This window comes from Cricetulus griseus, chromosome X, assembly GCF_003668045.3.
Source record: "Cricetulus griseus strain 17A/GY chromosome X, alternate assembly CriGri-PICRH-1.0, whole genome shotgun sequence".
Classification (NCBI taxonomy): domain Eukaryota; kingdom Metazoa; phylum Chordata; class Mammalia; order Rodentia; family Cricetidae; genus Cricetulus; species Cricetulus griseus.
Genome location: NC_048604.1, coordinates 94,009,664 through 94,081,752, shown reverse-complemented (window position 1 = coordinate 94,081,752; position 72,089 = coordinate 94,009,664). Strand labels below are relative to the sequence as shown.

General features: G+C 40.0%; 1 long non-coding RNA gene and 2 pseudogenes across 1 annotated transcript; 2 read left to right on the top strand and 1 right to left on the bottom strand.

The window, feature by feature from the left end:
* Positions 1 to 17,016: 17,016 nt before the first annotated feature.
* Positions 17,017 to 17,984, top strand: LOC103159949. Its single transcript, XR_003488332.2, has 3 exons — positions 17,017 to 17,287; positions 17,424 to 17,548; positions 17,832 to 17,984. It is a non-coding gene; the product is annotated as an uncharacterized LOC103159949 (long non-coding RNA).
* A 13,449-nt stretch (positions 17,985 to 31,433) lies between these two features.
* LOC100753307 lies at positions 31,434 to 34,654 on the bottom strand (annotated as a pseudogene).
* Positions 34,655 to 34,887: 233 nt separating this feature from the next.
* LOC113837659 lies at positions 34,888 to 51,573 on the top strand (annotated as a pseudogene).
* Positions 51,574 to 72,089: the final 20,516 nt, after the last annotated feature.

Genomic DNA, 72,089 nt, shown 5'->3' with positions numbered 1-72,089 from the left:
CTCTATGCATGCTAGAGAGTCAGAAAAATCAGTATAGTTCAAGAGCCTGAGATTCTAATCTGGGTCAAAAGGCTTGAGAACCTGGAATTCCAAGAGAAGATTGATGTCTCTTTCACCTACTGAGCCATTTTTCTGGTCTTAACCTGTAGTTTTAGAAATTTATATATACTCAAAGAGTAATACCTTCATATGCTTCAAAATCCAAAATATATAAAAGTATATGTGGTTAAAAAATTCTGTCTTAATCCAGTCCTCTGTCCATTTCCCTTCATAGGTCAGTACAGTTTTTTTTTAATTACTTAGGGATTTCAAAACTACATATTCAAGTACATAGCAAATTTATATTCCTTCCCTTATCCCATTACACAAATAATAAGCTCTCTCTCTCTCTCTCTCTCTCTCTCTCTCTCTCTCTCTCTCTCTCTCTCTCTCCCTCTCCCTCTCCCTCTCTTTCCCTCTCTCTCTCTCTCTCCCTCTCTCCCCCCTTCTCTCCACCAAAGGTTGTTGTCTGTTGCCTCCCTCAACTGTCTCCACTTTACTTTTAAGTCAGGGTTTCTCACTGAATCTGAAACTCATTGATTTGGATAGACTAGCTGGCAAGCAAGCCCTAGGGAATTCTCCTGTCTCCACTTCCCCAGTATTATGATTATAGGTGTATATAGCCATGCCTGTTATTTTATTTTTTAATTTTTTATATGAGTACTAGGGGTCAAACTTAGGTCCTTCTGCTTGTGTGGCATGCATTTACCAATGAATCCATCTTCTCCACAGACACAAATAGATGATAGGCTTCTGTACTCTGTGTCATGGACCTTGCTTTCCTCAATACTACTATATTTTAGAGTGCTGTCTAATATATATTTCTGACATTTTTATGCATGTGTAGAGAGAACCCTTCTTCTTTTCGGTTCTCATTATTGGGAAAGACTATAGATTTTTTACAATGAGTCCCCCATTCATGACCATTTGATAATTAACTGGACAACATATGCTTGCCTTTATCAGTGTGATTCTTCTCAAGGTGGATGTCTTACATTATTTGTAGTCAGGTGTTCAAGGAGGAACATGGTCTTTCACTGGGGGCCTTGTTAAAGGCCTGGGGATTTTATTATGGGAAAATATATTGGGAAAAGCCTAATGTCTACAATGCCATGTAGTGAAAAGCACAGAAATCAAGAGGGGACAATTTGGTTTTTAAAAGGCACCATTTAGGGCTGGAGAGATGGCTCAGGGGTTAAGAGGACCTTAATCTTGCAGAGGACCAGGATTGTTTCCCAGCATCCACATGGTAGCCCACAATTGTCTGTAATTCCGCTCCCAGGGCATCCAAAGTCCTTCACTGACCTTTGCAGTCACCAGGTGCACATATATGTATGTAGGCAAAACATTCGTACTCATAAAATGGTAAAACAAACAGATCTTTATAAAAGTGTCATTTAGTAGGTTTACCAAAGTGTTCCTCTGGGCCAGGAGGTTTTCAATTTAATCCTACAAAAATCTGAATTGCTCTCACCTTTGGAAGAACATATCTTCTGTGCTAGAGTAGGCTGCTCCTATTTAGTTTTGTATTTATCACATACCATGTTTGAACTTTGCAGAAATTATTGTGCTGAAATTTTGCTATAGCAAAGGTGCATTGGTTGAAGTTTGATAATCCTATTGTTGAATAAACATTTTAGTCAAAATGGTACTTGTTTTATGAAATTGAATCTGGAATGATCTTTGGGGTCTTGAAAGATGCAATTCACTTCTTAGACATACAATGTTGTCATCCAGGCACAACTTGGCTCCACCACTTGGAAACCTGGCACAGTGCAGCACACCTCTGTGCATGGCAAACAGTACCCTGGCTCTATGCAGGTGCAGAGGTCCCTTAAAGAGACAAGCTGTGCCCACTCTCACTCTCTCTGCCGTTTCTTTGAGGAGGCAGGTCTCTTTGTCTCTCTCTCTCCTCTTTCACTGTGTCTTTCTTCTCTCTCCCCTGTCATCCTTCCCTTCCCTTACTCCTTTCCCTTCCCCCAAGAAACTTCCCACATAAGTTCTGCCTGATAACATGTTTGTCCCTCACCTACCATGGGATCCATCAAGGTTTCATTCTCACCGCATATTATAACATGCCCACCTTTGGAAAATATTTTGGCTTGACACTATAGACATTTTGTTTTTAATCTGAAAACTATTTTCAACTGTCTTCTTAATCCTTCTCTTTAATTTAGCAGGTTCATTCGAGTACAAGACAGGTTAATATTTTCTTTCAGAAGGAAGTATCCCAAATATTTACAATTTTCTACAAGTGGAGATTTGTGTTTTTCCTAGTCCTAAAGAGTAAATTCAATTAGAGCTACTTTACGACACTGTGAGTAGTTTCCTGTCTTTCTTTGCTGTGTCAGACCTAGGCTGCATATATTACAATTTCAGGTTCAAAATTTGTTGTTTTAGCTCTCTTAAAGTCACACTTTCCTGCTAATTGCCACTGATGTTCCACCTAAACAGATTGCACATTCACAGAAGTGTTACCAATACTGTTTGCACAGAGCAAGGAAGTTGTAAATGTTCATTGAAGGGAGGATTTGGTCTCTACAGATTAGTGGGTCTTCAGCTACCTCAGGAAATTGGGATGTAAAAATCCCGGGTCCCACATATCATCACCTGCAAATGCTAAATAAAAACAGTAGTTGAAGCCATGTCATACAAACATTAGTTCAGGTTAAAAAGGCAAGGGGGAGGGAACAATGTCTGCCACTGTAAAGGGAGGGATTCCATCCAAAAGGGCACTTTCTGGATTTCCAGATGAGCCCAGGGATATGACAGACATTGAAGAGGTTTTGAACAGAATTTTGTGGTAAAACATGGAAAACAGAGAAAGCATGTCATGTTTTATCCATGTGCTCGATTGTGCCAATATTGGCTGAATGTTGCACAACAGCACAGTAGCTGCACTTACTGCAGCTGTCGTTTAAGGAATGTGGCAGATTTGTTCGACTTGAAAATTGTTCCAGGAAAAATTCCGTTTTTTTTTTTTTTTTTTTTTTTTTTTTTTTTTTTTTTTTTTTTTTTTTTTTTTGCCTTAGGAATTTTACTGGGGAATTGGGAGATAGCTCAGAACCATGCTGAGCTGCCTGCCCAGGCACTCTTTTGTGATAGCTGAGTTAGGGGCAGGGGCAGCTAGGGTGGTTCTCAGCGTCCAGGTAAGATTTGAGAAGGGGAAAGGCTACTTTTTTAAAACCTAGGATGGTACTATGTGAAGCTGCTGGACAAATAACCACGGTACATTTGGGGTTGGATGGCTCATACCCCCACCCCACCCCCAGGCAAGGTGAAGTCTAGAAATGAGGATTCAAAAGCCAGTGGAGGGAAAGTCAACCTTCAGCAATTACAGAGCCAGAGTGCCCGTTAGTGCTTCCCTGCCGGCTCTGGGGACACTGGTGTATAACAAGTCTCCTTTCTCTCCTGTGCTTTCCAGTTTCCTTTCACCAGCTGACCTGTTGTGGAACTCTGAGTAGCTAAGAGCTCAGCCATCTGGAATGTTAAGAGGCAGCATCTAGATAAGACTGGTTTGGATTACATAGATAAACATGCCTGTTTTCTTTTTTCTCCTAATACTTCCCTTCTACTGACTTTTTCTTTCTTTTTAAGTCATAAAATATACATGACACAAGATTAGTACATTCAGTGACATTAAATAAATCCACATCAGTGTGTGGCCATTAACACTTTCCATCTCCGGAACTTTTCATTTTCTAAGCAGAAAACAGGTACTCGTTATACACTAACTTCCCATATTCCCCCTGCCAATCATCCTTGGATTTTTTGTTCTTGTGGTGTTTTTTATGGCAGAGTTTGAACCTAGGGCCTGGCACCGCCAAGCTACATCCTAACTCCTGTCATGTATGTTTGACTACATGCCCCACCGTGGTGTTTTGAGAATAAAAGTACTCCATAGCCCTATTTGGTATCTATTTCCTAGCTAGGAACATGTATGTGGATATGCACAGCACTGATGGGGCCAGATACTTGGGTGTTTGTCCACCCATGAGCATGCTGCCAGGGAACCAGAGAAGATGAAGCTACTAAATGAGACTGGAGTTTGGGATGGAGTACCTCTGCATTTCACTTACTCACTGGCAGACAGAGGAAGCTGAATTCTAAAAGCTATTTAATGAGGTAAAGAGAGGGCTGGGCAAATGTGATTAGTCCCAGAGCTCCAAGCACAGGTTATTCATTCTCTGGAGAAACCCCGGGCTTGTGAGTGGGATGACTGCTGGATACAAAGCTGAGTAAATTTGACCAAGAGGCCTAAATGGAGGTGGGGAGTGGGTCTCTTTATGAGCTGTATTGACACTGAATAGAAATGTGGGCTTAATTCCAATTTGTTTTCTAACAAAATAAATATATAATATCAAGAGAACTTCCTTGTTTTCAGAAAGAGGAAAGAATTGAAGCTATTGAAGGTGGAAGAAGGCAAATGGAAAGGAGCTGAGTGGTTTTGAGGATACGATAAAAATATCTCGGTAGGCAGTTACACGTAAGTGTAAAAGGATACTCTGGAATCTTTCTTGGCTGCAAAGGTGAAAGGAGTGAATTACAGTACCCAGCAAGGCTGTGGGTGTGCATGGGCATGCTGGGCTTGGAAGCTGGACCAAGTGACAGCATAAGCCTTAGAAATAGTGCATTTGTTTTTGCCAACATTATGGCAAACTAATCTTTCTTAAAATGCCAATGTTGTTTAAAATCTAGATCCAGACACACTCATACTCACCAAATAGATTAGGAAACACTATACAGAACTATAGAGTGTTGACTTTGTACATTTCATTAGGATCTAACTGATCATGGTCAAAACATTTTACTTTTTAAGCATGGAATAGTCATGTCTAGCTACCCATCACTTCGTGTAACAGAACACACAGTTAAAAGTGAACTAAGAGTTCAAAAATCTCCTGTTGCCTATAGAGTGTTGTCATTTGTCATTTGTTGTTTATTTAACATTCTCGTGTCTTGATAATAAATGCTTACTGTGGAAAACTTACAAAATAAGACAACTAGAAAAAAAGCACTGGTAATCCATAATGTACAAGTCATTAGTTATATTTCAAACACACACACACACACACACACACACACACACACACACACACACACACACACACACTTAATGGTATGTTAAAGAGATGTAATATTTTTCATTTTCCATTTTAACTTAATATTTCTTCATGCACGTTTTCCAGCATGAAAGACTTTCAGACATGTTTGTGTAATGTTTGTATTGTTTCATCATATGGCTGTACCATACTGATATTTAATTCTTTTTGTGGTGTCAGATATTTAGATTTTTTGAAGGTTTTGTTATCAGAAATGACTCTTTGATGAGCATTCTTTCACAGTAATTTTGATTTTTTTCTCTAGATTGGAATCCCCAAGATCAAGTGGGAGCAGTTCTCAGAAAATTTTACTCTGTTTCCTTTCCTAAAAGTTGTACCAATTAAACTTGAATAGCATCAAATATCCTTCTGGTATATTGTTATAAAAGTGAAATAAGCACAGCACTCAGGAAAACATAGAAATAATGAGGAAAAAAGTTTTTCTTCTTTGGCAGATGTAAATGATTGTGTTTCTTTGGTTGCTAATTTGACTAAATCTTGAATATGTTAATCAGTTCTTTTGACTTTTCCTGGAAATTCCTTTAATAACTTTTGCTCACTTTTTTCCATTTGGTTGCCCAATTTTATGTCTGATAAAGGGGCTTTGTTTTGTTTGTTGGACACAAAAACCTCTTCCTTTTTCCTACTAGTAATTACTATAAAGCTCAGGAAGAAATATTTTATAATAACAATGTAAACTGAAGTTCCTGGAAGGAGTAACATGGAGGGTGATCTTACTTTACTGAGGAACCTAATAGTGGAAAGCTTGCTCCATTTACTTATTCTTGGAAGAACTTAAGACAATAGATAAAATTCTTCCTTGGTTGCCTCATAAATTAAAATGTAATAAAAGACAAAAAGCATACACAGGAATTTTAGGAAACCTCAACAGCAAACTGATCCTAAAATTAATATGAAACAATGATGTGCCCCTTTAAATTCACAAAATAAAAATAAAAGTCAGTGGGAGGGAAGAGATCCAGCCCAGATGAAATCAAGACACATTACAAAATTATTTCAATTTGCAAAGAATGGTATTGACATGAAGAGACAAACGGATGTGTGACACAGAGACACAGAGCAGAGAATATCCCTCTTTAATAAAGAGCCATATGTATGATTTGGCTGGTATCCCAAACTGATAAGGGAAAAACTTATGCTTAAAAAGTGGTGCTATGAGCCGGGCGTTGGTGGTGCACGCCTTTAATCCCAGCACTCGGGAGGCAGAGGCAGGTGAATCTCTGTGAGTTCAAGGCCAGCCTGGTCTCCAGAGCGAGTGCCAGGATAGGTTCCAAAGCTACACAGAGAAACCCTGTCTCGAAAAACCAAAAAAAAAAAAAAAGTGGTGCTATGTCAGTTGGCTCTCTGGTATGAAAAAAAGGTTAAAAATTAGATCCACACATCATATCACCAAATAAATTCTGCTAGAGTCCTGAAAGTTAAAACAACAAAAATAACAATGACAACTACAAACCAAACAATTCTCTAAAAGAGAAGAAAATACAGAATGATGACCTGCTACATGCAGTTGTTGTTATTATTATTATCATCATCATCATCATCATCATTACTATTATTTGGCCTAGACAAAGTTCCAATGAACTTTGCTGTTTTCCTGCACACCCTGCAGAACACAGAGAGCCTCCCAATTGTAAGACAACAATAATAAATGTATTCTTTTCTGTTTTCCTTTGCTTACAGATGTCCCCTGTCTTGCTGTCTCTTTCATTTTGCTTTCTACCACTTGCCCCTGCTCACAGAATTCCAACTCTACAGACCTCCTTGCTGTTTATTCCTTAAACACCTCCAGTATGTTTGCCAACTCAGAGCCTCTTTCCTCGGCTTTTCCTTCTGCCTATCATGCCTTTGCTTCTGATAGGTTCATGGATCATTCTCTCACTTTTTCCCTGTGTCTTATAAATTTTATTTATTTATTTATTTATTTATTTATTTATTTATTTATTTAGTGGGGATGTACATGCCAGATATTATACATGTGGAGGTCAGAGGACAAGTTTCTGGAGTCATTTCTCTGTTTTCACCATGTGGGTTCTGAGGATTGAACTCAGTTTGTCAGGCTTGATATCAATGCCTTTACCTCCTGAGCCGTTTTACTAGCCCTAGAAATTGTATATCTTTAATCTCTATTTAGGTCTGTGATCCATTCCATTTTGAGTTAAGTTTCATGTGTGTTGTGAGATAAGAGTTTTGATTAATATTTCCCCAAATGATTAGGTGCTTGTTCCAACACCATTGTTGAAAAGATCCCCATGAGATTAGCTTATCAAAAAATCAATTGTTCAACTTGCTGCGGTGGTACTAGCCTCATAGGTCTCTTTCCCCAAGGCAATTCCAGAATTTGAAAGGTGAAGGCAGGAGGACCATAAGTTTATAGCTAGCATGTGCTACATACCAAGACTCAATGTCAAACAACAACAGCAACAACACAACAACAAATCATTTGTTAATATTTGTATGAATTTATGGACACTTTATTCTGCTCCATTGCCCTATGTATTAATTCTTTTGCCAATACAATTCAATCGCGTTTGAAGTTTTGTGGCTGTCTTAGGGTTTCTATTGCTTATGAAACAGTGTGACCAAAGCAAGTTGGGGAGGTTTACTTGGCTTACACTTCCTCAGCACTGTTCATCATTGTAGGAAGCCAGAACAAGAACTCAAAGAAGGCAGGAACCTGGAAGCAGGAGCTGATGCAGAGGCCACGGAGGAGTGCTGCTTACTGGCTTGAGTCTCATGGCTTGCTCAGTCTGCTTTCTTATAGCACCCAGGACCACCAGCCTAGGAGTGGCACCACCCATAATGGATTGGACTCTCCCACATCAACCACTAATTAAGAAAATGTACTACAGGCTTGGCTACAGCCCAGTCTTATGGGGAGGTATTTTCTCAATTGAGGTTCTCTTCTTTCTGATAACTTTAGCTGTGTCAAGTTGGCATAAAACTAGCCAGGATAGTGGCTTTATTAGGAACTCTAGAAATCATAGTGTAATTACTCTGACTTCATTTTCTTACTAAGTCCTTTTAATTTCCATATAAGTTTTGGAATCATCTCACCAATTTCTAAAATAAAGGTTGCTTGGATTTTGATTGTTAGTGTATCACATCTATACATCAGTGTGGGGGAAGAATTCACGTTAACAGTGTTGAGTTTTCTCATTCATGTGTGGTATGTTTTCCCATCCACTTGTGTCATCTTTAATTTTGCTCATCAATGTGTAGTTTTCATTGTACCTCCACTGCACAAGTTTGACAAATTTATCCCTAAGCATTTCCTATTTTATAGTATTATAAGTGTAAATTTATTTTTAAGTGTATGGGTATTTTGTGTGAATGTATGTCTGTGTATCATGTGTATGTCTGGTGCACAGAGGCCAAAAGAGGTCATAAAATCCTCTAGACCAGAATAAAAGATGGGTATGAGCCCCAACAATATGAGCCACATGATTAACTAGACACTAGAGACCTGAAAGCAGCAAAGAGACACTAAAAGCATTGCATGGTAGCACACACTGTAATTCCAGAACTTGAAAAGTAGATACAAGGTGATCTGGAATTTGAAGTCAGTGTGGACTACACATAGAAAAACCCTGTCTGAAAAAAAATCCAAAGGCTGGAGAGATGGATCTTCAGTTAGCAGCACTTGCTGATTTTGCAGAGGACCCAGGTTTAGTTCCCAGCACTAATTTGGTTTACAACAATCCTTAACTCCAGTTTGGGGGACCTAGTGCCTTCTCCTGGCCTTAGAGGGCAACACATGGTGCACAGATATACATGCAGGCAAAACACCCATGGCTAGGCATGTGACTTGGTGGTAGAGCACTTGCTTAGCATAAGCAATGTCCTGGTTTTCACCCCAAGCACTCAAAAGGACACCACCCATAGTAACGAAAAATCAAAGGGAAGAGTTTGGAATTTTTAAAACATAAAGGCTTGAGGGGAAAGGCCCCAGTGAGTCATGCATTTGAACTTCCAAGGAGAGTGAGAGCTGATTGGCTGGTACTAGCTCAAAGGAGGTATGATGAGCTTGTTCTGCGAGTGTTGGGAAGATCAAAATCTTGAATCTACTGCTACTACTGGCATGAATCACCACCACTGGGGTGAAATATTGCCAAACTAATTATGCCAGCCAGAGGAAGTAAATACAAAGAAGAGTTGACCTTGATTTCTTTTCCAGACTTCTAGACTTCCAGTTTGCTTCTAGAGTTTTCCATAGTCAGAGTCAATATAAGGAGAAGGTAGTGGAAGAGAAGTCTGGTTTATAGGAGCTCACCCACAGCATCATAAGACTGGGCTTGATGTTATGGGAAAGTAGCTTCATAAATGATATTCACATATTTTATGAATTGGAGGAGATGATGTCTTATGTGTATGAGTATGGGGACATCCACTGGAGCAAGTGCCACCTACCATTGACCATCCTCCAAAAGAGAAGTGGTTTTCCTTCCCTCAGTAGCCATAAATCCCCAGTAACTCTTCTAGCTGAAGGAGCTTTGTCAGCTCCACCTCCCATCTAATTCATGTGAATTTTAACAAATGGCTGAAAGAGGATATTACTAAACATTAGTTTTGTTTTTCTTTTTGTGTGTATGGTATGTGTAGTGGCATGTATGTGTACATGCATGCAGATGCTAGAGGTCAACCTCAGGTGCCATTCTACAAGAATTGGTCTCTTTGTGAAAGGTTAATATTGCAAATAATAAAATTACTAATTCTGTGTAGATGCTGTTACATTTTTTAATATTTTTATAATTTATTTTTCTTAAAAATATGAACAGTTTTCATTTAAAACTCAGATGAAATTACTTTAAAAACCTCATTAGGTAGAAATCAGATAAATATCCATTTTCCTTATTATTTTCTTATACTATAAAAAGATAAATGTAACTCAAATTTTTCAGAAAATAATCAATAGATATAGGAAGTACAGCTTACATTCACTTCTTTTGTTCCAAATAACCACTTTTGTCAGCATGTAATTTCCTAGTCCCACTTACCAATAGTATTGGTTTTTAAAAGTTAACTTGTGAAAGTTGTTCTGAATTTTTGGTGCCATATACATATTTTAATAATAATAGGTTTAGACAAGATATAAAACTTCCATATAGAACTACAAATAATTTTAAACTTCAAATTGCAACTGTTTCTTTACCCCAGTGTCTTTGTATGGCAGGTGGGCTTCCCCTAGGAAGCAGGTTCTGAGAGTTTGTGGTGGTGAGAGAGGGGAAGAGGGAGGGATTATTATGTGTGCCTTTGGGGCCAGCACCTGTAGAAAGGAGGAGACAACAACAGGACTGGCCAGAGGTGAGAGAAATGGTGGAAAGTGACAACTTAGACCACAGGGAGCTGTGTGACTAAGGTAGCCCATCATATCTGTCAACTGTTGAACCTAAGTGGATATGATTTTATGCCTATGCCTTTTCATTTTGTGGGCTACCCAGGAAGGGATGTGCTGTGGGGCATATGAGTCTCTCTAGAGCTAAGAGTGTCCTTGAGGAGCCCACAGCTGAAGGCTGCCTGGAACCAGACTTTCGGTAGTAATGACATTGAGCTGTATGTCTATTCCATGGCCTTGTATTCCAGAAGCGTGTTCTGTGAATTAGACCTGTGCTGCCTTGTTCCCATTGCTTTATCACACAGGTCTCATAGCACTTGGAGGAAAATATTGTGTTTTGCTTTTTACACATGAGGAAACTTGGCTTGTGTTTGTTTTTCCTGATGAAAACCCAGCATGGGGCAATATTTCACACGTGGCCAACTACTTGGAATAGTCTGCCTGCTATGCAAAGGAAGAAAGCCAGCTCTGTATCAGGTAGTCTCAAAAATTTGGACTGGATATTCTGCTTTTAATTTCCTTGTGTGCCTTAAGGTAATCATGCTTGCATGTCATATATATATATATATATATATATATATATATATGTATGTGTGTGTGTGTGTGTGTGTGTGTGTGTGTGTGTGTGTGTGTGTGTGTGTGTGTAGGTCACAGGTCAATGTCCATTTTCCAATGTCTTCCTCAACTGTTCTCTGCCTCATCTGCTGAACCTGGAGCTCAGAGATTTGGTTAGCCTGGTTGACCAGTAACATCCAGGGATATGCTTTCCCATGCTGGGATTAGCTGTACTTGGCTTTTATAGGGTGCTAAGAATCTGAATTCAGCTCCTCAAGCTTGTATGGCAAGCACTTTCTTAGTTATCTCACTAGCCCTCATGTGTAATTAAAAAAAAAAAAGATGTATAATTGGTGGGTCAGCAAGATAGGTCAGCAGGTAAAGGCACTTGCTGCCAAGCCTGATAACATGAGTTTGACACCTAGGCCCCACAGGGTGGAAGGAGAGAACTGACATATGCAGGTTGTCCTCTGACCTCCAGACATGTGCCATGGCATGCACATACAGGCAAATAAATGAATTTGTAAAAAAAAAAGATGTGTAATTGAAGAAGAGCAGTCAGAGACATGGATAATTCTCATTGGTTGTTTATACTGATGTGATAGGTATAGGCAGGGTTGTATGAAAATAATCGGTATCTGCTCTTTTGATTTGTGCCATAATTGCTTCCCTTCCTCCACAGAATGTCCCATTAGTCAGCAACTGTATGTCCCAGCCACATGGAACACAGAAGTGACTCAATTTATTATCTGATAATCTGGAAAACTCAACACTAGCAGAGTGGTGTTTAAGTATCATTAGGAGAAGCAAATAGGAGCCCATTAGTACTTTGGAAGATGGTTCTGCTAGGGAACTTGTAGTCACAGTTTTCTCACTGAGCAGTTAGAAAGTCTGAGGAAAGTGTGGAAAGGGGAAAAAGCAAGTTGAAATGAAAATATTCCAAGGCAGCATGTGGTGGGATAAAGAGGATTACAGTGAACAATTTAGGACTGGTTCTCGCATCCATTTATGAAGCCGAGATGAGTTTTCTGGGTCTCAGTTTCTTTCTCTGTAAAGGTTCCTCAATGCTTCATTTTTTTATTATCACATAGAATGAGAGGCAGAACCAAAACTTGAATACACACACACACACACACACACACACACACACACACACACACACACACGATTAAAAGGTGCTTCTATTGCCTAGGTTTTTGGTTCTTTTAATCAAATAAGACAGAGAGATACATTTGTTTCATGTTGAGATTTGATAGAGCCAGGTTGGAGATATATATATATATATATATATATATATATATTATATATATATATATATATATATATATATATCAGCTTTCAGGAGTTGAGACAGCAGAATAGAGAGTTTGAGGTTAGCCTGGGCATCACCGAAAATTCAAGGCCAAACTGGTTGAGCTACATAGGAAGATCCTGTCTCAGGAAATCAAGGATTGACAGCAGAGTGAGATGGCTCATACTTACTATCACAGAAGTTGGGAGGCTGAGGAAGGAGAATTGCAGAGGGTTTCAAGGCAGTTTGGATTATAGGGTGAAATGCTATCTCACAAAACAACAAACAAACCACCCAAGAGCTTAGCATGTAGCTCAGTGGTATAGTGTATCATATACCATTCCCTAGGTTTGATCTCTAGTACTGCAAAATCTGATAATACTTTCAATTGATCAGGGCAGGCTGAGGAATACCTAGTTATTTTTCTTCTGTTACGTCTTAGAAAGTTGAAAGTTTTGGTCTTGGGAGATGGTTCAGCTGTTAATAGAACTGGCTGCTCTTTCAGAGAACCTGGGATCAATCCCCAACAACCACATGGCAGCTCACACCTGTCTATAACTCCAGTTCTAGCAGATCTTACATCCTCACACAGACATACAGACAGGCAAAATGCCAATGCACATAAAATAAATAAATCTGTAAAAAAAAGGGAAGTTGAAAGATTCTATGTGGTCACTTTTGTACTTGGAAGAGGTAATGGTGACAGTTTCACAATGAAAGGAAGATGGTGGAAAACTTGGAACATTATAGAGTAATTATAAATTCCTAGACATAGCAGTTTGAGGGTCATGTTTACTAAAAAGGGTTTTGTTGGTTCAAATAAACTGATGAAAGAATGGCAAGTCAGCCATGTTGGGGTGTAAGAGGTAGAAGTAATTTTAAAAATATATGCAGGAATACTCAGTAGGTACTCTGCTATAGTAATTGAAAGGAAATTGAAGCCTTTAATTTTTATTTAGTACAAATAATGTCAACAAGTTCAATCAAGCACATTAGTGTGGAATCCCTGCTTCAGAGCCACTAGCTCTCAATTGCTCAGTTTTGTCTGCAGGAGATCACCTAACGCCCTTTTAGTATTAGTCTTTACAGTTTTAAAATGGAGAAAATATTAGTATACCTACCTTATGGGGCATAAAAGTGCCTGCACAGTGCCTGCTGCAAAAGAGAAGTTAACAGTTTCAGAGGTTTAGTCCATTGTCATCATGGTGAGACATGGCAGTGTACAGGCAGAAAAGATGCTAGAGGAGCTGAGAGTTCTACATCTTGATCTGCAGGCAACAGAAAGTGAACTAGCTCAGTGGGCATGGCTTGAGCATATATGAGATCTCAAAGCTTGCCTCCACAGTCACACACTTCCTGCAATAAGGTCACACTTATTCCAACAAGGCCACACCTCCTAATAGTGCCATTCTCTATGAGCTTATGGGGACAATTACATTCAAACTACCACACCTGGAGAATGTGACTAATGTCATCTACAAATTCAGCCATGCAGATTTTCTTTTAGCAGAGAACCAAGATTCAAAATTCCATATTTTAGTGATGATATCATTTTATTCTGGGGTTCAGAAGGTTTGTTACTATTTCCTGTCAGTTTAAATATTTCACTAATTACTATAGTCTTGAAGAATGAATTAAAAAAATTTCCTCTAGACACAGGAGTGTAGAAATCATAAAAAATAAAGATCTAAGTGGTAATGTTGTGATTAGATATACATACAGCAGGCTATTCACATAATTGATTCTCTTATCTTACAAAGAAGGTTAATCAAATGCCCTGTTTGATAAAGAGAGGGGAAAAGCAGTCCTTATTGTTTGTGCTTCTTTAAAATGTTTTCCTGGCATTATCAGTTGGTTTGACTCAAATATGACCTTATCCTGCAGGCAGCAAGCCAAATCTTTATAGGCTAATCTGAGAAATGAGTGTGTGTGTGTGTGTGTGTGTGTGTGTGTGTGTGTGTGTGTGTGTGTGTGTGTGTGCCTGGTGTTACACTTATATGGTCATTTTGAGTACCAAACTCTACAGTATTAGCTAAACTAGATATCTCTTAATCCTTGCAAAATCTAGATGTACTTATTATTATTTATTTATTATCATATTACTTTCAAATTCCAGGTCAATAAAGCTAAGATGATGTTTAGATATAGAAATTTCAAAACAGGCCACGTGTTCTAACATAAACCCATAATCCTACCATATGGGAAGTAGAGGTAGAGGATCAGTGGTTAAAGATCAACCTAGGTTAAATGAGACCATGCCCCCCATCAAAAAAACCCCAGAAAAATAAAACCCAAGCAACAAAATGGAAATTCAAGGTAGTATGCAATTTAATTTAAAAAGATAACAATCTGAATAAAATGAGAAAAATTTAAAGTCAGGTTTACAAATTTTTGTTCTTTGACAATTTTGTACACGTGTATAATTCTGATTATTCTTGCCCAACCTCTTTTACTTCCTTCCCATTCTTGTCAGTCTCTTTTCCTACAGATCTCTTTCCCACATTCACAGCTTTTTGTTTTGTTTTGTGACCCTCTGAGTTTAACCAGAACTGACTGTGTGACTCTAGGTTTGGAACTAACCATTGGAGCCTGGTGAGCTCCCCAGTAGATACACAGTTGATGACATAATCCTCTGTAGCCAGTAGTTCAGCAGTAAGGCAGAGGACTTACAAATCTCTCCACATATATGGCTAACTGTCGACAGGGTCAGTGTTTTGCAGGCCAGGTACTATGAACCATAGCTGTGGTGAACATATATATGATTGCAGTGACTGCGTCATGTCTAGATACGTATGTTACCTTTAAAAGTTTGGATATTTTCAGAGCAAGGAGACCAGACACTAAGGAAAACAGGTGACCCAGCTAATCTAGCCTCTCAGAGTGTTTCTGTTGAAGTTTCCTCAGAGATGGTCCAACCTTACAGACTATTCTAGCTAAGACTGCAAATAAGCCTTGTGTTTTTCTATGCACAGAGACTGGACAACACATATTACCATCACCTTGCCCAGGACATGAACATTATCCTAATTGTCTCAGGGTCTCCTAAAGATGCCAGCACCCCCAGACAACAGGAAGCAGTCTAGAGAACATGATACCCACATTCTCAAGAAGTGGGGTAGATAGCTTTTGGTCATTCAATGAGTTATAGATGTTCATCATTGTTTAGGGTATAGGAGAAACTGAGGCCAGAATACCCGAGCTGCAATTGCCCTGCCCTCAGTGCCCAGGCCAGCCTGCATGCACATGTATGGCAGGCATGTCCTCAGGGAGGACATGTCCTCAGGGAGGACATGCCTCAATGCCCAGAGACTGCTGACACCAATGAGGAAAAGACATGCAGCAGAGTCAGCAGCCTGTGCCAATAGGACCTTGGGAGGGGATATAAAGCAGGTCTAACTTCCTTAATAAATGAGTCTGATGCATGCTCTGCTACTCACTGACTCCCAGTGCCCGAGTCATTGGTGTTGCATCTTCTCACCCCTTCCCCCAAGGGGTGTCCAAGTAGGGTAATCTGCAACATAGGAGGGTTGGTTACAAGTTGTTATTGGTGATGGTCAGGAAAAAGCTAAACCAAATTGTTAGATTCAGGGATCTCTTTCTGAAGGAAAAAAAGGGGGATATAATATAGAAATGAGATAACAGTGTAGATTGTTGAGTCTACTTTTGAACTGGTCTCAAATATTTTACATTGGTATGGAATTTTATATATTGATACAAATTTAAGGTTTTTTGTTATATTGTATATATGTTTCTATTCTTGTTTAAGTTGTTGTGCCTATACATTACATATACAAATGTAAAGTTTTAGTCCTTGAAAGCTATTTAAGATAATAAAGAAATACAGGTTAATAGCTAATCATCTATAACAATCAAACTTATATTCAGGTATGTTTTCAAGGTCATTTAGAGATATATTTAATCTTCAAATATTTCAAAGACCTACAGAATATGGCATTTAAAATGTTATTAAACATAAGGCTTTTCATAAGTGAGACACATCTGCTCCTGGCAGCACCATTTTACTTCAAAAAGGATGGTGGGCATCAAAGAATCTCCATGTGGAGTTTGATTTCTTTATGGCAGAAGCTAGACATTTGGACAAAGGGCTGCCCTTACCTTAACTGTTGACAATATGGTGTCCAAACTGGACAAGCAGCACACAAAAGAAAGGGACTGAAAAACTTTGCCAACACAAGGTAGGACAGTCCTTCAAAGTTCCTGCTTCATAGAAAAGTCTGTCAGATATTCTAGGCCTGTAGACTGAAGGTTGATGTCCCAACATTGCAGAGGAACCTTGGGTGACTGTACAGGCATCCAGATGTCCTGTCATTTCTGTAGTTTTGGAAGTTGATTTCTTTGCATTTCCTGTTTACTTAAGTAATATTTTATCCTTATTAGGTCTCTGATGTGGATTGAAGACTAGATATAATTTTACAGTTTTCCTTGTTACCAAATTTGGAAAAGAAACTTACATAAGAGATGTAAAGTTTATAAGGTTGAGAAACATAAAAGTTGTTTATCTAAAAAGATGTTTTAAGGTCTAAAACAATATTTTTAGAATGGCAATACAAGTTATGACAAAAATGATTTAGTTATAAAACTTTGGACTAAGATAGGGGAGATAATGTACCATTTTCTCTAAATTCAATTTGCCAAATACAAATAGATTGGAAACTGTGAATGTAATTCTTACCTGATAATTGTTCTTAGTGTATATAGTTTCCCTGTGTTAGAGTTAAACCATTTCTTTTTATTTATACAAAAGGGGGAAATATTGTGGAATATTTCTTTACAAAGTGTGAAGATGTGTCACTGTGATTTGTTCAATAAAAAGCTAAATGGCCAATAGCTATGCAGGAGTTATAGCCGGGACTTCTGGCCAGAGTGATCACTGGAAAGAAGAAAAGTAGAGTCACCAGCCAATTGTAGAAGAAGTGCAGAATAAAGGTAACCAACCACATAAAAGAACATAGATTAAAAGATATGGGTTAATTTAAGTTATAAGAACTAGTTAGGAACAAACCTAACATAAGGCAGAACTTTCATAATTAATAATAAGTCTCTGTGTTGTTTTTTTTGTGAGCTGGTAGCCCAAAGAAAAATCTGTTTATACCAGTGGAAACTCCTACTAACACAGGACACAGAGCGGAACCAACTGTTTTCTGAAACCAGACAAGGCTTCCAGTGGGGACTGGGACATCAAACCAGGTACAAAACTTTCATCTTAACAATTTGTCCTGTCTACAAGATGTGCTGGGAAATTGGTGGTGCAGAACGTGTGGGACTGGATAACAAATGACTGGTCAGGGTTCAGGCCCACACCAGGAGAGGGAGACCATGTCTGACACTACCTGGATGATCTGGAACCAGAGGTTGGATAGCCTAGGGACCTAGGATGGAACCAAACATGACTGGGGAAAAAGTCAATGAAATAATTCCTAATGATATTCTGCTATACTCATAGATCAGTACCTTGTCCATTTCTCATCAGACAGGCTTCCTCTGGCATCTGTTCGGAGTAGATGCAGAGACCCACAGCCAAACATGGGGTAACCCCATGGAAGAAGGATTGTAGGAGCCAGAAGCATGGATGGCACCATAAGAAAACCCACAGAACCAATTAAACAGAGCTCACAGAGACTGAAGGGAGCCTGCATGGGTCTGTACTAGGTCCTCTGCATACACTCTATTGTTCTTTAGCTTGTGGTTTTTGTGGGACTCCTAACAATGGGAGTAGGGGTATCTATCTCTGATTCTTTTATGTGCCCTTGGGACTCCTTTCCTCCTCCTGCATTGCCTTATCCAGCCATGATATGAGTCTTATTGTGACTTGTTACGCTGTGTTCATTTGCTATCACTGGCAGGCCTGTTCTTTTCTGAAGGGAAACAGAGGAGGAGTGAATCTTGGGGAGATAGGAGGTCGAGGAGGGTCTGGGAGGAGTGGATGGAGGGGAGACTGTGGTCAGAATGTAATGTATGAAAGAAGAATAAAAAATTGTGGTACCTGAGAGAAAATTGAAACTGACTCAGACTTGCTAAGAAACCTTTTGAATTTGTAGAGGGCTCTAAAAATACTGTGTTTTACCAAAATGCTACTTTCTATTTCTTTGTGGTCCCTGGAGGCTGTGATTTCTCTTGATGGTATGCCTATGGGATTATCTGTTGCATCCTGGCTGTCATCACTGAAAACAATATCCATCAGGACAATTTCCTTGCAGTCAGGGTTTTTTGGTCATCTAATAGAAACGTGCTTTATGTATGAGTCTTCATGGAACACATACATATTCCAAATTTGTAATTTAATAACTGTATTAGTGTCTTAACTTTGCTCTAACAGATTACCATAAAGTTAGTGCAATCCAATAACAATTTAATTTTTACAGTTCTGTAGGTCAGACTTGCAGAGTCAATTTCACTGAGATAAAGTAAAAAAGTCAGCAAGATTGCATTCTTTCCAGAGATTTTAGAAAGTCTCTTTCCTTGCTTCTTTCAAATTCCTGTAGTCCTGTAGTCCCTACCTCAAGGTCTCTTCCTTGTACCATCCTAATCTTTCCCCTTCACTCTAATCTTGTTTCTGCTATCATAGCTCCTGCCTTCTTGATGACTTCTTCTTCTCCTCCTCTCCTTCCTCCTCCAACTTTCCTGTTTTTTTCAGAGACAGGGTTTCTCTGTGTAACAGCCCTGGCTGTCCAGGAACTAACTCTCTAGACCAGGCTGACTTCAAACTCAGAGATAGCCCCCTGCCTCTGCCTTCTGAGTGCTGGGATTAAAGGCATGCACCACCACTACCTGGAGAAATTTCTTCTTATTAAGACCCTGTGATATTACATTTAGGGCCCACTCAGACAGTTAAATTACATCTGTAAGGGTCATTTTGCTATATTAGGCCACATTTACAGGTTCTAGGGAATAGAGGTGGACATCTTTGGGGGTTGTTATTTTGTATACATATCACATTGACCTTTTAAAATTTTAGTCTAGCAAGGTTAGAGTATAGTGGGACAAAAGATGTATTAATAGTGTGTGTGAGGTTGAGTGAGGAAAAAAGGAGGTAATAAGGGAAAGGCTGCCAGAGAATATATAAGAATTTGTAGAGATTCTGAGTCCCCAATGGGGAGGGAATAAAGATATGGTGTTATAAGATTCTTTTATTATTTATTTGAGAATTTCATGCATGAATACACTGTATTTACCTAGTTTTCACCTCTCCCTCTGTGTTGTAAGATTCTTATACACAAAGCATTATATTATTGAATACAGACTATGAATTAGAGTCATATTATAATTCCCTAAAGCAATTATTAGAGTTATAAAACAGTTTTTGCTGAATAAGAGAAATAGAACTCAGCCCACAAGAAGACAACAATAAAGAAAAGGGCTCAAAAAGAGAGAGCAAGGTGATAGACTTATATACAACTCTATTGGAGGTAAGGATAAATGCAAATCAAAATATGTTAGTTGAAAGACACATTGTCAGATTAGTTAGAAAAGTAAAACTCAGTAATGTCAGAAATCTGAAGATGGCACATCAATTATTTCTGAATTTTATTATTATTCTATCACTTTCTTTTAATGTGGTTATATATTCTACATATAACTTGAAGTGAACATATTAAATTTTGTATTTTATATTACATTTTGCTGACTAGGTAGAATGTAGGTATGTACCCTTTATCATAATATTGTGAAATCTTACTTTAAAATACAATAATTATTCAGAAATCTAAAATAGATGAAGAAATAAATATACAGGAAATAAAAATATTAAGAGTGTTAACTCAATAGCCTTCATAAATCATTTTTTCTTTTTTAAGTCTAGAAATATTAAAAATATGAATAAATATGTAAGGCAAAACTCAGGACTCTTGTTTAACAGCATTCATGTTCTAGTATGTCATGAAAAGTACAAAGAATGTGATGTTGGGTAAATACTGTTTAAAGGGGAAATATTAACTACATGAAAATATATCCTTCTACCAGCCTTGACTGAAAGTCAGCAATGATGGGCTATTCTAAATTAATTGTTCTATAGTATAATGGCAACTTTAAAGTTTTGACTACTGGGCTGGCTCAGCAGGTAAGGGTGCTTGTTGCCAAGCCTAATGACCTAAATTCTATTCCACCCATATGGTGAAACAAGAGAACTGATTCCTGTGACAGACAGACAGACAGACAGACAGACAGATAGACAGACAGACAGACACACACTAAAACAACTTGACTGTTACAATTTCTTTTAAAAGAAAACTGTGGAAATGATGTGACAGACTTTGATGATCTCACCCTCCTTGGGGAGTGGATGGGGGTGGGATGGGGAGTTGATAGGTGTTTTTGATTTAAATAAAAATTTATTTTTTATAAAAGCTTCGAATATAGTTAAAGTTGGACTAAAGTCTTGGGTAGTCATTGTATCCTAGTTCATTCAGTTTTAGACAAATATCAATGGTAATATTCAGATATTTAATATTCATCTAAATGCATTGTGTGTATATATGCATATCTTATTTTATAAACAAAAAGTTATAATATGAAAAGTAGTCTAAGTCCTCAATATTTTTATATAGTGATTTTTATGTAATTACATGAAATTAAATAATTAAACTCATAGAATCGTCAGTTATATCTGCAAAGTTCTTTTGGCTAAATAAGATTACACTTGCAGGTTTGGGGTATGTGGTAATTTGAAAGAACATGGCCTCCAAAGGTAAGTAGCACTGTTACGAGGTATGGCCTTGTTGGAATAGGTATGATCTTGTTGGAAGAAGAGTGTCACTGTGGGAGTGGACCTTGAGGTCTCATATATGCTCAAGCCACACCCAGTATCTCAAACTACTTCCTGTTCCCTGTAGATCAAGATCTATTAACTCTCAGCTCCTTCTCTAGCATCATGTGTAATTGCATGCTGCAATACTCCCTGCCATGATTATAATGGGCTAAACCTCTGAACCGTAAGCCACCCCAATGAAATATTTTCCTTTATAAGAGTTGCTGTGATCATGGTGTCTGTTCACAGCAATAGAAACCCTAACTAAGACAGGGTATTAGTATTTGCATATATTTATGGATCATTAATAATGTACCATATTAGGTTCAAATTCCTTTTTTATTGGCCACTCAGTTGTTTTGCAGATTTCTGAGTGATTTGTAAATGTGCTGAATGTTTTGTACAATATACCTTTGACTTAATTTCTGAGAATTTTCTTCTCCAGAAGCCTTGTACTAATTTCTACTCCCACATCTAATATATGAGTGTTATTGTCTTAAAACATGGCAAACTGAAACTATTAATAATTTTTCAATCTCTGACAATTTGATAGGCACAATGGGTATCACATTACTAATTTATTTGTCAGTCTCTTTTTTTTCTTTTGTGAAATTTCAATTTATCTTCTTTTACTGATGTCTAGTTGGTGTTAGTTTTTTTCATGCTTTTTTACAAGAGTTCTCTGTTTATATAGTAAGGATATTAATAATAATTAGGATTAAATTTGTTAAAAATGAGAAGTGTTGAGTTGGAAATGCCTTCCATATTCTCACGTGCTTGCTACTTTCATAGGCTTGCATGGAGTGGGTGGAGAGAGAATGTGAGAATGTTTACTAGTAACATTATTGGTGAGGAGTATGTTAGAATGAGTGGAAAGTTAGTGTGTCCTCGACACAATTCCAGACTGTTTTTTTTTTCCTAAAATAATTCTGTCTATATGCTTTCTTTCTGCTCAGAATCTCCCCATTTGTCTTTGTCAGTCATCCATCCACCCAGTACAATTTCATCAGCTAGGAATTTAGATGCCTTAATATTTGGGTTCCCAGTATTGTTTTCAAAATGGGACCCCTGGAGCCAGTAACATGGATCAGTAGGTACAGGCACTTGCTGCCAAGCACAATGACCCGAGTTTGATCTTGGGGACTTAGATAGTAGACATGGAGAACCACTACTAGCAGGTTGTCCCCTGATCTTCATATGCACATGTACATATAGACAATAAATAATTAAATATAATAAAAATAAATTTTGAAAATGTGCTCATCTTACCCCAACCTAATTCAACTTCATTTAGACTACTTAAATATTGAGGACATAGAGATAATGAAGTCTCTATCTTCCACACGTTCCACAGACGAAGGAAAATCTGGACTCTGGATGAATCAAAGGCCTTACTTTATCATGCACTCAAATCTGGAGTGAAACTCTTGATATAGAGGCATTCAACAGGCATCCCTGGGGAATAAGGACAGATGACCTGGTTAGAAGAAAGTGCCAGAAAAGACCTCTTTCTTACAAGAAAAGAGGGTGGCTACAATGCATTTTGACAGGACAGTTTTCTATCAAAGACAAATCATGGAGGAAGACTATTTTAAGAAGATGGAAGATGAGGTAAACTTACTTTAGGTCTAGTGAAAGTATGTGAGAGGAACAGTCCAAGATGAACTGGGCAGGGTACAGATAGCTCATTGCATCAGGAAGCTTATGTATTAACTTTTAGAGTATTGAAGGCCAGGCATGATGACACAGTTCTTTAATCGCAGCACTCAGGAGGCAAAGGCAGAGTCTACAGAGAGAGTTCCAGGCCAGCCAGGACCATACAGAGAAACCCTATCTCAGCATCCCCCCAATTAATTAATTAACAAATAGAGGAATGGAGAGTAATTTAAGTGTGTATTAACAAGGACTGATCTTATCAGAACAATACTTTAGAAAAACCACCTTGACTGCACCCTACAGAATGATTTAGAAGTGGGGAGCATTTAGAGTGACTTTAAGTCCCTGTGGCCTGACACAGTTTTGATTTATCCTTGATGCTCTATTATTCTGCCTAGTTTAACATTTGTCATAACCCCTCCCTCTCTCTCTCCTTATGTATCCCAGGCTGGTCTCAAACTCATTATGTAACTGAGGGTGAACTTGAACTTCTGATTCTCCTGGCTCTACCTTCAAAGTGCTGTGATTAAGAAGTATGTGTCACTGCCTGGTTTATGAAGTGCTGAGGCTCAAACCTCTGGTGTTTTGTGCATTCTAGGCAATCATTCTACTAACTGACCACTATCCATAACCAAGGTTTTTCAATTTTTAATTATTATTATTATCAACAAACATCAGAAAAGTTGGGGCAAGTGGTTGACTTCCAGTTGACACTTCCAGATCCAGTCACAGAGTTGTCTAGTAGTGAGTGAGATAAAGATTCATCAAGCAGAGACCTTATTTCACACAACCAAATGTGGAGTAAAGCCAGTACCCCTGCTTTTCTTTACCTGACTTTCTGGTTACATGATAGTTTAGACCTACTTCACAATGAAGGAGAGCATTCAGACTACTCTCTGATAAACTTAAGTGCTTCTAACACTAACAGCTGCAGGAGCTGTGTTCTGATCCCAGGCAATGCTGCAAGAAATATTTGAAGCTGTTATTCTCAAGTGATTGTTTGTGTACTACTCAGTTACTGTGGCTTTCATCTCAGCCAGAGTCATGTGCAAAGCTATGTAAGCTGCTTCTTGTTGTATCAGTGGGGAATCATAGGTTAGATGTATATGAAGAGTGTGCTAGAAATAAAAGCTGAGCTATGTTGTTGCAGAAGGTAGAAAGGCAATCTCAATGCTTAAGCTTGCAAAGGTTTTGTCATTTATTGTACAGCATAAGACTACATCTATTATTTATTATATTGTTAGCTAATGCTTATTATTTTTGTTTCTGCAATAAACTCTTTGGGCAGCAATGAGCCCAAGGGAATATTTACTAAAAAATTAAACAGATTTTACCTCCAAAGAATGTTGATGTCAGGTGTCTAACTTGCAGAAAGCATTTATGGACATTTATTACCTGCCACAAGACAATACAGGTATCAGTAACCACATGGAAAACAGAATACATGAAGATGCTGAAAATATACTGCTGTCTATTTCTAAAAGCACTTGTTACTGTACAAGGCCTTCTCAGAGATGGTGATTTGCCATACACATCTGCAGATGGTGTGTTCTGGCTACCCCTGACATTTGTGGGCCTGGGGCAAGAGGACAAATGAAAGCCCATATTCCATTAGGTTTAAATATTTACAAGTTATGAATCAAGATAGCAGGCTGTTAAATAAAATATGTCTGCACTCCTACCTGAACAAAAATACCTTCATTATGACAAAAATGTATGTTGCTATGGTTTTTATATGGAATTGGCAAAAAACTCAAAGATGACTGAACTTAAATATGTCTGAGTGTCTGGAGGGTTGGCAAAGTCTAGACATGTAATGCAAATAAATTAATATGTGACTCATGAATTACTATGTATTTATTCCATAAAATCATGTTGTTGAATATGTAGCTCAGTGGTAGAGCAATGTGCTCAGAATGAATTGAGGCCTAATATTCATACCAACACAAAGACAGACAAAAATTTCCTTTATTTCATTAAAAACATTAATTTTATTTTTATACTCAAGATTATGAGCTGTATGTTGGTACTGCCTGTGATCACAGCTGCTTAAGAGTCTAAGGCAAGTTCATTGCCACTGTATGCACAATAGCTAGGAAATGGAAAAAAACCTAAATGTCTTTCCGTTGATGAATGGATAATGAAAAAGTAGTACATATACACAATGGAATTCTTTTAAGCTGTAAAAAAGAATTAAATAGTAACATTTACAGGTAAATGGATGGATCCAGCACCTATCATACTGAATGAGGTTGCCCAGGCCCAGAGTTGTTTGCATGTCTCCCTTTTTTGTAGATTCTAGCTCTGAGTCTTTATATGTGAATATATTAATCTGGAGTAACTTCAGAAACCAGAAAAATTAGAAAATCCCTATACAGGGAGGGAGAAGGAATTCTAGAAGGGCAGTAGTAGGACACAGGTGCTATGAAGAGGGATAAGGGAAAAACTTCTGGCCTTTAACTGGGGAGGAAGGGCAGTAGAAAGGGAGAGGGAAGGAGGAGAAATAAATAACACTAAGGATGTTAAAAAAACAATAGGGGGGCTGGAGAGATGGCTCAGAGGATAAGAGCACCAACTGCTCTTCCAGAGGTCTTGAGTTCAAGTTCCACAAGTTCCAGAGGTCTTGGAACTTGTGGTTCCCAGCAACCACATAGTGGCTCACAACCATCCATTATGAGATCTGGTGCCCTCTTCTGATGTGCAGATATACATGGAAACAGAATGTTGTATACATAATAAATAAATAAAATCTTAAGAAAACAACAGGGAAACATATTATTTAGTATCTACTTAAAAGAGATTATGTATGTATTTAAATGGAGTCATGCCACACTTGGTGTTATGCTCTCCCAGGAGCCAGTCAATCTAACAAAAACCTCAGTGCCAGGCATGGAAAACCACTCTTTGAGATGTTGATCAGGGGAGTTCAAGAGACTCCTCAAACTTTAGAGGCTATTGCCATTGTCCTTTCTGCTTCTCTTGTGGCTCTAGTCATAGCCAGAGTCATATGCAAAGCTATGCAGGCTGTCTCTTGGTATATCAGTGGGAAAGTTGAATATCATTGGTTACATGTATATGATGAATGCACAGGAAATACATAGACAGGGACTATGTGCGGAGGAAGATTCTAGAAAGGGAAATAGTAGGACATAGATGTTATGTAGGGGGACATGGGAAAACCTGGGGTTTTTGAAATGGAAAGGGAGGGCAAGATCTTATTGTTGAAGACACTATGAACTTCAGACATAGGACTTGGAGGAACCAAGCTGGAACTGACCTGATAGCTTCCTCACTGAGAAGTAGCTCTGATAGTATTAGAAGGTACTATGAAAGCTGCCAATGGAGAAAAGCAATCAAAAGTGCTACCCGACTCTAAATGCTACCACAACAATGACCATCCAGACAAGATACCCCAGTAGTGCAATAGTGGCACTTTTAAATTGGGAGTAACCAACAATTGTCTAATTAGATGCAAGGCTTGGTCAGTAACTACTTGTGGTTGGAGAAGTCATAGACCCAGAGGAGAACCTATTACTGCCATTTCCCCAAACTAATATAATAATTTCTAATGGTATTCTAAGTACTATCCCACAGATAAATGTAAGCATCACTTCTCATTAAATATGCTTCTTTTTCTAACAGATTAAACCTAGATGCCTCTCAATCAAAGAATTGATGAAGAAAATATGATACTTCTACACAATGGAGTATTTACTCAGTAGTAAAAAAAAAAAACGACATCATGAAATTTGCAGGTAAATGGGTGGAACTAGAAAAAAATTATCCTGAATGATGTAACCCAGATTCAGAAAGACAAACATGGTATGTACTCACTCATAAGTGGATATTAGCTATAAAGCAAAGGACTGACAGGCTACAATCCACAGCTCCAGAGAAACTAAGTAACAAGGAGGACCCTAAGGGGATGCATGGCTCTCCCTGGAAAGAGGAAATAGATGAGATCTCCTGGGTAAACTGGAGGCAAGGGGTAGAAGGGAGGGGATGGAGGGAACATGAGGGATCAGGATGGTTGAGCTGGGGGCAGGAAGGAGGGGGAGAGTAATGAAAGAGATATCTTGATTGTGGGGGCCATACAGGATTATGGAGAAACCTGGTGCCAGGGAAACTCCCAGGAACCCACAAGGATGACACCAGCTAAGACTCCTAGCAATAACAGAGAGGGTGCCTGAACTGACCTTCCCCTGTAATCAGTTTGGTGACTTCCTTAATTGTCATCAGAGAGCCTTCATCAAGTACTTGATGCAAGCAGATGCAGAGATCCACAACCAAGCACTGGGCTGAGCTCCAGGAGTCCAGTTGAAGAAAGAGAGGAGGGATTATATGAGCAAGAGTTGTCAAGGTCATGATGTCAAGGTCAAGGAAGCCAGGGAGCTAGCATGGGACTGACCTAGGCCCTCTCCATCTGGGTGACAGTTATGTAGCTTGGTCTGTTTGTAGGGCCCTAGAGGTGGAACCAGGACCTGCCCCTGATGCATGAGCTAGCTCTTTGGAACTTATTCCCTAAGGTGGGATGCCTTGATGCAAGGGAGAGGAGCTTGCAATGTGTTCCATAGTAGTGGGAAGTGAGTGATACTTGCTTATGTATAGATCCCTCTCTGAAGGCCAGCATCTCACAAGTTAACTTTCCTTTTGTCTTTTATAAGTTTCTCCATCCAGTGCTTATTTCCTGTCCTCTAAAATTGCTTCTGTTTATGATTTGGTTATTAGTGTTTGAGTGTGGTTGCTTTTTCTTTCTAGGGCATCAGGAAAATGTTCAAAAATAATAATCTTTTTTTGAGACAGGGTCTCATGTACTCAATATTGTACTCAAACTCGCTGTCCTTAATGCTGTTTCCTCGACCTCCCATGTCCTGAAATTAAGGCACATGTCACTATGCCTTATTTACGTGATGTTAGGAATGGACCTAGCGTTTTATACATGGCACTCAAGCACTCTACCAATGGAGTTACATTATCAGCCAAGGTATTAATCTTGAGTATAGACATTTAGGGTTGACTCATGGTCTGTCATCACTGAGACTTGGATTTTGAGTAGCAGAGCTGCCCATGGATCTTAAAATGCTTTTACCCTTTAGGTTATGTCTGTGATCCAAAGTGACCTCAGACAGGGTACTCATTTCCCATGTCTTAAGGATATTTACGTATGATTTTACACAACATTTACTTCCACTTTGCTCTTCTAACTGAAGTTTACTTCAGGGTTTTCTTGTCCTTGTATAAAAAGTGAAGCAATAGCTGTTGTTGGGTTGGCTCCATCATAAGTTGAGGAAGTTCATGAAGAGTTACCTGACAACAATTTATATTAGTGTTATCAGATGCTTTGACTATGAGTTAATTTCAAATATAGTTTGATGTTTTCATATGGTTCATGGATATAAATAAATCCTTCAGAGGTTCATTCTGTTAAGGGTGTAACATCTGTCATGCTATAGTAAATTAATTTTTAAAACCTTAGTATTTGCAAACAAAATGACATATGGGGTGGAGGATAGTAGGTAAAATCTAAGTTTGGGTGTAGCACAACATCAGAGCCTGGACAATATTCTTAGTGAAACTGAAAAGGCTATGGATCTGAGCTGTATTTAGTATTAGTCAAGGCACACACATAATTCATAGTTAACTGTGAAAAGACAAGCTACAATATTATACTGACCAAAACAGAATTGCAGTTGGCAACAATTACAAATGTCTTTAATTATACAACGTTAGAGTAACTTAAATGCAAATTTTATGACAAAATTGATGTTGAAACCTGGTGTAGTGGCTTATAACAGTGTATTTCCAACTGAGACAGAAGGATTGCAAGTTCCAGGCTGGCTTGTGCAAAGTGGTGAGATGAGCTTCCACAAACAAAGCAAAACAGAAAACTAATGCTAAATAAACTAAATAAAGATCTTATATATTTTGGTTTAGTTTGATTTTCTTTTTGTAATAGGGAGAGAGAGAGAGAGAGAGAGAGAGAGAGAGAGAGAGAGAGAGAGAGAGAAGAAAACAAGATCAAAATACAATCAATGTATGCATGTGTTTCAAATAATAAAAAAGATACTTAGTATGTCAGTGCATGCATCATTAGGAGCTACTTTGTTAATCATTGTGTCCTACATTGGCACTACTATCTTAGTTAGGGTGTTTATTGCTGTGATGAAACAGCATGACCAAAAAACAAGCTTGGGAGGAAAGGGTTTATTTGGCCTACACTTCCATATTGCTGTTTATTATTGAAGGAAGTTAGGACAGGAACTCAAACAGGGCAGGAACCTGAAGGCAAAAACTGATGCAAAGGCCATGGAGGGGTTCTGCTTACTGGCTTGCTTCCCCTTACTTGATCAGCCTGCCTTCTTATAGAACCCAGGACCACCAGCCCAGGGATGGCATCACCCACAATGGGATGGGCCCTCCCTCAGCAATCACTAATTAAGAAAATGCCTTACAGCTGGATGTTATGGTGGCATTTTCTCAGTTGAGGTTTCTTCCTCTCTAAGGACTCTAGCTTGTGTCAGTTGACATGAAACCAGCCAGAATTTTTAAGTCTTCCAACTTTTATTTTTTGATTTCTCAAAAGCATTTGGAAATTTTTAGTCAAAGTGTTCACTGAAGATTTTAGCTAAGTGAAATTATTGCAAACATAGCTTGCAAACAGGAAGGCATTGAAATTATTTCAGGAGAACTGAAATTAAATGATGAGAGTTCAAATAATTTCTAAGATTTAATTTTGCAATTATATACTTAAATGTTGGTATACCTTGACTTCAAAGCCTCTTTTGATGAAGTTCCTATTTATAATAATAATAATAATAATAATAATAATAATAATAATTAGGAAGTATCAAAAGTAGAGACAACCTATTTTAAAAATTTTGTCACATTTAAAGTATTTGTTAAAGAAAGATACTCCTAATAGAAGCAAAAGCTACTACTTGAGAAACTATTTGGCCTTATATATCTATATATTTCAACAAACTATAACTTGAAGTAGCCTCTAGGTATAGAATTTGTACCACATGAGCTAAAGGTAAGTTTTTATCAATTCAGATGTGCCTTACCTATCCATCTATGGTTAGTTGTCATTCAACAAGGGTGCCAAGGTAGTTCAGAGAAGCATAGACTGTCTATTTAAAAAATAATACAGGGAAAACTAGATATCCTAGCACAAAACCATGAATTTAGCTTCAATATACCACAACATAGGCAAAAATAACTCAAAATGAATTGAAGATATAAATTTAAGAGCTGAAACTAAATTCTTACAAAGAAACATAGATGAAAACATACATGAGCTTGAATTGAGAGTCTCTAAGATATACTATTACAAACACAAGTAATTAAAGAATGAAATCAATAAATTAGACTGTGAAAATTGAAAACTTAAAAATATTTATTTGTGTGTGTGTGTGTGTGTTTGAGTATAGGTATGCACATGCCATGGCACATGCATGGAGGATGCAGGACCACACCTGGTAATTAGTTCTTTCTTTCCACCATGTGAGTCCTAGGAATCAAATTCAGGTTCTCAGTCTTGGTGGCAGGCCCTTTTACCTGCTGAGCCATCTCTCTGGCCTGAAAACAAACAAATTTACATCAAAAGATGTATGTTATCCAGGCAGTGAACAGATAGGCTTACAGTAAAGTGCTTGCCTGGCAGGCATGAGGACTTGAGTTCCATCTTTAGCATCCATATAAAAGCCAGGTATGGTATAGAACTTGTAATTCCAGTTCTGGGGAGATAGAAATGTGCAGATTTCTTAGGCTTTCTGGTCAGCTTTCATTGCCTACCTCAAGAGTTCTAGGCCAGTGAGACCATGTCTTAAAAAATGCTGGGTACTACCTGATAAACAGCCCCCAAGGTTGTCTCTGGCTTCCATATGCATGTGCACATATGTGCACGAATATCCACATATCTACCAACCCCTCCCACACACAATTGACTAGTCTATAGCTGATCTGAGTGGTGAAAAGCTAAACTTGTCTGTTTGGATTAAGAACAATGTAAACAATGGTGGTCATTAATATAAAAACCCATAACTAGCCAAAGTATGAAGAATAAGTGATGGTGGTATGCTTGGCCTTAATTGGGACAGCTATATCCCCCTCCAAGGCTCACAGAACATCATGGAAGAGGTAGTGGAAAGAATTTAAGAGCCAGAGACTAGGGAGATATGTAACAAAAGGACATCTTCTGGAAATAACATAGCTGTTGCACTCCAGAATTTACTGTAGCTGTGGTTATCCAAACAACACTTGTACTAGATTAAGCTTATTAGCATTTCATCATGGATCAGAGAGGGACCCATGAAGCCCCATCCCTCCTGGAGGAACTATTGGTACTTAATGGTTGTTGGGAGATGGGTGGCATTATTTTTTAAAAACTGCATCCTATTTAGTTTGCATACTTTTCATTTCAGGACAAAATAAACAAAACAAATGAACAAGACATAAAGCACAGCACCTAGACCTGCTATTTGGCGAAGGAGGAGAGACTTTTCTGCCTTAAGACATTAAAGACAGGAGTGAAGAAATAATCTGTAGGCATCGGCAAAAAGCCAGTAGGGTCAGAGTTAGTAAATGCTGCAGCGGAGCCAAAGGGAAAAATATACAAAGGGCACAGGCTTCCCAGTGGGAACTCTACTTCCATGTGAAATGATAGTATCTTCATCATGCAAAAGTGGTGGGATCCGCTACACTCAGCTCTACTGTCACTTCATTTTCATCAGTGCCCAGGCGCAGTATGATCACACAGTAGATGTAGTTGGAGTGGGTCTTGGGATCCTCAAGGGAGAAGCCAGGGGAGAATAAAGTGGTTTTAAACAGTAGCACTACTAGGTTCTGACAGCCTCGCCAGTTATTTTGCTGAAGGCTTTCCATAATGGGGTGGTCAGGATGGATCTCTATGTGCTTTTGTGCCATTAAGTAGCAAATTGTAGAGTTTTGTCTTGGAGTGCTTGCACCTTCATGATTGGCTCCATTGATGACTGCCCATTTGTAAGTGCCTTTCATAATGCAGCATAGTGAAGAGACAAGCTTATTGGAGATTGTCACCTTTTCAACTTTCTTATCTAAGATCTTCATGAGCTTTCAGAGATTCTTAAAATTTCCCTTGTTCTACTCCATTTTATTCTCCTTCTCATCCCCTGGTAGCTCCATGCCCTCCTTGATCAAAGATACTGGGCTTTTCCCCATACAACTCCTTGACCTGCTGCATGCAGCACTTATAAATAGGTTCAGTTACATATACCACTTCAATGCTCCATTTCTTCATATGCTCCACGAAGGCAGAGTTGGCTACCCAGTCTTTGCTTTCAGTAGTGATGCAATAACTAAATTTCTGTGTCTCCTACATGGGAGATACATATTTTGATATGAAAGTCATCTCATATCCAGTCTGGGAGGTGTGGTAGCTAAATAGCTCAGAGAGACATCATTGCTAGTTAGTGGAATATTCATGGATTCCAAGGTTTAGCTTCTTAGAGAATACCTCACAGAATTTCTTGTAGTTCTCTTTGTCTTCTCCTAGCTTAATATTGAGCTCAAAGTCTTTCTTCACAATGTTTTTGTGGATGACTTTCAAGGTTTTGCTCTGTTGCAGCATTTCTTGGGTGATGTTCATCCTTGGCGCCAACCACATCACAGATAATGCTCAGAGAGTTTAGTAGTAACTCATCATAGCTGTCCATGATGAACACATGATGGACAAAGAGCTTGATGTTCCTGATGTTCTCAAAGAGGACAATAGGAACTTGCCAATAGGTCACAAGCAGTGCCCTGGATTCCAATTGCCCTTCTACAAAGAAGTGTTTGATTGCCAAATGGTCATTCCAGTTACTGATGAAGCTCTTAGAGCATTCACTATATTCTTCAGTGATACCATCAGGAGTTCGGGTCCTAATGGTCTTGGTCTGGCTCAATTATTTCTGAATAATGTATTTCTCCTTAATTTTCTTGTTTTTTTCCCCTTATTTTTACCAGCATCATCCTCTTCATCCGATCTTACATCTTCAATCTTAGGCTTATCCTCATTCTTATTGTCATCTTCGTTCTCTTCATTTGCCTCATTATCACTGATCTGTTTCTGTCTTTCCTTATCCAAATAAAGAGTGATAGGATAGCCCATGAACTATGAGCGCTTCTTAGCTATTTCATTGACCCTCCTCTCCCTCTAATTATTCTGTCTGGTCTTTGGGGTGAAGGATCACTTCTGTATCCTGGCCAACAAGCTCACTGTGATATGCTTGTACCATCAGCAGAAGACTCACAGGCATATTATTCATCATTATTGGGCTTTGTGATCACAACTTTCTCTGCCACCAGAGAAGCAGAATGGAATCCAATACTGTCTTTTTTGTTAACTTGATACAAGCTAGGTGTATATGAAAAGAGGGAACCACAATTGAAAAAATTCATTCCATAAGATTGGCCCGGAGGCTAGACACAAGGGGGTGGGCCTAGGCCCTATCCCAAAGATATGACAGACTCTGAAGACCTCCTATGGAAGGCCTCACTCTCCCTGGGGAGCAGAAAGGGTATGGGGTAGGTAGAGTGTTAGTTGAGGGGGGCAGGGGAGTAGGGGAGGCAGAGGGAACTGGGATTGACATGTAAAATAATCTTGTTTGTAATTTAAATAAAAAATGGAGAGAAAAAAAGATTGGCCTGGAGGCAGCTGGGTGGTGGTGGCACACATCTTTAATTCTGAACTTGGGAGGCAGAAGCACATAGATCTCTGTGAGTTGGAGGCCAGCTTCATCTACAGAGTGAGTTCCAGGATAGCCAAGAGAAAGCCCAAATCAAAATACAAACAAACAAATAAAAAATGGCCCGGAGGCATGCCTGTGGACTCCCCTCCCTTTCCCCTCCTCTTCCCTTCCCTCTCTTTCCCCTCCCCTTCCCTTTCCCCTCCCTTCTCCTTCCCTTCCCCTTTCCTCCCCCCTCCTTCCCTCTCTCCCTCCCCCTCCCTCTATTTCTCTCTCTTCTTTTTGAGAGAGTAACTTTCTATGTAGACCAGGCTGGCCTTGAACTCACAGAGATTCTATCTGCCTCTACCTCCCAAGTGCTGGGATTAAAGGTGTGCACCACAACTCCCAGCCATTTTTGAAACAGGGTTTCTCTGTGTAGCACTGGCTGTCCTAGAACTCACTATGTAAACCAGGCTGGCCTCAAACTCACAAAGAGCCACCTGCCTCTGCCTCCCGACTACTGGAATTAAAGGTGTGCGTCACCATGCTCCACTCCTATGGGGAATTTGCAATTAGTGATTGATATGGGAGAGTCCAGCCCATTGCAGGTAGTGCTACCCTAGGCAAGTGATCCTGGTGTGTATAAGAAAGTGGCTGAGCAAGTCATGAGAAACAAGCCAGTTAGCATTATTCCAAGGTGTCTGCTTCAGCTCTTGCCTCTAGGTTCCTATTTTGAGTTCCTGACCTGATTATCATGAATGGTAGACTACAAGCTGGAATATGAAATAAACCATTTACTTTCCAAGTTACTTTTGGTCATGATGTTCTATCACAGCAATAGAAACCCTAACTAAAACAAACACAAAACTGCTGAATCCTAGAAGTGTCTGCACCAGCCTGGAGAGCCTCCATGAAAGTTTTGTGCCAGACTGAGAAATGGTTTCCAAATTATCTGTGAGATCAGGCTTGGTCATTGCCAATGCTTGTCTCCACCAAAGTCAGGGTGCATTTCTGAGAGTTGGGGATGATGTCAATTTTCAGCATTTTACCCCTGTCCAACTTGGACGGATCTGCCATGCTATCATAGTAACTCTTGTTCAAGACATCAGAAGCATTAGAGATCAATTTCTGCAGGAACATTTCCTTGTTAGAATAGAAAGTATTCATGATGAGGGGCTTAAGTTGACTAGGTTCTGCCTCCACCATTGTCTGGTGGTACACATCTCAGGCATCTTGGGAAGGAAGTACTGCATTAATCCAGACCAGGTTGAGCTCAGACTGTCTCTGACTTCAATGTTAGCATCAAGGCTATTTAGAGTAAAAACTTGGTTCATCTAAGTTGGACAGGGGTAAAAAGCTGAAAATTGACATCATCCTCAAACCCTCAAGAGAGCAGGGCAGTGTGTCATTCTTTTCAGTGCTCCAGTAAACTCCCACCCATGCTCAGGCAAGAAAGTAATTAAACTCAGTGGTTCATATGCAAAAAGAAAGAAGAAAAATAGGAGGACTTTTTGAGGATTCTAGCAAGAGAGTGTCTGTGTGGGGGGTGATAAGAAAGAGGAATAGGGTAAAAGAACTAAAATTCACTTTAAATATGTATGAAACTGTCAATCAATAAATCTAAAGTGTATTTGTTCTGATCATTTCTATTTTGACATTGAATTGGAGGTCCTAGCTAGTGGGAAAAAGCAAGAAAAAGAAATAGACTGAAAGTGGGAAAAGGAAAAGGAAGAAATAAAATTGTCTTTAAGAACAAATGAAATGATCATCTATGTTAAAAATACAAATCTATCAAGAGATACTAAAACAATTAAATTAGTTTATCACAATTTCATAATACAAGATCAAAATAAAATATTGTATTGATGAACAATTGTAAATTGAAATAATATCATGGATAAATAGTATCATTAAAAACATATGAAATATTTAGGCATATATCTGACCAAGGACCTGAGGGAGTCTGCAGCCTGTGTCTATGGTCTTGCTCATGACATCCAGCCTCATGAGACTGAACCTTGGAATATGTACCACAGGAACCAGTTCCTAGGTTCCAATAAATAGCTAGGCCCTCTTGGCTCATCATCAGGCTATCCCTTTCATCTGTTACTTGTTATCTCTTGATACAAGTCAGTGGTTGAAATTGGCACCAGTGCTTATGGGATGTTGTATAAGACCAATGATCTGCATAGTGGCTACTTTATAGCCCTTAAGAGTCCCCAGTGAAGGAGGCAGTGGGCCTTCCCATCAGGATGGGTTTTGAGGTAGTCTTACTGAGGAGGCTGGAAGTATTTGAGAATGTCTATTTTGTCTGGCTGATGGATGTCTATGCCACTTCCTGAACTGACCAAGATACTACTAAGGTGACCCTAGTGTTTGAGCATCTAGACCAAGGCCTAAGGACATCTGTGGACAAGGCACCTCCACCAGGTTTGCATGATAAGACCTTAAAGATTCTCATGTGACAGTTTCTAAGAGGCCTAGATTTCTTTCATGCAAATTGTATTATTCACCAAGATCTGGTGTCAGAGAACAGTCTTGTGACAGGTGGTGGGACATGTAAGCTGGCTGATTTTGGCAAAGCTGGATTCTATAGCTGAGAGAGAGAGAGAGAGAGAGAGAGAGAGAGAGAGAGAGAGAGAGAGAGAGAGAGAGAGAGAGAGAGATCTGTGGTTATTACATTATAATACCACACTCCTGAAGTTCTGAAGTCTACATATATACCACCAGTGGATAAGTGGTGTGTTAGTTGTATGTTTGTAGAGATGTTTCCATAAGACCCTCTGTTCTGTGGAAATTCTGAAGCTGCCTGGCTCTGGGAAAATCTTTTTTTTTTTCTTTTGATACAGGGTCTCTCTCTATAGCAATGAATATCCTGGAACATATTATGTAGATGAAGCTGGCCTTGAACTTGATTCTGGGATTAAAAGCATGCACCAACATGCCCAGCCAAAATCTTTGATCTTATAAGACTGTCCCCAGAAGGTAACTGCCTAGGGCCTGGACCAGTGCAGTCAGTAGTGTCAGAGATGGAGGGGTCTGAAGCACAGCCAGCTGTGCTGCAAATGCTGACTTTTCCTTTTTTTTCTTTTCAAGACAGGGCTTCTCCGTGTAGCTCGGACTGTCCTGGAATTTGCTCTGTAGACTAATCTGGCCTTGAACTCAGAGATCTGCCTGCCAAGTGCTGGAATTAAAGGTGTCTACCACCACACCTGCTTGCAAATGCTGACTTTTAATCCACAGAAGTGCATCTGTTCCTTTCGATCCCCCTCCTGTGGTACTCTTTTTACTAAGGTATGTATTATGTATGTATGTATGTATGTATGTATGTATGTATATATGTATGTATGTTGTGGGGGAAGGTTGTATCCTGCTATGCAAGTGAAGGTCCCAATAATGAAACTCAGGTTTCTTCTAGTTCCATCCATTTGCCTGTGAATTTCAAGATTCCGTTGTTTTCTTCTGCTGAGTAGTACTCCAATGTGTAAATATACCACATTTTCTTCATCCATTCTTCGGTTGAGGGGGCATCTAGGTTGCTTCCAGGTTCTGGTTATTACAAATAATGCTGCTATGAACATAGTTGAACATATGTCCTTGTTGTACAAATGTGCATCCTTTGGATATATGCCCAAGAGTGGAATTGCTGGATCTTTGGTAGATTGATTCCCATTTTCCTGAGGAATCACCACACTGATTTCCAAAGTGGCTGTACAAGTTGGCACTCCCACCAGCAGGGGAGGAGTGTTCCCCTTTCTCCACATCCTCTCCAGCATAAACTGTCATTGGTGTTTTTGATTTTAGCCATTCTGACAGGAGCAAGATGGTATCTCAGAGTTGTTTTGATTTGCATTTCCCTGATGGCTAAGGATGTTAAGCACTTTCTCATGTGTCTTTCAGCCATTTTAGATTCCTATATTGAGAATTCTCTATTTAATTCTGTACCCCACTTTTTAATTGGGTTATTTGGTGTTTTGGAGACTAGCTTCTTGAGTTCTTTGTATATTTTGGAGATCAGCCCTCTGCAGAGGTGGGGGTGGTGAGCCCATTCTGTGGGCTGCTGTTTTGTCTTATTGACTATGTCCTTTTCTCTTAAGTTTTATTTTATATTATATTATTTTAGGGGGGAGGTTGTAAGGGCAGAGGATGGATACAAAGGGATGGGGAAATGAATGGGATGGAGATACATGATGTAAGTCACAAAGAATAAATAAAAAGAAGGAGGAAATGTCTGACCAAATAACTGCAAAATTTTAATGCTTAATGTAGTAAACATTGCTGAAAGATCAAATGAAACATCTAAAGAAATAGATAAGTATTCTTATGAGTATAAATGCAAATGTCACTTATAAATATTATGATAACAGTGCTCTCTGACTTTATCTACAGATTTAATACAATCTCAATCAAAATCCCTGCCAGAAGTTTGGGTTTGCAAATTGAATCTAAACTTTGTATTCCTGTGCAAAAATATAATACCAGCTTTATTGTTAGATAAAGGAATGCTGGAAAACATTCATTGGATATTTAGTGTGTGCTAGGTATTGCTTCATGTACTTTGAATGTTTTGATAAATCTAATCCTCTTAACATGTTACCCTTAGTTTATGGATATGCAAACAAAAGCACAAAGTGTGAATAATTTGTTTGAGCTCATCCGATTTTGGTTCAGAGAGTTTGCCACTGAACCCAAGCAAATGGAATCCAGAGTTGCACTTTTGAGCTATTTGTAATAAATATTTTTGTATCCATTACCATTTGGTGCAAACAACCACAAGATCTCAGTGACAATGATCATTTAGTATGCATATGTCTGCAATCTGGGCAGAGTGGCTTTTGCTGGGCTCAGTGGAGCAGCTCCAAATTTAGGTTGCATTCAGATTTGCTTCATGTATTTATTCTCCTTGAATGACAGGATTAGCCAAGACCTATTCTTCTCATGGTAGTAACAGAAGCAAGAAAGATACCTCTGGTGAAACAAAAGCCCACATCAATCTGTCTATTATTTTACACTCTAATTATTTAAATAAAAAGGAAGTAAGTAGAAAAGTGAAGGTTTAGCCAGGTGTGGTGGACTATACCTAATTCCAGCACTTGGATGACTAATGTAGGAGAATTGCAAGTTGGAGGCAACTAGGGCTACATAGTAAATTCCAAGCCAACCTGAGCTACACAGCTACTGTCTCAGTTAAAAACAAACAAACACCAAAACAAACATTACAACCAACTAACAAACATTAAACCCTACAGCTTTCTTTTCAGATCAAGGAATCCCCACTCTGTTTTCTGATAATGGGGAACTGACAGTAGAGCCAAGCATGTGCTCCATAGGCAGATTACATTAGAAAAGTCAAGAGCAAGAGAAGGGCCATTTCTGTTCAGTTCAGTGACATACACAACACATGATAGAATAATAGGGGAGATAAAACTTCGATCTAGACTTGTTCAGGGTCTTATGGGGAGGAAAGCAAAGGCAGAAACATCCCTGAGGGTGGAGAAATGTTAGAGGAAATGTCAGAACCAAAGAGAGGAAGGCTTTGTCTCCTCTAGAGTATAAGGGCCAGGTTCTGTGCATCTTGGCATCCCTAACATAGTACTGTTGTCAAACTGTGTTCAAGAATTATTTGTAGTCAAACCATAAAAGAAATGGTTACATTTTTATTATTGAAGAACCTCCAGTTTTTTCCTCATTTAAACCTCATTTCCTAAGATTCTGCTTGGCTTAGTAGCAGACACACATGTTTGCCTTCTGACAAGTATTTGGGCCATTTGGTGGGGTTGTCCTGAGTTACTCAAATGTAGTCCAGAAGAATCTTGTTTTGCTGGGGCTTATCACTGATTGCAAAACTAACCCTGGCTAGGGAAACTGGAAAATTCTGCTTAGGGCTGTGCATTTGTTGTTTGCAGTGCATGTGTGCTTGCATGTGTGTGTGTGTGTGTGTGTGTGTGTGTGTGTGTGTGTGTGTGTGTGTGTGTGTGTGTCCATGTGCACTTTGTGTAGAGTTTCCATGTGGAAAAGAAAGGCAAGATGTTGCCCAGCTGGATAGTTCTGGCAGAGCTTCTTCACATAATCCTCTTGGAAGTTTCTGCAATGCTTCTCCCCCTTTCAATTTCTATAGAACTACAAAATTTACTGAGTCTGCACAGATGTGACCTGAAGTCATCACTGAGATGATTTCTGACTGCTCATGCTGGGATGTCAGAGTGTATGATGGGAGGTGTATGGGTATGTGCCTTTATATAATCCAGGTATTGTTGGAAGGAAAAAAGCCAAAGTCATCAGAAATCTTACAATACACACTTTGGCCATGCTTTCAGAAGCTGCTCTTGTCATGGGCACTAGCATTTATCATTTCTTAGCAGTGAAAACTGTTTAGTGCAATGCTATTCACAATAGCAAGAAATAGAAACAAACTAAATACATACCAACTGATGGTTGGATATAAAATGTGTGTTACATACACAGAATAGATTGTTATTTAGCCATTAAAAGGATTATTATTTTAGTGATATAATCTATGCACAAGAAAATATATACCATATTATTACATACATATGTGGTCTAAAAAGAATTAGAAAAATCTAATTGCATAGATGTTTAGAATAGAACAATCATTACATGAGAAGGGAAGAGTAGGAGAGGATGATGATAAAGAAAGCTTGATTTGTAACAATTTTGCCATTAAAAACTCCATCCATGTTGAGATGTCAATTTATATTTTCACTGTATGGGTGTTATTTAGGAACCATATTGTTAAGATTTGATGAGTGCCACAAAAAACAGGCAACTGATAACCTCACACTAGCAAACCCCATAGAATGGAAACACACAAACACTTACAACAAGACCAAATATAACAGGAATTAACAACACTGATCGTCAATATCTCTTAATATCAATGGTCTCAACTTACCTATAAAAAGACATAAGCTATCAAAATGGATAGGAAAACAGGATCCCTCCTTCTGCTGCATACAAGAAATGCACCTCAACCTCAAAGACAGACATTGCCTCAGAGTAAAGGGTTAGGAAAAGATTTTCCAATCAAATGGACCTACGAAACAAGTGGGTATAGCTATTCTAATATCTAATAAAATAGACTTCAAACTAAAATTAATCAAAAGAGACAGAGAAGGACATTTCATACTCATCACAGGAAAAAAATCCATCAAGATGAAGTCTCAGTTCTGAATGTCTATGCTCCAAATACAAGGGCACTCAAATTTGTAAAAGAAACATTGCTAAAACTCAAATCACACATCAAACCCCACACACTAATAGTGGGAGACTTCCACACCCCCACTTTCACCACTGGACAGGCTGCCAGACAGAAACTTAATATAGAAATAAAGGAATTAACAGATGTCATGACTCAAATTGACTTAACAGACATCTATAGAACATATCAACCAAACATAAAAGAATATACCTTCTTCTCAGCACCTCATGGGACCTTCTCTAAAACTGACCACATACTCAGTAACAAAGCAAATCTCAACAGATTATAAAAAAATGGAATAACCCTCTGTATTGTATCAGGTCACCATGGCTTAAATTTAGAATTGAGCAACAACAATTGCATAAAGCCTACAAACTCAGAATTTCAAAAAAGGGTTAGTACCTATACTCCTCAAGTTGTTTCACATAATACAAACAGAAGAAACATTGCTAAGCCCTTTTTGCAAGGTTATAGTTACCCAAACCACACAAAGACACAACTAAGAAATAGAATTATAGACCAATCTCCCTCATGAACATTGTTGTAAAATAGTCAATAAAATACCAGCAAACTGAATCCAGGAAAACATAAAAAAATCACCCACCATGATCAAATAGGCTTCCTCCCAGAGATGCAGGAATCATTCAACATATGAAAATTTGTCAGAGTGATCCACCATATAAAAAAACTGAAAGGAAAAAATGAAAAGAAAACATGTTTTCATATGGGAAAACAAAACCCCAGAATAGCCAAAACAGCCCTGTGTAATAAATGAACTTTGGAGGCTGACTACAGGCTCTACTATAGAGCTACAGTAATATAAGTAACTTAGTTTTGGCACAAAACAGATGTGTGTATTAATGGAATTGAATTGAAGGCTCTGATACTAATCTGTACCTATGAACACCTGATTTTTGAGAAAGAAGCCAAAATAGTACAATGGAAAAAAGAAAGCATCTTTAACAAATGGTGCTGGCATAACTGGATGTCAACATGTAGAAGAATGCAAATAGTTCCTTATCTATCCCCATGCACAAAACTCATGTCCAAGTGGATCCAATACCTCAACATAAATCCAGTTACACTGAACCTCAGAAAAGAGAAAGGGGAAAGTGTCCTTGAATGCATTGTCACAGGGTACCACTCCCTAAATATAACACTAGTACCACAGACTTTTCGAGCAACAATCAATAAATAGGACCTCCTGAAACTGAGAAGCTTCTGTAGGACAAAGTATACTGCCAGCAAGACAAAATGGCAGCCTAAAGAATGGGAAAAGGTCTTCACCAACCCCATACCTGACAGAAAGCTGATATCCAAAATATATAAAGAACTCAAGAAACTAGACACTAAAGTACCAAATAATCCAATTTAAAGATGGGGTAGATATCTAAACAGAGAATTCTCAAGAGAACAATCTCAAATGGCCAAAGACATTTAAAGAGTTACTCAACATCCTTAGCCAGCAGGGAAATGTGAATCAAAATGACTCTAAGACACCATCTTACACCTGTCAGAATGGCTAAGATCAAAAACACTGATGACAGCTTTTACAGGAAAGGATGTAGAATAAGGGGAACTCTTCTCCATTGCTGGAGAACAACTTTAAATGGAATTAGCAGGAATTATAAAAGGTAAGTATGTCCTGGAGACTTTGAGACACATAAGTGTGGCTGCCACTTTTAAAAATTGGAAGAAAGAGAAATCATAGACAAATTAAATTTGGATCCCAAGCAAGAAGCTAAAAAAATGTGACCAGCTGTATGTGTTGTAAGATCAAAATAAGGTGTCTCAGTTAGGATTTCTATTGCTTTGAAGAGACACCATGACCACAGCAACTCTTATAAAGGAAGCACTTAATTGGGGCTGACTTACAGTTTCAGAGGTTTAGTTCATCATCTTCCTAGTGGTGTGCAGCAACCACTGTGCTGGAGAAGGAACTGAGAGTTCTACATCTTGATCCACAGGCAGCAGAAGCAACTGTGTGGTACACCGGGAATAGCGTGAGTGTAGGAGACCTCAAAGCCCACCTGCACAGTGACATACTTCCTCCAATGAGGCCACACCTACTTCAACAAAGACACACCTCCTAATAGTGCCACTCCCTATTGAGAACATTTTCTTTCAAACCACCACATAAGGGAAGTATTAAAATATAGAAGTATAAAAATATGGAAGATGACTCTTTATGGTGCCCACTAGGTGGCCATGTAAAGATAAAGCAGAATAACTTTCCTAGTTACGAACTGTCAGAAACTCATTGAGTACACAATGTAAGCAAGCTTTGCACTTTCTGTGAGAAGCACATGGTCACAGAAGTAGCTGCTGATGTTCTGGGTGATGAGTGGAGGATTATGTGTTCTATATCTGTGGTAGGAACAAATGGTTTTCCCATGAATCAAGGTGTCTTGACCCAAGGCAGAGTACACCTGCTATTGAGTAAAGAGCATTCTTGTTATAGACCAAGGAGAACTGGAGATAATAAGTGCAAGCTTGTTCATAGATGCACTGTGGATGCTTATCAAGTGTTCTCAGCTTTGTAATTGTTAAAAAGGAGAAAAGAGTATTCCTGGACTGACAGACACTATTGTGCCTCAGCAGTTGGGGCCCAAAAGAACTAGCAGAATCTGAAAGACTTACAATCTCTCTAAGGGAAATGATGTCCACCAATATATTTTCAGAAGGCAAGAAGCCGACCCAAGGGTCCACATCTTATTACTTCACGTGTCTTGCAACCCAAATGCCTATGTATTGCTCGAAAGAAATAATGCACTGAGAATAACAAGGAGAAAACTTTAGAAAATTCTACTTTTAGCCAAGAGAATGAAGGAAGCCAAAGAAAATGCCAGGGACAGATTGCCAAGAGTTATAAGCTGTCCTCACTGAGAGTTTCTACTTATAATTCTGAGTCAAATAAAAAGCCCTTAAGAATAACAAATAAATGATTCAACATTGAAACAATGGAAGATGACTTTTTCTCTATGTAAGTAAAATCTAAGAATAGGCAGTAAAAGGCTGGTATAATAACTTTTTAAATTATTGGGGATCCATACTTTTTTGTTTCTCATTCCATCATCCTTTGTCTTTATGGTCCAAAATGGTGGGTAGAGTTCCAACCATCACTTCTAGATTCATGGAATGAAATAGAAATGGACAAGGGGAAATAGGCCAGTTTTTTATCTTTTAAGGTTTTCTAGAGGCTTCCATACAGGTATATTTATATATCATTGGTTAAAACATATATTAAATCCCATGTCTACACTGGACAATGTAGTCTTATGAGTGGCTGGTATTTATCTGAAAATCAGTTTTATGACAAAGAAAGGCAGATGGTTTTGGAGTAGGCAACTACAAGTGTGTGTTCCAGATGTTTTCTATCAATAGAATACAATATAGGCTTTTAGGAAATCATGGCAGAAATGCTATGGCTTCAGGAGTGGAATGAATGGTAGTGTACTCTCCATTCTGGGTTTTAGTCAATGATGTATACAAACCAATTTCTCTTCCTTCCAAAACTTACTCAACCTTGTTTTCTCAATGACCCTCTGCCATTTGTGTTGCTTCAGTGCTCATCTCTGTCTAACCCAAGTGATTCTTTTCTTTAAGGCTGAGACCCAGGTTCTCAGTTTCCCTTCCTACTTCCCACCCTTACCTCAGGCTGTGGGTCTTGTTTTCTCAGTGATTCAGGAATCAGGTAAATGCATATGAGTTGACTTCACATGGGGTGAACTTTGACCTATGAGAAACAAGAAGTGGATGGTGACCAGCTATTAAAGTCTCCCACTCCATTTTCCCTCCATTTTGTGGTGTTATTCTGACATACCACTTTGTGTATGGTCTGTCTGGAGTTATCTTACATGGTTAAGTTGTTAGCTATGTGTCTTTAATGGTCAGTGCCAACTCATCTAGACATTATTTTGCCATCCTTCACTTGTTGATTCTCTTCTCCCTCATTTTGGCTGTCCTAGGATTGCAGAGGTTCAACACAGAGTAACAGTTAGTAGAGCTATCTCACCCTGGAAGGACCTTGTTGGGACTTCTTTTGCTTAAAGACATTGAATTTAAAAGTGGGCAAGAGCAACAGGGCCTATGCAACTGACTCCCAACTAAACCTAGGGAAAGAAAAATTGGAACTCCCTATTGGGTAGCCTTACCACTTAGGAGCAGAAGCAAGCTCTGTCCCCCCCCCCCCCATCCAATCTATGGAAAAGGCTGGAGGAGAGAAAGCATAGAGCAATGTTTTTCTATCAAAGGCACAGTGGCTTTGGCCTATGGTCAACATAGCCCAAGAGAAGAAAGAAGTCAGTATGGACATTCGTCTCCCTTGTCAACACTACCCTAAATTAGTCACCACACTTTCAATCATGCTTCCTCTTTAGCTCTTTAAGCATCCATCACTTTTTAGCCAACAACTGACTAAGCCCATGCCTTTATTACTTCTTGCATAAATTAATCTCCCTGCTTCCACTCTTACCTCTTTCCAATTAGTTCTCTAAATTAATAAAATTGGAAAAAGGAAAGTAATATTTTTCATTCAGAAACCTGTATTTTTCCTTCACTTTCTCTCAAAGTTTTCTCAGTGGACACTGAGCTATAATCCAAGCTTCTTATATTAAGATCAAGTACTGGAAGTAGTGTAAGACATGCCTTGGGGCCAAAAGTTAAGGAGGCACAATTCCCAATGTGGGTCAAATCATGGCTGGCACTTAAGAGTGAATGTCACTTCAAATGCTAATTCCTATGTGGCTTGCTTGCCTACTCTGGTGACAACACCTTTGTATTGGCCTCTGATATTCCATCTGGTTTCCTCTATGGTTCCTCCTCCACCTGAGTCCTCATTTGTAACAGTGGACTGCTTTGCAGTCCCTGAAAGTCTTATCACAATGTCTGTCTTACTAGTGCATTCTTTATGGAGATTCAGGATAATGACAGAGGGACAGAAACTCATGTAATAATATTGTCCTCAGGATAAATCACAAATAACAGGAGAACAGCATATGTTGAGTGATCTTTCAATCATTTACTGTAGGAAAGTACATATAAAGAGCTAAATTTACTATATAGTAACCATTATATATATATATCACTGGTGGTAAGTATGATTATATTGTTGTGTAACCAACATTGCCATCTTTTTTCAGAATTGTCTTCATTTTGAAAAGTTGAAATTATTTTATTATTATTATTATTTGAATTAGAAACAAGATTGTTTTACATGTCAATCCCAGTTCCCACTCCCTCCTCTCCTCCCCTACCACCCCCCCCAACTAAAATCCTACCTATCACATATCCTTTCTGTTCCCCGGGGAGGGTGATGCCTTCCATAGGGTGTCATCAGAGTCTATTATATCCTTTGGGATAGGGCCTAGGCCCACCTCCATGTGTCTTGGCTCAGGGAGTATCCCTGTAAACAAGGAGGACCCTAAGAGAGACATACATGGTCCCCTGGAGATGGGGAAAGAGACAAGATTTCTGGAGCAAATTGGGAGCAAGGGAGGAGGGGAGAGGGAGCTAGGAGATTGATAAGGGGAGAAGAGGAGGGGTGAGGAGGACATGAGGGAGCAGAAAGGTTGAGTCAGGGGAAGAATAGAAGAAAACAAGAAAGGAGCTACCATAATTGAGAGAGACATTTTAGGTTTACAGAGAAATCAGGCACTAGGGAAAGGTCTGGAGATCTACAAAGATGACACCAACTAACAATCTAAGCAACAGAGGAGAGGCTACCTTAAATGCCCTCCCCTGATAATGAGATTGATGATTGTCTTATATGCCATCATATAGCCTTCATTCAGCAGCTGATGGAAGTAGAAGCAGACACCCACAACTAATCACTGAACTGAACTGGAATTCAGTTGTAGAAAAGTTGAAATTCTTATCCATTGAATAACTCCTTATTCTCCCACCCCTCAGCCCCTGACCACTGGCACATGAGTCTCTAGTAGACATTCCACATTCAAACCACAACATGTAGGTACCGCATAAAAGTAGAACTAGATAGTAATTGTCTTGTACTTAACATTCCATTTGAAATCATCTCCAGAAACTTTATGTTGTATTATGTGTCAGAATTTTCTTCAGTTTTAAAGCTTAGTAATATTCTATTTTATGTGCATACTGCATATTATTTATTTTATTTATTTATTTATTCTGTCCATGGACACGTGTCATTTCCATAGTTTAGCTGTTGTTAATAATGCCACTATGAACATATATATTCCAATCTTTCTTTGAGACCCTGCTTTAAATTCTTGAATATATATTCAGAAATAGAATTGCTGAATTACCTGGTAATTACAGCAAATGTCATGTGTTATGTTTACCTCAAAAACATTCAGATTGACAAAAGCCGACATGTAAAACAAAATCTTAAAACACACAGCATCATATCTCATAGCATATGGTTTCTCTGGTGTAATGTAAAGTACCCTAGCAAAGATAACCTGGATTTTTGTGCATGTTAGTTTTAATCTATATGACAGGGTTGGCTGATGTACATTTGAGATTCTCTAATTGAGGATGTTCATTCAAGAGATTACTAACTTTCCATAGACTCTAATCAGAAATCAACATTCCCAAAGCAATTGCTATAATTCTTCAAATATTTTAATCTCAAATCAATATTACAATCTTTGTTAATTAGCCTAATGGATGTTAGAAATGATTTTTCATTGGTGATATGAATGACATCCAAGTAGTGTGCATTAGCTAGAAATATTGTCTAGGAAGTATTGCCCTTGTACACTGGGGTATATAGCCAATATTCTATATATAGCCTTTTAGAATGTTGCTCTACAGTTAGGATTCCAGACTTTTCTCCTACTTAGCCATTTATTGGAGGACATGTTTACCTGATTCTGACTAGAAGTTTTGAAAATTCCAACACTTCAAATACCCACATGTAGCTCACATGGACCTGTTATAGTTTGAAACTTCAATTTCTTTCACAGGATTGTGTTTTGGTTCTTGTTCCTTTGCATTATTTTCAGAGTCTGTGGAGCCTTTGTAAGGTGTGGCCTGGATGGAGAGGTAGTTTACTACAGGAGGGTCTTTGAAAGTTATAGTCCGGTTCTGGTCCTGATCCCACTCTCTGCTTCCTAGTTTTCTATGAACAGTTGTGGCTGCATCCTCCGACCACCACTGATAGAGTTGCGCTGCCATGCTTTTGATGATCAGATGAAGAATGGATTGAAATTGCTCCAAAATGGGGAGTGAAGCTCATCAGACAGCATGCTTGTCTTGAAGAGGACCTGAGTTTGACTCCTATATTCACACCAGGAAGCTCACAACTGCTTGTAACTCCAGTTTCAGGGGCATCTGATGCCCCCGGTCTCTGTGAACACCTGACATGCACATACCCCCATACATACATATAATTAAAAATTAAAGAAATCTTTATAAAAGAAATATTCCCAAAATGATGATGCAAAGTCAGTCTTTTAAGTTGTCCCTGTCAGGAATTTTGGCCACAGTGATACAGAAGTAACAGATACAGGACCGTTCATGCAAGGTACAGTAGGGGTAGCTACGAGGTCAAGAAAGACAGCTTCCTTGAATTTCCAGGCCAGAGTAGGTGGCCATCTAGGGCTCTCCTTATGTGACTATATGAGTGTCACAATTGGGTCTGATACTTGCTGCTAGCTTCCTACCTGGCAGTGTGATTGTTGAAGAGATCCATTGCCCTCATCTCTTCATAAGATGATACCCATCCCTTAAATATATCCTAAAATCAGTCACCAGTTTGCTTAGGTTGAGTTGCAGCAATACCCAATTTGAAGCAAATAAAATGGAAAACTGGAAATGAAAATGAAGTATTTATCCTAAGTTGGAGATGTTTTCTTGATTGTAGAGGAGAGCTTACTGCCATCCTTTGGCCCTTAGCATGTTGTAACATATAACCCCTGCCCCCAAAGAACTGGGGAAAATCATTCCAATGAAGCTGGGTACACCATACCTTGCAACTAGGATTCACTTGCTATCAAACACTGCATGTCCAATAGTAAAATTTACTCAATAAAAATTTTAAGTTATATATAGATGAAAGTTAAAGGTGGAATGTTTTAGCACATTTTTCTTTAATTGCCTTTACCCTGGGAAACATAAAATGTTGGATAAATCTAAGCACAATACAAAAACATTGGATGCTAAGCATGTGTCTGCCAGGAAAAACAATCTTGATAGTTTATGATGCAAAGGATCCTAGACTTGTCTACCTGGGAAATCATGGATTTTTTTGACAAACAATTAAGTGGGAAAAAAGAAACATTTTAGTTTGAGTAAGAGCTAACATTTCCTTTAATTCCTTAAGCTGTAATAGTGGAGAGGCACCTTAAAATGCCCTTCCTCTATAATAAGATTGATGACTACCTTAAATTCCATCCTAGAGCCTTCATCCAGTAGCTGATGGAAGCAGAAGTAGAGAGTCATAGCTAAACACGGAGATGAACTCCTGGAATCCAGTTGTAGAGAGGGAGGAGTGATGAGCAAAGGGGTCAAAACCATGTTGGGGAAACCCACAGAAACACTGACCTGAGCAAGTGGGAGTGCATGGACCCCAGTCTGACAGTTGGGGAACCAACATAGGTCCAAACCAGGCCCCCTGAATGTGGGTGTCAGTTGGGAGACCAAGGCAGTCTATGGGACCTCTGGCAGTGGAACCAGTGTTTATCACTAGTGCATGAACAGGCTTTGAGAGACCATTCCCTATTGAGGGATACTCTCTCAGCCTAGATACATGGGGGAGTACCTAGCCCCTGCCCCACGTGATGTGACAGCCCTTGATGACCCCCCATGGGAGGCCTCACCCTCCCTGGAGGGTGGATGGGGGGTTGGTGTGGGACATGGGAGGATGGGAGGGAGAGGGAACTGGGATCAGTATGTAAAATAAGATTGTTTTAATTAAAATAAAAAGAAAATAAACAAATTAAGAAATTTACCAGATAAAAAATTCCTTAAGCTGTGACTATAATTTATTAGCAGAAAATTTGGGGCTATAAATTCATGATATAACTATAAAACTAGAAGATAGATTTTTCACATACTGCTCATGAGTACATCTTATATATTACTGCCATAATCAAATATTACAGAAGCCTATCAACAGAGCACATTTTAATGATATATCCACAATTGCTACTGTGCTGATGAGCGACTTATCTTGAATGGTAAACAAGTCAATTAAATGATATAATTAATATATTTACTGAGTTTAAACATGTCGCTGAATTTTTTGCCTCATACTCTGTGGTATATTACAGACTTTGGAGAATTGACTGACAATTTCTCAGCATCATTAAATTGTCTCATGTGTGCACAAAATAGCAGCCACTTAACACAGAGACTGTGCTGAAATACATCAGCGTGCAGACTCACACTGTCTCTTATTTACCACTCATTCGGGGATCCAGGGTAGAGGTTGTCAAATACTCCCCCAAAGGGCTCATGTGCTTCTGCCACCCTTTAAGGCCCTTGGATAGCTTTCAGCCTGGGTCATACATAGCATTGAGAATGCTTGAGAATGAGAAGGGGAGAAGAGGAGGGGTGAGGAGGACATAAGGGAGCAGGAAGGTTATGTAGGGGGAAGAATAGAGGAGAGCAAAATAAGAGATACCATCAGAGAGGGAGCCAGTACAGGTTTAAAGAGGAATCAGGCACTAGGGAAATGTCCAGAGATCTACAAGGATGACACCAACTAACCATCTAAGTGACAGTGGAGAGGCTATCTTAAATGCCCTCCCCAGATAATGAGATTGATGACTAACTTATATGCCATTCTAGAGCCTTCATCCAGCAACTGGTGGAAGTAGAAGCCGACAGCCACAGCTAAACACTGATCTGAACTGGAATCCAGTTGCAGAGGAGGAGGAGTGATGAGCAAAGTGTTCAAGACCAGGCTGGTGAAACTCACAGAAACAGCTGACCTGAACAAGGGGGAGCTCTTGGTCCCCAGACTGATCACTGGGAAACCATCATGGGACTGATCCAGACCCCATGAATGTGGGTGTCACTGTGGAGGCCTCGGAAATCTTTGGGGCCTCTTGTAGTAGATCAGTACTTATCCCTAGCATAGGAATGGACTTTGGAAGCCCATTTCACATAGAGGGATACTCCTTTAGCCTAGACACATGGTGGAGAGCCTAAGCCCTATCCCAAAGGATATGGCAGACTCTGAAGACCCCCTATGGAAGGCCTCACCCTCCCTGGGGAGCAGAAAGGGTATGGGATAGGTAGGGTGCAGGGAACAGGGGAGGATGGGAGGGAGAGAGAACTGGGATTGACATGTAAAACAAACTAGTTTCTAATTTAAATAAAAACGGAGGAAAAAAGGATGCTTTAAAGCTGAGAGAACTCTGCATCACAAATTGTGATGATGTCATTAGTAATAGGATGCATCCCTGGGAAATAGAGGGTATAACTTAGAGGAGGAAATATTTGGCATGTGAGGAACATGTACCCAAGTGTGGCTCAAGTGGGCACTTTCTTATAATTCCCATTGTTTTTTTGTTTTATCTCTTCCCAGACCATTTTGGAGCTCAGGGCAGGGAAAACAGGAAATAAAATTGAACATTCAGTGTAATGACTTGGCACCAGATTGCTCTGAAAAACTGTCAAAATCAAATTTTTATGTCAAATATATATTAATAGTTACTTGTAGATAGATTAAGTCTCTGGAAATTTTTTTAAATTTCTGTTAATTTTTAAAATCCCTTCCTTAGGGACTCCCTTTGGACTCATGGATTCCCCAACTCTGTTTTCCAATGTGCCCACTGCTCCTTCTGAGACCAGTAATACAGACGTGTCACCTTCAGCTCAATGGCTCTCTGACAACCCTCACTGGCCCGGAAGCAGATTGAAGGATCTCAAGATGAGAAGTGGCAGGCAGCAAAATTCCCCCTTTGTGGGATATTGAAAGCCTTAATCTTAGGCCACAGACAGTCAGAGACAAAGGAAACATAAAGATACTTGTGTTTAGGCCCAGCCTTTACTGGTAATCGGGTACCATTTTTTCCACAGAAGTGAGTGTCAGTAATTTTGAGCCTGGAGAAAATCAGATGGGATTGCCTTTGAAATCTGATTTACTGGAAGTCCTGAAGTAGAGGATGTTAATTTTGAAGTAGAAGCTGAAGGGAGAAGAAAGGAAGATGAAAGGATGTCTTTGTTTTGCTCTTCTACCAGGGAACACCCAATGAGAACACCTAATGAATACATTCCCAGGAACTGAACTTAATTGCATGTTCAGAGGCTAAAATGACTTCCTGTGGCTAGTGGATTGAACACTGTCTTTAGATTCAAAACTAACTAGATGACTTTAGTCATCTATAAAATGGGGATAAATTTGGATTTATTTACTCAAGGAATACACTGAAGCATCTAGTACTACAGTACAGAGAAATTGTGTAGTCTTTTATATCTATAGCTCCCAGAAAGTATATCCTTCAGCATTTTTTGTCCTTGTGTAGTAACAACCTTTAATCAAGTTGACCTTACAATCCACTTTAATTGACAAAGTGTGCTCAGGGATTAAGCATAAGAATTGCAAGCTCCTGCCTTTGTGGTTTTGGTAGCTCTGAACCATTGTGTAATATGTTCAGCTATTTTACAGAAGAGAATTTGTGGAGGGAGACAAAAGAGAGAAGCCTTGAGATCATACACACACACACACACACACACACACACACACACACACACACACACACACACTGCACATACCCCCTCACAGAGAGAGATGAAAGATACAGAGACAGATTATATATATATATATATATATATATATATATATATATATATATATATATATAGAGAGAGAGAGAGAGAGAGAGAGAGAACATAGGAATCCTGGCATCCTGACTGAGCCCAGGCCCCAACCAACCTGAATTCAAGCACATGAGTGATTACTGGCAAGACCAGCCGAATTGTGTAGCCAAGTCCAGCCTAGAGTGTGCATTTGTGAGTAAGTATAATTTTATTTTTTTAGCACACCAAGTTTTGGGGTATTTTCTTTTGCAAGAATAGGCAAGTGAAATAGGGATCAGGAAAGTTGTACAGATACTATGTATGCAATAGAACCAAGCTGTCCTCCTGCTCCTCTCTTCCTACATTAAGTTTGTTTTCTAGGTCCTTCATGAATACATTATGGCTTTTCAAGTTGCAGTATACACTCAGGCAAGGCTGAAAGTTTGGAATATATGTTAGTTACTTTTGTGTTTCTGTAACAAACTACTGATAGGGTCACCTTAAGGGATTAAACATTTATTTTGGCTCACAGTTTCAGACTGTTCCGTCCATACTAACATAGCATCCATACTAACATAACTAACATACTAACATCCATATCAACATAACTAACATACTGTGTGTCTGGGTCTATTGTCAAGTGGAATTTTATGGTAGCAATATATGATGAAGGGGCTTTTTCATTTCATGCTGGGTAAGAAATAGAGAAAAAATATAGGAAGGGATCACTGACAAGGGACCCCTAAGGGCCCATGCCCAATGGCCTACATTTTTCACTGAGGTCTCACCTATTAAAGTTGCCAGAACCTCTCAAAATAGCAGCATCAGATGGGCATCAAGCCCCTGAGACATGAGCCTTTCTGGGATACAATTCATATTAGACCATAATAGGCTAATTTGACCTTTTCTCTTCTTAACCCAACACCATCCTGCTATCCCCCCTTGTTCTCTCCCCCTCCCCTCTTCCTTCCTCTTCTCTTGTTTCCTTCTTGTGAGGCAGGGGTTTTGTATGCTGCTCAGGCTAGACTTGACCTTGAAATCCTTTTGCCTTAGCACCTCCCAAGTGCTGGGATTACAGATGTGTGCCTTCACACCTGGTTTACATTTTTCTAATATAGTTTATCAGTTAGTAGCCTATTTGTAAAAGACTCAGCCAGTTCTTCACTTCCAGCAGCAATATCACTTGTTTGCTCTTTCTCAAGAACTAAATTTCCCCCTTGTTCTCATCTTTCTGTAGATGCAGGAGAAAAGATCAAAGCCACTCTGAGATATGGTTGACATGTAGTCAGCTTGGCTCATTAATTAACAAAGTACTTTTCATGGCTTTCTGTAGCATGAGCAATGTGATTTCATGCCTTAGCAAAGCTATAAATTACGAATGTCATGGGTGCTTAAAGTGACTCTGGGTTTAACAGTTAAAAACACTGGCTGCTCTTCCAGAGAACCCAAGTTATTATCTATATAGTTTATTGTTATTCTTTCCATAAGCTATCAGCCAAAAGAAGCTCCTGAAATTTACCAAGAGAGGGCAACTTACACTGAGTGGACAGCTTGGGCTATTTGTCCAAACAACCCTGCAGCAGAGAAAAACAGTTGTCTCCCATCAATTTATCTGGACGAGATTTCCTTAAGAAAATGAATTGTGCTATAAGAGGGTTGAGGAGAGAAAACCATGAATGCAGTGCCTTCATATTCTTTGAGACTTGTTTCTATTTTTAAGTGAGAAGTTTTATTAGAAAGGGAAGGGAGGGGAAGGAAAGAGAAAAGGGGTAAAGAGACACAGAGACAGAGAGAGGACAGAAGAGAAGAAGGAGACAGGAAAAGTCCTATCTGGGGAACAGGGGGAAAGAGAGCTTGTTTATACACTCTTCTCATTAGTTCTTGACTCATCCTACTTTGAGTAGGCTACCTTTGTTTCTGCAGAGACTTTGGGAAGTTGTTGCTTGTCCAACAGCAGATTTCAAATATAGTTAATCCTAGGGTTAAGATTGGCTTTCACTGAGTCATGTATTTGATGTTGGTCATATGGAAATACTTTAAAAGTAAAGTTTCATAGAGATAATATAACAATCTTCCTGGCAATTGTGGTTGGCTCAAGGGTGGTGCTATCACCCCAGATGGACCAACTGGGGCTTTGCTGGGAAGTTTTCCTTGTATAAGTATTAAAGAGGTAAGCTCTTTTTACTGTGATTACTACATGTTAGGGTAGGAAAGCATCTGAAATTCTTGTGGATATTTCAATTAGCTAGAGAGGAAATCTTAGAGACTAAAAGTCATAGAGAGGAAGACTGAAGTGAGAGATGGATAAAACCCAACACATCCTGGTTGCATCAGCAAATGCTTGTGTCCATCTAGGCCTGAAGTTGAAGTGCTTGGTCTTTGATTCTTCAAGGGCAAAAAGGAACATCTTTTTGTTTTGTTTGTACATCTAGGCTAATTTCTGTTGGGGTTTATTTCTCTTGCAATTGAATAAGTCTTGGCAAATAGACAAACTGTCTTTTTTATAATGCTCTTATATATTTAGGGACAAAAGCTTCACTTTCATGAGGATGAATCCTGCCAATTTGAGGACTGCAATATTTTGACAGAAGAGGTAGAGATGTTTTCATGAAAGGGTAGTTGGCTTGGGTTCACTAGACTGGTGAGGTCATTAAGAATCTGCATATTGACATTTAAATGTTGCAGGCCCAGACTACTGACTATGAAACTGAGGCTACTGGGGTCTGTGGGTTGGATTTTGTCAGTCAGTCTAATAAAACAGTGACTGCTATATAAATCTAAACTGAATCACAATGGAAAACCCACTGAGTATAACAAAGAGTTTGTAACTTATAATTGGCTATCTTTCTTTTTCTTTCCTTTTCTCTTTCTTCCTACTATCTATCTATCTACCTACCTACCTATCTATATCTCATCTACAAAGACAGCCAAATTATTATCCACAAGTCTTGTTGTAGTGCAAGAAATAAAAGCCAGGACAGAAAATCATGAAGGGCCAAGAAGTAGGCAATTCAGGGTTAACTGTGTGGATGTAATGGTTAGTGTTCCCATGTTCCAATTGCCCGAGGCACTCACCCTAGAGTAGCCAGTGAGAACAAAGTGGTGGTCTTAAAAGAAGAGCCATATGGAGCTGGGGATTTGTCTCAGTTGGTAGAGTAATTGCCTAGTGTGTACAGAGACCTGGATTTGATTCCCAGTAGCACATAAACCAGATGTGGTAGTGCATGGTTGTAACCCCAGCACTTGAGATGAGGCAAAATGATCAAGATTAAGGTCATCCTCAGCTACATAGTGGGTTTTAGGCCATTCTGAGATACATGGGAGGAGAGAGACAGACAGAGACAGAAACAGAGAAAGAGAGAAAGAGACAGAGATTCTTTCATTGCACTGGAGGCCAGAAACCCAGTCAGTACCACTGGGGTAGAATCAGGATATAGATATGTCTGTGGTCCTCTGCAGATGCTAGGTGATTATCCCATTTCTTGCCTTTTCTAGCTCCTAGTGACTGTCAGGCATTGCTTGACTTGAAGCTCAGTCACTCCAGACTTGGCTTCTGTTTTCACATGGCCTTCTCTGTGTATGTCAGATTACCTTCTGCTACCTTTTTATAAGGATACATATGATGGCATGTGGGGCCTTCCTGGATAAGAGGGGATATTCCTTCCTTCTCAAACTTTAATCACATATGTAAATCCAATTTTGGCATCTAAGACAATATCCACAGGATTTGGGAAATAGGATGTGTCAAAGATCAGTTTAGGAAAGGTGGGATCCTCATTTTGGCTGTGAAGTGCCCCTTCATTTTCTAAAGAGTTCTAAACACATTGACAATTCTTGTTTTCTGATGATTATTTTACTTTGTGTTTGTGTGTCACATATGTACATGTGGTACACGCCTATGAGTGTGATGGAGAATGCAGTGCACCCATGTGGACGCCAGAGCATGATGACAAGCATCTTTCTCTATTGCTCTCTACCTTATTGCCTTGAGACAGGATTTTTCATTGAACCTGAAATTCATGCTTTCATGCAGGCTGACTGGCCAGTAAGTTCTCAGGATCTGCTTGTGTTGGACCCCTAGTTCTGACATTACAGGTATGCATAACCATACCTGGCTTTTTATGTGGGTGCTGGGGATTTGAACTCAGTTCCTCATACTTTCAGTATAATTGCTCTTCCCCACTAAGTCACCCTCTTAGCCTCTGAACCTTCTTGTATAGTCTATCTAGTATAAGCATTTTTTCTGTTATTTACATCCTGCATATAATCAAACCAGCATGAATTTAGGTCCATTAATACACCAAATCTATGTCTCTGGGTCCATTCTTAAAATATTTTTGTTTGGATGTAGGTATTCTATAGTATTTTCAGCCACAAGTTTATAAAAACTGTACGGATTATTTGGGGGGTTATGCTTACCTATTACTTAAAGTCATCCCTCCCAGGAAGTGCCTAGATGTCATACTTGCTCCTCCGCATTTACTGATGGCAATAGACAGTTGAATATACACAAACCAAAAATTTCTCCATACATTCTACTCTAACCTGCTTCCCCCTCCAATGTGTATTTGCACAGCACATGTGCACATGTACACACACACACACACACGCACACACACACACAGGGTGAGAGAAGAGTTTAGCATTACTGGAAACTTCTGGATAGCCGTTTCAGTTCTGTAATTTTTCTTGGCTTGTTTAGATTTGGGCAGAATTGAATTTTCACCTCTTATTAAATGTCAATACAAATAACATTTAGCTAGCTTAGTGCTCTCAGCCAGCTTTGAATTACTCAGGACTGCAAGTGTTTGCAACAGGCACACTTGTTATGTTCTGTTTTTCTCTTACTTAGCAGAGAACATTTCAGGTACCCATAATGCTAGGCAGCCTTTGGCAAACACAAACCACTCCTTCCACTTTGGCAGGCATAAGAGCTGCAAGGAAGCTGTCAGCATCTGCTTCAAACCATAAAGGGCAGAGAATGCAGCTTGTAATGTTGACAGGCTCTTCATGTTCCATGCATACGGGTTGGCAAAGCATGGATCTTGATTAAACACTTACTTTCATATTATTGGCTCTCAGAAGAAAATATTTAATTCTAATCTGATGGTAGATGATTCTTCTTGGGACTTGTGCCTCTCTTGATGACCCCAGGGCACATTTGATTCCATTTGAGAATGCAAATGAATAGTTTAGTTGCATGGGTGACCATGTCTGGTCACCAGACCCAAGTTGAGTACAGCATCTCCACTTTGGGGATATTTGTGTCTTTTAAGGTAATTGAGGAACTTGGGTGAATTGCCCTTTTTGCTATATACAACCTCCTTTAGTAAGTGACAAATTACATTCAATTTGCTGTGAAATCCATAGTGTGACAGTGTTTTACCTGTTGACAAAAAGGAAACAATTTCCTGAGGAAAGCTTATCTGATACTACTTTATTGCTTAAAATATGAATCTGTAGTTCCTTGTGGAATGAAGAGTGAACTTGTTTTCCTTCATTCATCTGTCTTTAGCATAAGCTCCTTCTACCATCTCTTCAATATTATCAGGCACCAGCCATTTGTTACTGTGAAATGATCCCCAAGTACATTTCATTAATTTCTTCTTCCCTTTGCCCTCCTCTTTCCCTTCTTCCATCTCTCTTTCCCTTTCCTCACCTTCTATCTCTCCCTGTATCCTTCCATTTTTATTTTCCCTTTCCTCTTTATTCCTCGCCTCTTCTCCCCCTATTTTTTCCAGTGCATACTTAATGAAACACCTACAGTGTGAAAGAGTCTGTGCCTGAGGGTGGCAGAGAAAAACCTAAATCAGCAGTGTATCTCCTAGTACTGTGGCTGCACTGCCCAACTCTGTCAGGGAAGGTCAGAGGTATCTTAAGAGAAATAATAACTCTGAAGAATAATTGGGGCTCAACACGGTGACAAAATGGACATGTTTATTGTCAGCACAGGCAGTAGCACAAATGCAAGAACTGGGATAAGAAGTACAACACTCACCCTCCCAACCCCAGTTTTTCCTGTGTTTATTTACTGAGTACCTATAATACTGAATATGGTTAACAGTGCTGTAGGGCCTGAGACACATAACCCGATATAAAAGACATTATCCCTGCCCCAGGCAATGTATTTGCTACTAGTAAAATGGCAGGTAATTTTCTGGGATTGGCATCTCTCTCTCTCTCTCTCTCTCTCTCTCTCTCTCTCTCTCTCTCTCTCTCTCTCTCTCTCTTTCTCTCCACAATGTACAATTTTGCAGACAAGTCCCTGGGAAGCCCTCCATCAAGAAACCTGTTATTTTCATTTACTCGGCATTTCTCCAATGTATTTAACCAACAAAGCCTTATTTTAAGTAGTAGTTATTAAAATCACATGAAGCTAGTTTTCCAAAGGAATCTCTGCAGGCAATACTCAAGTGTTCCATTCTCATAACCTCTGCTTATTATATCAGTTACTTATTTTCATAATAATGATGCCTGAAACAGTCACAAAACCTCCATGGCATACAATAAACACTTCGTGCTGGAAACAGTTGACTAGGTGTCTCTGCTGCCCTTTGCTGAGCTTGCTCATATATTGGTCTGACAAGCTCTTCACGGGAATAACTGGAGTGAATTGGCTGTGGTCTGCTTGTCTCTGCCTCTGGTAGAGTAGCCTAAGTTTACATCCTTAGTGATAGATGAAATATAAAAGGCAAGTGGACCCATTCGATAATTTACCAGACCCTTCATTTGTGTAGGCTAACATCTCAATGACCAAAGCAAGCCACAAGGCCTGATCCCTCAGGGCAGGGATGGGAAACACTATGAAGTTACATGCTAAAGGTGGAGGATACAGGGGCAGAGAGAATTAAGGGCATCCTAGTGTTCATTTACATCTAGACCTCCCAGCTCAGATAGCAACTTTCCCATGAAACCCTTTCTGATTTCCTTAGACCCATACCCGTTGTCCCTTCTGAAGTCCTCTATGAACATCTGCTTCTTGCTACTAAGTTCAGGAACTCTTGAAATGAATAGTAAATTCCATGAGGATACAGGACACCAGTTTTTACTTTCATCACATCTCCCACACCACCTGACACACTGCTAGCAACACTGTAGGCAGTGGCTATTTACTAAAAACTAATCAAAGTAAGAAGTCTCCTAGAGCAGTTTTCTCAACCTGTGGATCATGACCCTCCTTGGCACACCTCTGTCTCCAAAAATATTTACATTATGATTCACAACAGTAGCAAAATTACAGTTATAAAGTAGCAATGAAAATAATTGTATGGTTGGGGGTCGCTACAACATGAGAACTGTATTAAAAGGTCTCAGCATTAGGAAGGTGGAGAACCACTGGTCCATACATTTAGGAAACCAGAGCTCTAGCTGAGGTTGGCCCCCAGTTCTACCTCCAAGGTTTGGTCTTTATACTCTCTCTGTTACCTGGGTTTGTGCCTATTTATAGCACTTGGGTCAGCCCTAGAGTGGGCAGGCTTTCCTGTTACAGAAAAATCAGCAAGCATCTGCTGCAGAACCAGAGACTAGGCTGTTTGTAGTGCTTCTTTGCTCTCAAGTTGTCAGCTCTCACAAGGACTCTAACCACTTCCTCTGCACCTCAGGCCATGTGGGAACCTCACCTCCCTTGTGGGGTAGCGATCCTCCTAAATTCAGGCCACTCAGCTTATTCCTTCCTGTCTCATGTTTGCTTCCTATCTGTTCAGGCTATGGGGGCTGCACTACAGACTCAGAGGCATCATTCACAAAGCATTCTGGGTGTTTGCTCCTCAGAGCCCATCCTACTGGCCGGCAGCAGTAGGATACAGCTGGTCAGAAATGGGGTCATCTTAAACACCCACAACCAGCCTCTGCATTTGAACAGGACATCTGCAGGCATAACTAGGTCTGAGAAGCATCAGCTTATGCCAATGGCATGCAGGTATCTCAGCCTTGTAACCTGGAAAGTCATGTCCTGGCTCTGTTTCCTCATTGATTTAAAGGAAGAGACTTGGACATGTGGGTCTTCTGTGGAATCAGATGCAGTTAATGATGCTTGTGGTCATTGACATTACTTAGTTGCTCTGTCAGAGAGCGTAAAGGTGTGGGGATCACATTCTGCCCCACATCAAGAACTTAAAGGGCCAGAAGAAACTTTATTGGACATTTATAGTTAAAATCCAAGGTTTGCTAAGGATAATGCCCATCTCTTGATGTCTGCACCCTCCCCATGCAGGCAGTGCTCCATGGGTGGCCAGCACCTTAGCCACCTGGGTGCATGTGAGAATTGCAGAATCTTGGGCCCAGGCCCACTTGTGTTGAGCTAAAACCTGAATTTATCAAGATCTCTGGATGAAGCACACAGACAAATTTAGGAAACACTGGCCTACATGCTACATCTCTGAGAACACTTGAAGATAAATGAGGCCTAGAATAGAAGTCCCATTTTTACAAGTATTAAGAATATTAGCCCTAGAGGCCAAGAAATGTGGATCTGAATCTCAACTTGTCACCTCTAGACTTGTGGTTTTGAGAAAGGTACTTAACTCTCTCTGAGCTTTTAGTTCCCTCATGTGTAAAGCCCTTAGCATGGTGTCTGGCACTCAGGAAGTGCTTAGAAAATGTTAGCACAACATGGATTCGAAATAAAAGCACAGATTCTATGGCTGAGATGGCCTGAGTTTATTGTCCTGCCTCTCCCACTTAGTAGCTGTGTGACCTTCAAGAAGTTACTCAACTTCTCTGTGTCCCAACTTCCTTCCTGAATGAATGAAAAAGCAGTAAGATTATGATGTGAATTTCATGGGTTTATATTTGCAAAGTGAATTTCTGGAACACAGTACAAACAAAGTGTCTGTTAAAAATTATACCATTGTTGTTTTATAGACTTGATGAAAGGAAGAGAGCTAGGCATCTATAAACTCGTTCAAGCTTTATAAGCAAATTTAGGAAACACGAAGCCTGTGTTGGTTTCTGGTACTGCTGGAACCCAGATGCCTTTCTTCATTGCCATCCTCATCAGGTGGATTCCATCCTCACTCCACTGTGTAGCTGCTGAAGCTCCAGTTTCCATTCCTGTGTATCAGTCCAGAGGGATGAAGATGAGAGGCAAGTCCAGGGATTGTAGGTTAGTTATGAGCTCTGCACCTGAGGCTGGAACTACTGTTGTTCTCATCTCATCATTCACACGGGACATAGTCAGGAGCTTATCGGCTGAGTGGTTGTGGCCCAGGATATCCCAGGCTGCAATCAGGATGTCAGCATGGAGGTTCACCTGTCCTCAGGTTACTGCAGTTTTTGGCAGATCTAGGACAACCCCTTTTCAAACTCAGTCATGCTGGTCTCCCAGAGTGCCTCATGACATGGCAGTTGCTTCACATATTAGGATTCGGAAAACATTTAAGGGCAAGGGATTTCAGAAAGGCTGGACAGCATGGGCTCCTGTCTAGGGGCCCTTCTCCGTTTAAGCAGGCTTACCTGAAGTTCTCACATTATTTTTCTCAGAGCTAGAAGGTCAGAACTCAGGTATGTGGCCATCCAGAGTTGCAAGAAATATTGAAACTATAATCCTTCAGCTAGATACATTTCTATCTTAAATGAAAAATCAGGCTTTCATTACTATAGAAGAAAGGGAGGAGGATCTCTTGTTCGGGGTGTGTGTGTGTGTGTGTGTGTGTGTGTGTGTGTGTGTGTGTGTGTGTGTGTGCGTGCACATGCTTGTAGAGGCCAAAGGTCAACATTGGGCGTCTTTCTCAGTCTCCACTTTACTTTTTGAGACAGGTTCTCTCACTGAACCTGGGGTTTGCTGAGTATGACAGATTGATTGGAGTTCTAGAAATCCACCCATCTCTGTTTTCTCCCAGCATTGTAATTGCAAGCACATGCTACTTTTGCACCAGAATTTTTAACAGGGTTCTCATGTTTTTCATGGTCACCACTTTTACCAAGAGCTGTGTCTCTAACGCCAAGTTCATTTTTTATGCCCTCCAATAGAATGGTGGGTCTCAAAGTGTGGTTCAGGACCAGCAGTGTCAGCATCATTTTGGGATCTGGTCAGAAAGGTAAATGTTAGGGGTCCCTTCTAGAACTGCCCTTTTCAAACCCCACCTTCAGTGCACTAAGCAGCAGCCCCTCTTCTGGAGCTGCCTGCTCCAGACCCTTCCCAAAAGAAAGCCTGCCAAGCAGCAGCTCCACCCCCAGAGGATGTTTAAGGTCTGGCCCATGGACTTCCCTCGTAGTCCCCCCCATGGCTTTTCCTCTTTCCTGGGACTACCTGGGAATGTTCTGCTCAGATTAAACCTAAATTTATTAATTTGGCCTGATCTGCTTTGGCGGAGAGACTTAATAATGGGAAACAGAAACCGTTTAGTAAATATTTGAAATTTCATCCCAGACTCACTCCCTGACTCAGATATGTTGGATGTGGGGTTGGGGCTGGTTATCTGTTTTTAACCAGCCCTTCAGAATGTTTGATACACACTCAAGTGTGAGAGCCACCACTTAGAGAGGACAGGCTCAATTGACCCTCTTCAAATAAAGCACACAAGAAAGAAGCAGCACCCTGATGTTCTCTCTAGTCAGTACCATGATGAATGGAGTGGCTATTACAGGTGAGGTGTAGAACATCAGTGAATTAGTTACAGTTCACTTTGTTGTTCTAGTCCAAGCCTTCACTGGTGTTTATCAGGTGATAAATGCCACTGTGTGTATAAAGCCTGAGGGCATACTTGACAAAGGAGATAATAACTGAGGTTTTCTTTCTGATGAGCTAAACTATAGATTCTCAGTGGCTTGAAGTTCCATACTTAAATAGTAGAACCAGAGGAGGCTTATGTAATGCACCAATTACATAATTGAATCCAGCAAAACTGTTTTTAATCAAAACTCAGGGAATGATAAATGAAGGCAGGCTGTTAAAAGTTAGGGGCTTTACTAATGTACATGTAGACTGTTTGGAGGCAGCTGTATGGCATGGGAGACAGATTATGGCATCTGTAGCCCTATTTCAGTTGCCTGTGTGCCCAAATTTCAGTAAGACCCAAGTCATATGAGCTTCATTTTCCTCCTCAGCTAGGGATGGTCAGAACCACAGGTTTATTTGACTGGAGAGAGAAAATGTACTGATGCCATCTATGGCATTTGACTTCAATCCTTGACACATAGGAGGAGCCAACACTGTGATGTGGTCTCTCTTCTTTCCCTTTGTCCAAGTATTGTGTAGAGATGATTTGTAGTAACGATACTTTTAAGTGGTTTCAGAACTTACAAGCACATAGAGTATTCTAAATTTGGTTCTGATTTCCTTGAAAATCTGCCTTTCCTTTTGTTTTATGCCATTTCTCTTCATTATGCCAGTTTATATCAAGTTACATAATTTTTGAAATGTTCCATTTGGGATTTATTGTCAATCTTTATTTTTTCACTCTACTATTGTTATGTACCCTTTTACAGATGGGTTTTGCAAATTTAAACACTCTGGTTCTTTGTGTGTTGGTTGGTTGGCTTTTCTTTTAATTTAATTAATTAAATATTTCTAATAACTTTGTGCTTCTGAGGATACAAGGATGCTTGAGCAGCCAAAATCCATCACTTCTGGTGCTATAGATGGGAACTATGAGTCATGTCAAAGTGATACACAGCTATAGCATTATACCTCTGCATGTCTGTGTGTCTCTCCCTGGTATATACAGGGGATTCTCTGCTTAAATTTTGGCCTCTTCTCTTCTCCCTAACTACATCTGCTATAGCACAACACCCTTTCTTTCTTTCTTTCTTTCTTTCTTTCTTTCTTTCTTTCTTTCTTTCTTTCTGTTTTTTCGAGACAGGGTTTCTCTGTGTAGCTTTGGAGCCTATCCTGGCACTCGCTCTGGAGACCAGCCTGGCCTCGAACTCACAGAGATCTGCCTGCCTCTGCATCCCGAGTGCTGGGATTAAAGGCATGCGCCACCAAAGCCTGGCTGCACAACACCCTTTCAATGCTGTGTGAAAGGCCCACTGCTGTGGGTAGAGGCCCCCCAGATCCCCCAGGAGAATTAATCCTTTTGCCAGGTGCTGAGCCTTCCTCTTATAATGAGATTATATGGTGGTACAGTTGTTGTGAAAAGAAGTTTAACATTGAAAACTTACAGGTCTTCTGAACTCTTTTGGTCCCACCTGGGTCAGCAAACCAGAAATTTCTTTTTAGGCACTCTTCTCTGCCTTGCCTCCTCTCTTTTTCTTTTCTCTTCTTTATTTTTCTTATACAATATATCTGGGCCACAGCCTCTCCTCCTTCTACTCTGCCCAGTCTACCCCCCACCTCCCCTCTCCCCAAGATCCACTCCTCTTCTGTTTCCTTTTAGAAAAGAACAGGCCTCCCAGTGACATCAGCTGAACACAGAATAACAAGGTGTAATAAGACTCTGAACAAACCCTCTTATCAAGACTGGACAAGGCAACCCAGTAGGAGGAAAAGAGTTCCAAGAGCAGGCAAAAGAATCAGACACCACCCACTCTGACTGTTAGGAGTCCCACAAGAATGCCACTAGCATATATGCAGAGAACCTAGCACAGACCCATGGAGGCTCTGTGATTGCTGCTTCAGTCTCTATGAGCCCCTGTGGGCACTGCTTAGTTGATTCTGTGGGCCACGTTCTCCTACTGTTCTCCATACCTCTGGCTCATATAATCCTTCCTCCTCCTCTTCTGTGGAGTTCCTGGAGCTCCACCTTATGTTTGGCTGTGGGTCTCTGCATCTACTTCCATTAGCTTCTGGAGGAAACCTTTCTGATGACACTTGGGCTAAGCCCCTATCTATGACTATAGCATAATATCAGTACGAGGCTTGGGCCTCAAGTTAGGCCAGTATTTGGTTGGCCACTCCCACAAACTCTGAACCACCATTGCCCCAGTGCATCTTGCAGGCAGGACATGTTGTAGGTCAAAGGTTTTGTGGCTTGGTTGGTGTCCCAGTCCCACCACTGGAAGCCTTTCCTGGTTACAGAAGATGGCTGGTTCAGGCTCTGTAACCTCCTTTACTAGGAGACCTCCCTAGGGCCAGCCTCATAACTTCCAGGAAGTTTTCACTGCAGTAGCTTTCCACATCACTGCTCCTAAATGCCCACTTATTCCAGTTGTTTCTCCCCATACTCTCTCCCTTCACCCCTTCTCCCCACATCCTTAGCCATCAGGGAAGTGCAAATTAAAACTACCTTGTGATTCCATCTTATACCAATCATAATGACTAAGATCAATAAAACAAGTGACACCTCATGCTGGAGAGGATATAGAGTAGGGGAATACTCCTCCATTGCTGGTGCTGGTGGGAGTGGAAACTTACACAACCACCATAGATGTCAATATAATGGTTCCTCAGAAAGTTGGGAATCAATTTACCTCAAGACCCAGCCATACCACTCTTGGGTATATACCCAAAGGACTCTCCATTCTACCACAAAGACACTTGCTAAACCATGTTCACTGCTACTCTGTTCATAAGTACAAGAAACTGGAAAGAACCTACATGTCTCTCAACTGAAGAATGGATAAAGAAAATGTGGTACATTTACACAATGGAGTACTACTCAGCAGGTAAAAACAATGGTATGAAATTTGAAGGCAAATGGGTGGAAATAGAAAAAATCATCCTGAGTGAGGTTACCCAGTCCCAAAGAAACAAATATAAGTAGATATTAGCTGTAAAATAAATGATAATCATGCTACAATCCAAAGACTCAGAGAGGCTAAGTAACAAGGACTGGGAAGGGGAAGTGGAATAGACATCATGGGTGGGCTGGGGGTGAGTAGAGAGGGGAACAAGAGTGCTTCCTCTTTAGCTTTAGTTCTGGCCCCTAAGTAGAGTTGACATATCCTCTGAGGGAGAAAGGCCTTTTCCTGGGAAGCATGCCGCGTATTGTTCTTTTTTTATTTTCCTTATGCTGAGAAGGGTGGAGTAGAAAGTCACTAGGCTGCTCCATAGGGACTGTCCCTGAGCTAGTTATGTTGTATTACTTTATGCCTTTCCTTTTTTTCCCCAGTGTGTGTGTGTGTGTGTGTGTGTGTGTGTGTGTGTGTGTGTGTGTGTGTGTGTAGGGCAGGTACTTGCATGTGGAGTTGGTGACTGGAATCATCCTCAATTTCCCCCTCAGTCATTGAGGCAGCATCTGTAAATCAAACCCAGAGCTTGCTGATATGGTTCATATTGCTAGATATGTAGCTTGGTCTGGGGATTCCTTCTTTCTCCTTCCCAGGTTGGATTACTGAAGAGAAGAGACACACACTGAACATTTGCATGGGTTTCTGGGGGATCTTGATTCCATTCCTCATGCTTGTGTGGCAAGCACTTTAACTGCTGAATCACCTCCCCAGCCAACAGTTCCTTTTTTTTGCAGATGTTTATTTTATTTGAATTAGAAACAAGATTGTTTTACATGTCAATGCCAGTTCCCTCTCCCTCCCCTCCTCCCCTACCACCCCCCAACTAACACCCTACCTATCACATATCCTTTCTGCTCCCCAGGGAGGGTGCGGCCTTCCATAGGGTGTCATCAGAGTCTATCGTATCCTTTGGGATAGGCCCTAGACCCACCCCCATGTGTCTAGGCTCAGGGAGTATTCCTCTATGTGGAATGGGCTCCCAAAGTCCACACCTATGCTAGGGGTAAGTACTGAACTACTGCAGGAGGTCCTGTAGATTTCTGAGGTCTCCTCACTGAAACCCACGTTCCTGGGCTCTGGATCAGTCCAATGCTGGTATCCCAGCTATCAGTCTGGGGACCAAGAGCTCCCCGTTGTTCAGGTCAGCTGTTTCTGTGGGTTTCACCAGCCTGGTCTGGACCCCTTTGCTCATCACTTGTCCTTCTCCCAACTGGATTCCAATTCAGTTCAGTGATTAGTTGTGCAGTCCACAGTTCTTTAAGGCAAAGAAGACCTACCAGATATTTGAACAGTGATATGTGTGTGTGAAACATTGTCAATGAGGTATAAAGTTTCTCACCAGGTAGCCAAGCAGGTGAAAAGAGAATTTAAGGTGTCATGGGGTGTTGCAACTGCATGGGACAACTCCAGTCTTTGAGGCTGAGCAAATAAAGGAAAAGGCTGGAAATACCCAGACCTACAAACGTAGAGGACAGGGCTCCTCCATCTTACCAACACTTAGAGCTCTGAGGATATGCTCTTGTTTGGTGCTAAGCTGAGAGGTGAGGATGGTGGTGGGCTTGACTACAGACCCTTGGGGGAAGGGTTATCCAACACAGCAAGAATGAAAAGGATGCAGGTTCTTTGCAGACCCTCACTGTCAGATTACAGAGCAGTGTGTGGAAGGGTGGTCTTGGCACTGAGAATCAATTGATTACTGAATCAGAACTTAATAATAGGAAAAGTCTTTTAAAAAATTCTGGTGGTCATTTCCTAGGACAATGCTTCTTAACTGTAATGTGTATATGAATCATCCAGAAATCTTGTTACAAGGCAGCAGGTCTGGGGTGGTGTCAGAGTCTCAGTTGGAAGGAGCACCAGGTGATACACATGCCACCAGTGGCAAGATCTGTGCTTAGGTACAGAAAGCACACCACTGCAGGCCTCTTCACTAGGATAACTGTGTTCCATTCTCCTGTCTTCAGTTCCTCATGCTGCAACTTTATCATTTACTTTCTCCATATCAAGTTTTCCAGGGTTTGCCTAGCTGCTGTGATTATGCATAGCAATAAGTGAAAGCCTGGCCTCTTCTAAGTGCTATTACCATGTTAAATGGAAACTTCTTACTCTGCAAGTCAGATGAGAACATAAGAGAGGGCTCCCTGTTGGGCCAATTTTAGGTCCTCTAATGGACCCAAAGAGGCTACTTTATCAATGACCACCATTTTGTGATAACTAGAGTGTGTTTATTATTCAATTTCAATTTCAATTTAAGAACTAATCTCTCTCTCTCTCTCTCTCTCTCTCTCTCTCTCTCTCTCTCTCTCTCTCTCTCTCTCCACAGGCTCTTGGGATGATAGCTGTATTTTCCCTAGGGGATTGTTTTGCCATTTCAGAGTAAGGAGAAATTTTATTGTCCTCAAACTTTTTGGATGACAAACTATACTTCATAAATTGAAGGTATAACAAACAGGGTAGAAACCAAAGCCAAAAAGTAGAAATCTGGGAAGATCTTGGGACAATAGCAGCCAAAGAACAAACTGAAAGCAGCCCTGGCCACCGTCAGCCTTTGGCAGCTAGCTGTGGTATCTCATGTTGGTGCTGCGCCCGGGAGCTCCATAAGTGGACTCAGCCATTGCATTCCTCCTGCTGGGGGATTTAAAGCTGGCTGGTTGCCTCCTTTTCCCCAAGTGAGCTCTTCCATCTGGAGAGAGATGGTACAAAGGTGAGTGGATAGATAAAAATAAATACTGCGACTCAGACACTGCAAGTTGCAAAATGGAAGCCACATTTCTTGCTGAGGTGGCTTTTATACTGGGATCCACAGGCACACCTGCTTCCTGACATCCGAAGTGATAGTGCTGCAGTGTCTTTCTCCCACACTTCTTGATTTTAATGTGATAAATGATCACTACAACTTTCTGAAGTATGGAAAGAATGACTTTTGTTTTGGGTAGAGTGCTTTTGTAAAGGACAGAGCAGCAAATGGAGGGTGAGTAACATCCCAGGAGCTCAAAGAGACAAAAATGTGCTGTTGGCTTCTCCAGAGACCCTGAAACCATAGCTACAAAGTTCCAGGCCCATATTTGGATTGACCATCTCTGTCCCTCTCTCCTTCTTCTTGTCATTTTTTTTAGTTTTATTTTTAGATAGAGTTTCACTGTGACATAACCTAAGTTGCCCTTAAATTCACAGCAATCTTCCTGTCTCAGCCTTCCACATGCTAGGATTACAGGTGTAGGCTACCGTGTCTGGCCTTGCGTGTTTTTGTTTCCATAAAAGGCCAGATAGAAAATGCTTCTGTCTTCGAGGGCCACCTGTTCTCAATTGCTACTATACAATTCTGCTGTTGTTCTGTGAAAGAAGCTGTAGACAATACATAAATAAACAAATTTGGCTGTGTTCCAATCAAACGTTATTTATAGACACAAGCAGGAGGCTGATTATGGCCAGCACACTGTGGCAGGCCAAGTCCCACTTTATATTCACAACAGGGGCTAAAAACAGGATACACGTTCCTAATCTAATTATGACAGGAGCTGGGAAGGGTAAAGAATCTGGGCTGGAAAAGAAGGTGGCAGGTGGGAATGAAAAAGTTGGGTGGGAAGTGGAAGTAGGAGCTAAGGGGGCTAGCTAAGGGGAGGAGCCCATAGATTAAATGAAAATCAAGAAAAGAAGAAAGGAGTATCAACACAACTTTAATTTTTTGAAACCAAAGAAAATTGAATGTTGAACTTTATTCCATGCTGTATGCGAGCCAATGAAGTATATTTTTTTCTATATATCATTAATTGACTTTTCTCAAGGCATTTTATTTTCAAATGACAAACTTAATCAGAGCAGGCACAGTGAAGTTTGTGCTATGAAATCACTGTCAAGTTATGCCTCTGTCAAAGTAATTGTCCAACTGACTCTTCCAGCTGAGTACCAACAATTTAGAAATACATAATTTATGACCAGGGATGATGGAATCTAGAAAATATTTCCTAGGAAAGAATGATGTTTCAGCTGCCAGATAGCAAAACAAGTCCTTTTTTATTAACACACTCAGTGGTGCCTATGATGTAGTCACCATCTCATAGATTAAGGTGTGTGTGTGTGTGTGTGTGTGTGTGTGTGTGTGTGTGTGTGTGTGTGTGTGTGTGAGAAAAGAGAGAGAGAGAGAGAGAGAAGAGAGAGAGAGAGAGAGAGAGAGTCAAATGCTTCGCCTTTTGCTAAAACTTTCAGAAAGCTCTGGAGACAGTATTGATGGTTTGGCAATCATGCCCCCCTTCTGCATAGTTTGAAAGATGATTTCAGGTCTCTTTAAAGGAGCCTTCTTCTCCATAGTTTCCAAATTAACGCTGTTGCTTTGCTGAGTCTGCAGCACAAAGGGGAAAAAGAAGAGGCAACATGCACTACCACTTTAGGGAATGTATTTTTCTTCCAAACATGGAAGCTGGGGGCTGACAAATTGCATGGAATTGGAATGTTCTCTGAGTCTTCTCTGTCTCTAATCACATCCAAACCATTAACTTGACAGGGTTCACCTCTGCCATGATATGAATGCCTGTGTCCCTCTCTCAGAAGTTTTTGGTAGAAAGTCATTCTTCATCATGATAAAAATGAGAAGTGGGGAAACTTTTGAAATAAGTTATGAAGGCCAATCCTTCATGGATGGGATTAATACCCTTACAAAATAGGCTCGAGTGAGCTTTCTAGCTGCCTCCCCCCTTTACTCATAGGAGGGTGTTATGGAATATTAGTTGAAGATGTGTTACATTTGTTTAGGCTGGGAACAGTTGTTTAATGGTGCAAAGATGTGTTGCTTTTGTTTATGTTGCATTTGTTTAACTCCATGAAGCTGTGTTAATTTGCCTGTCTAAAACACCTGATGGTCTAATAAAGAGCTAAGACTAAGCAGCCAATAGTGAGGCAGAAGAAAGGATAGGCAGGGCTGGCAGGCAGAGAGAATAAATAGGAGAAATCTGAGAAGACGGGAATGAGAAAAGGAGGAGAGAGGACACTGGGAGCAAGCCACCCAGTCACACAGCTAATCCACAGGGTAAGAAATGAAGGTATATAGAAATAGAAAAAAAAAAGGGTTTACCCAGAGGCAAAAGGTAGATGAGATAATTTAAGGAAAGCTCACTATCCTCATGGGAGCCCTTACCTTGAAAAGGAGTGGACTGGGGGTGGATTGGGGGGAGGCAAAGAAGGCAGGAGGAGGTGAAGGGGGTGGGGCAAGGTGTGGGAGGAAGAACTGTGGTTGGAATATAAAATGAAATTTAAAAAAAAAAATGTGAAACATGAAAAAAAGAAAAGCTCACTAGAAATAAGCCAAGTTTTTTGAGAGATCAATTACAAACTCATTTTTAATTTTTTAAATTTTAATTAGAAAAAGATTGTTTTACATGTCAATCCTAGGTCCCTCTCTCTCCCCTCCTCCCTTGCCCTCCCCGAACTAACACCTTACCTATCCCATACCCTTTCTGCTCCCCAGGGAGGGTCGGGTCTTTCATAGGGGGGATCTTCAGAATCTGTCATATCCTTTGGGATAGGGCCTAGGCCCACCCCAGTGTGTCTAGGCTCAGAGAGTATCCCTCCATGTAGGATGGGCTCCCAAAGTCCATTCCTATGATAGGGATAAGTACTGATCCACTACAAGGGGCCCCATAGATTTCCGAGGTCTCCTCACTGAAACCCACATTCAGGGGGGCTGGATCAGTCCCATGCTGGTTTCCCAACTATCAGTCTGGGAACCAAGAGCTCACCCTTGTTCAGGTCAGCTGTTTCTGTGGGTTTCACCAGCCTGGTCTGGACCACTTTGCTCATCACTCCTCCTTCTCTGCAACTGGATTTCAGTTCAGTTCAAGGTTTAGCTGTGGGTGTCTGCTTCTACTTCCACCAGCTGCTGGATGAAGGCTATAGGATGGCATGTGAATTAGTCACCAATATCACTATCAGGCATTTAAGGTAGCCTCTCCTCTGTTGCTTAGATTGTTAGTTGGTGTCATCTTTGTAGCTCTCCAGACATTTCCCTAGTGCCTGATTTCTCTTTAAACCTATAATGTCTCCCTCAATTAAATTATCTCTTATCTTGCTCTCTTCTGTTATTCCTCC